Source organism: Salvelinus fontinalis, chromosome 6, assembly GCF_029448725.1.
Source record: "Salvelinus fontinalis isolate EN_2023a chromosome 6, ASM2944872v1, whole genome shotgun sequence".
Taxonomy (NCBI): Eukaryota; Metazoa; Chordata; class Actinopteri; order Salmoniformes; family Salmonidae; genus Salvelinus; species Salvelinus fontinalis.
Window position 1 is genome coordinate 53193131 of NC_074670.1, and position 52006 is coordinate 53245136.

A 52006-nucleotide genomic window follows, 5' to 3' on the forward strand; every position below is an offset into this window, starting at 1 on the left:
AGAGGGAGACTTGGATGGAAAAAGAGAGTGAGATAGCTAGGAAACTAACATCTAAATGATTTGAACCCCTCGTGCTAGACAAAAAGTTCTGTGTGCGTGTATACATGCGTGTACATGCGTGTTTGTTTGTCCATCTGTATCTGCATAATTCAAGTGTCAATCTGTTGAAGGGGAGGATTAATTCTGGTGCTAAATGTCACTCTTTCACCCTATCCCATGTCCCCTTACTCACGACCCTCCCTGCCCCAAGCCAACCACATTTTCCAATGTATCATAATTTAGCTGGTAACAGAGCAAAGAAGGAGGTGATCAAGACGTGAGAATGCAGTTCAAATCTCTCTCACACACACACACACACACACACACACACACACACACACACACACACACACACACACACACACACACACACACACACACACACACACACACACACACACACACACACACTCCAAACTCAATAAAAAGAGCTTGAGGGGTTTAAAAGCAGCAGATTAAGACTTTAAATGAGGCCATAATGAAGACTTTAAATGAGGCCATAATTAAGACTTTTGACCTGCTCAGTCTCAGCTAAAACCATCTGTCACGGAGTGAGCAACCAAATACGTCAAACCTCTGTGAGACGTTTTGGAAATGTATGTTACAATATCCAAAGACCAAAGAGAACTGTCAGTGTCTATTTAAAATGTCTCTTCATCCTTCTATAATCATTTCACATTATCCCCATCTATTTTTATTTCTTCTTCTTTGTTCCCTATTTGACCACTTTCGATGATATCCCTCTAGATCAGGGATGGGCAACTTTGATAGGGGTGGGGGCCACACAAAATCTGAACTCACCATGAGGGGCTGCAGTGGCTAGTCTGCATACCCACATTTCCTGCAATTCTACACATTTTGCCATGGGGTGTAGAGATTTGCCATTTTATAACTAAATTCATGCAATTCTACTCATTTTTCCATGGTAAGAAAAATGTACAGCTTTATGGTTAATTTCCTGCAATTCTACTAATTTTGCTATGGATTGGAGAGAAATCTTGCAGTTTTGAATATGATATCTGAGTGGGAGTGACTATATGATATCTGAGTGGGAGTGCCACCCCCCAAGTAATTTCACCATGATTACGACAAGTTTAGATAGCTGACTAGACTAATGTACCAATCTTAACAATGTTAGCTGACATGGGTTAATTGAGTGAGTCAGTGACTGACAATAAACTGCTCATGCACATCCACATTTCCAAATAGCACCTTGTGTATTCTACTATTATAACCCTCAACAGTAAAGACCCCGACTGACTTTCTATAGAAAGTTGGTAATTTGCCAATCCCTGCTCTAGACACTACACCTTGATAGGGACCTGTAATGTAGCAAAGGCTGTAAGTGTGTGTTTCAGGTGTTTTATAATACAGTGGTGTTGTACTGTTTTCTCCTTAGCGATTGCCTTTTGGAGGAAAGCCAGAGAAAGAGAGACTCCCACACAGTTCCGTTTTAGTAAAACCAAGAAAATGTTTATTCACAGCTTCCATTGAAAAGAAAATGTGCAACATTATCAGAGTTTCCTTCATATTCCATTCAACCACACGGTCAGGGGAGGAGGGAGTGGCACATGGGGAGTGACAAATAGAAATGCCCCAACACTCATCATTACCTGGTTGGGTTTGCATTTGATTTGACAGAGATGTACATTCAGCAATACACCTGTTGTCGGGAGTGTGTGTGTGTGTGTGTGTGCGTTAGATCTGGAATCAAACAACTGTGTCTTCTGCTCCCAGTGGAATCCTCTTAGACTTATTTAAATAGGACAGCTTGCTAACGAGAGGGATTGTTAAACGACTTTTAGCACGAGAGGCTACTGACAAACATACACACATTAAAGGGATGACTGGGGCACTCCTTATCTGGTGCTGACTCGCAGCAGGACACTGTCACTCTTTTGGACTGGATCAACACAGCTGGACCCGGGCTTCAGTCACCATAATGGGCTGTAGGTTCTTCCCAGTATACTGTCCTTCTGTGTGCATCTCACATGAACACAGAGAGAGACACACACTGTGGTCATGAGGGGAACAACAGACTTAGAAACAAGAGGTAGAGACGGACTATTGAAGGGAAAGATTTCCATATATCTTTTCAAATCTCCTCAATCTTTACATACAGTACACTAATAAACATGATGGTGTTACTCATGGCAACAATCACCAATGGAAAAAGAGAAAGAAAAACCTGAAGAATGTTGAAGCATGGGCTTCATACAATAAACCACACAGCAGTATATGTATGTAGCCATCTAGTGTCACAAGTGTATCACTACCTACAGAGTTAGTGTGAGATATTTACAGTGTGGTTTCTATTGATGGTGTTGACAGGAAAAATAGATTACATGTCAAATGTTGGGAGATGGAGAGACACCCTCGCTTTCACTCCCTTACTGGCACTCTGACCTGGCCTGGTGTCTGCTATATGTCGTAACAACTCTTAATCCTATCACTCTCACACTCTCTCTCTTTTATCCTGTCTCTTGCTTGCCAGCATCCTTAACTCTTGTATTTTAGTTTCTGTCCTATCCCTGTTGCATACACGATCACATCCTTTACTTCACATCTATCCACCTCTCCTTTACCATTTCAGTGACAGATGTCTCACAACAGTATTTTTCCATAGGTATTCTTGTCTTCCTACTCTTCCCTCTGAGATGCCCTCTGTGTTCTCTGTCTCCTGCTGCGGTAGCCCTGTAGGAGCAGCACTCTGGTGTCTCTGGTCTCTCAGGTGGAGAGGTGAAGGTTGAAAGGTCAGTGACAAAGATGAAGCAAAAGGAAAGTGTTGCTTTTGAAAATATTTTCTTAGCAAGACTAGCACACAGTGGTTGACAATGGTGAGCGTTTGAAGCCATACAAAATAGCCAGCGTCACAACGCCTGCGTTGTTTGCTGCGAATATAAACTAGTAGTTATGGTGATAAAATTCCTGAAAATGCCACCAGCTTACTGAGTGGTATGAATTGAATGCAGTGCTATGTTGTGGTACTAAATGTATGGATGTCTTGGTGTGTTAGTGCGGTAGTAGCAGTAGTGATTGGAACTTACGTAAGCTGGCCACACTATCGTGCTGTCATGGTGACAGAACCTGCTGCTGTGATGTCATCTCAGTGAAAAATGAGCTCAGCCCTATCAGCAGCAGCAGCGGCCTCCAATCAAATGGTGTCCTACACTGCATCTCACCTGTACTCCTGAGAGCAGCTCCCTACTGCCTGCCTGCTCCTGCATCAGTGTACTGCCCCCTGGGGGCCAGGGGGGAAACTGAAAGGAATCAAGATCCAGGTGTGCAGAGGAGAAAGAGAAAGGAGTTGGAGAAAAAGAGAAGCTGACGGGGCTGTTCAGCCAAAGAGAAGGTGGAGGCAGAGAGTTAGCACAGAAAGGGAGAGGAGAGGGATGAAAGACTGAGTGGGGGAGAAGGAGGAGGAGGGCAGGAGGACCGGGGTGTCGTAGCCGGGCGGACACTCAAGCTCGAAGCAGCGCACGGAGGCATCTTCGTTTCCGTAGTTGGCCCAGTACTCCTCCTGGTCCACCTTGGGCAGGTTCACCTCCTCCTCCGCAAGCTCGTACTTAGAGAAGAAGGAGGTGGAGGAAGGGTTGGAGGGCTGGTTGGGCTTGCCCGAGGAGAAGGGGTGCGCCTTGACCGTTTCAGAGCTCTTCTGGAAGATTCCTTTGGACGAAGCCACAGGCTTGTGCTTGGAGAACCACCATCTTGTCTTGGTGCTGAAGGTGGTCGTGGTGGTGCCGGCCAGTGACCCAGGGTCGGGGAGGGGGCAAAGGGCAAAGTCCATCTCTCGGAGGAAGCGCAGGTCCTGTCCGCGGCGGGGGGAGGGGGAAGTGCACATCAGCTCGGAGGAGGAGATGCGAGCTGTACGGAACCACTCCCACAGGGGGCGGGCCTCACAGCCGCAGGACCAGGGGTTCCCATTGAGGCGGAGGAACTGGACTGCCACAGCATCTTTCATGGCCTGGCCCGGAAGCTCTGCCAGGGAGTTGTTGAACAGGTAGAGGATGGTCAGACGGCCCAGGTCGCGGAAAGCACGGCGGTTCACTTGCCGGATTCGGTTGTCGTGGAGCAGGAGGCGGTCAAGGTTAACCAGGCCGCGGAACGCGTTCTCGGACAGCGTGCGGATGCGGTTGCCGTGCAGGAAGAGGTGGTTCAGGTTGACCAGGTCGGAGAAGAGGTCGTCCTGGATGAAGTGCAGCTGGTTCTCCTGTAAGTAGGAAGGACATTGTCAGTGTGTGTGTGTGTGTGTGTGTGTGTGTGTGTGTGTGCAGGTGTGTGTGCGTGTGAGTTGTATGTGTATCCATACCTGCAGGTAGAGGAACTGCAGGCTGTAGAGCTTGAGGAAGAGGTCGTGGGGGAGAGCAGCCAGCTTACAGCGATGCATGTGCAGGCTCTGCAGCTTCTCCAGTCCCCGGAACGCTCCACCCTCCAGTTGCCGTAGCGATGGGTTGTCACCAAGGTCCAGCTCTTCTAGAACCCTCAGGTTGCTGAAGGCTCCAGCCTCAATCAATGTGATGTTATTGGAGTAGAGCCAGAGAACCTATAGGGGGAGGGGTTGAAAAAGGAAGAGGTATATAGAAAGGGATCGTTACACATCTGAGAAAGGACACAGCTCCGATACGAACACACAGAGCTCAAATACTAAAGACAATATTATATTTAAATGCAAAACTATGCAATATCAATCCACAAAAACAATTACAGTTCATTAAAGAATAACCTACACAAAAACACACACATTCTAACCTGTGTCTCGAAGCCAAAAGAATCTGCTCTGAGCTCGGTGATGCGGTTGTTCTGCAGAAAGACGCGCTGGGAGTCGTAGGGCACTCCGGAGGGCACGGTGGTGAAGTTCTGAGACTGGCAGCTTACCGTCATGGGCGACGGGTAACACACACACAGCCTTGGACACGTCCCCGCCCCACTCGGCTTCACCGCCACCAACCACAGCACCAGCCATAGGGTGAGCCCACCTGAAACATAGACACACACACAGAGAAAGAGACAGATTAATATAATGGAACATTATAATAACTAGCAGATGAATTGTACAGTAAAGACAACCAGAAAAAGAGGGAGTGAAAAAGAGAAAGAGGGCAAGGGATGCAGAGCTGTTTTCAGCACTTGGAGCTGTCCAGTCGAGTGGTGCAGAAAGTTGTTGATGGACACGGATATGACGCAAAAGCCAAGATTGGTGATCTCAATCTCGGATATGACGCAAAAGCCAAGATTGATGCCATGATCTCAAGTCTGACTAATAGGCCAGTCGCACTCATTCATAATAAATTACATTATACAAATCACCCGCCTATTCATCTCTACCTGATCATGTTACATAGGCTAGTCAGCCTATTGGGCATAGACCAGTTTAACTTCTAGTTTTGATTCACATTTGGTTGACTTGTTGAACTGATGTGAATTCAAAATGAAATCAACCAATCACCATCTCATTGGATTTAGGATAAGAGTTGGATGAAAAAAATAAGAAATTCCCTTACATTGATGACTTTTTTCAAATCCAACCAGTTTTCCACGTTGATTCAACGTCATCACATATATTTTTGTTGGTTGAAATTACGAGGAAACAACGTTGATTAAACCAGTTTTTGCCCAGTGGGAGTACAGGTTTATAATTCTGGTAACTTCATTCAACATTTATCTCAGACTAAATAGCTGAATGAGCGTAAAACCAATCTTCTTCACCTCTGGTTCGAAGTGCTATCAAGTTCTATCACACGAGCCACACAAGGGCTAAACAAGATTTACCCTCGTAGCCTAAATTCACGAGCCAACTTCACAAAAAGGTTGGCTCACGAAGAGGTTACAGAGTATGGACAAGCGTAAAACAAGGTAACCGGACCCGGCTCGGTTTCTCTCTGCACATGGATTATTCAGAGGCGGTTTGGCAAACTCGGATAACCCGGCACAAAGAAAACATCGCTTGAAAAAAGTATCGCGTGACCATTCAGCTTACCAGGCAAATGTTCCAACGACCTCACCTTCATTACCCGAACCCGGTAACGACATGGCTCGTTAAATGCGCGCGCACGGGACGTGGAGAGGACTTGTTTAGTAGGTGTGCGCAGCATGAACAATTTCCAAATGTGTTGTTTGTTTGTTGTTTGTTTAGTAGGTGTGCTCAACATGAACAATTTCCAAATGTGTTTTTGCTTTATAATGTTGAGGTGGATGGTGACTGAAAAGGATATAGGTTTTAAGTGTCATCTTGTTTGCAAGAGACAGATGTGTACCTCAGGAAGCCAACAACGTCTTTGAAAACGTGAATACAGTAGCCTAGATGTGTATGCATGCAAGCACGGGCATACAGGTAGGCTAGCTATTTACGCACCTAACTGAACGAAATCAACTGAGTAGCTCAGTACTTGAGACGTTCTTGTCTATTGCTGTTCTGTATTCTCATGTTTCATGTTTTGTGTGGACCCCAGAAGAGTAGCTGCTGCCTCAGCAAAGCTACGGGGATCCTAATAAATACAAAAAATACATTAAACAGTGATTCACTGTAAATCATATTTTAGGACATCACCATCCTCATCCCCATTACCACCAACAACATCAAGACTAAAACAAAAAAACGAATAATGTAGCCAAGCCTAAATCCTATGAATTGAAGTCAACTCACTTTTGAAGTTGTGGATGTTGGAGCTCCAAGATCTCCGTGCAGTCGAGAGAGTTTCCATCTCGAACCAAAGCCGACAGCGAGTTAGCCTGAGCGCTGAGAAAGTGCCTGCTATCTCCGCTGAAGTTCGGCTCTGGTAACGGAGTCGGTGCGACTGAGTGAGTGACGAGCAGAATTCCCGGGATTGGGTTTATACTTGATGAGCTCGCGCCCACTGCTGTGGGCTGCGGCGGAATCTCTCATACGTCACCCTGTATGGGTCAGATTCGCGCGGGCGAATGGGAGGGGATGGGATGGATGAGAGGGTTGCTCAGAGGAAGCGACTGGAAAGGAGAGGACGCTCACAGTGGAGTGCGTGTGTATGTGTATGCGTGCGTGCGTGCGTGCGTTGAGGGATCTCGGCGCGGTGTGAGTTTGGATCACAGAGGGGGGTTGGAGGAGGATAAGCAGGTGGGAAAAGAGCATTTGGCTTAAAAACAAATAACTTTTGCTCATTTAAAGCATCAATCTGTAGTCGCTACATCCATTTTTGGACTTATACATTTATGATATGTACCCATTGATTCTTGAATAATATACATTTTAAATAAATGTTTCATGAGCTTAGTTCAACTGTTGTACACCATCAGAACCCAAAATATAAGATAGTTTTTTTCTCTCCAACGTTTGTAAATAAAGCAAATATAAACAAACACGGTATAGCCTGGAAACATGGCTAAAACGACCATTTTGATAGCATGTTCATGGGTGATCAGTCCTTGCATCCATAGCCCAGTCTTTGCATTTGAGAGTGGTTACATTTCTCCATAACTCAGCTTTTTTTTACAGAAACAGTGGCGGGGATTTCGCTTTGTTATTGTTTCAAATGCCGATTGCCAGTTCGATGGCATGCGATTGAGAATATCTTAAAGTATTTTGTCTTTACTTAAAGAGAGCCTACCTGTGAGATGAGAGAGGGCATCATGAACGTCAATTACTATGCATGAATGAGGCAGTTAGACCTAAAATCATAATCTCAAATGTACAGTATAGATAGTCGCTCTACAGCCAATAATAGTATGTCTTAATCATGCGTGTGTTATAGGCCTACATCAAACATGAATAACCTTTTACACAATAGTCTATACCGTTTCAAGTATTCTACACTGATGCGCCCTTAAGGCACCGCAGCCCACAGGCCGTTTTTCCTTGGGATTTGACCACACATTTTCATCGATCTTATTAATAAGTGTGTTACTGTGTAAAAGGCTAGATCAGGGATGGGCAACTTTGATGGGAGTAGGGGCCACAACAAATCTGAACTCATCATGAGCGGCTGCAGTGGCTCGCGGGTGTGCGTACTCACATTCATACACACGCACGCAGTCAGAGCTGGCCCTTGCCTTTGGCTCCCACCTTGCGAGCAAATCATTTTATTGACAGGGGGGAGACAAAATGTCTGTTTCAGAGTTAATTTCCTGCGACTGTAGGCCTACACATTTTGCCATGGGGCAAAAAGAAAATATTGCTGTTTTAAAGCAAGTTTTCTGCAATTGTAGACATTTTTCTATAGGACGGAGAGAATGTTTGATAGCTGGCTAGACTAACTTACCAATCTTAAAAATGTTAGCTGACATAGGCTAATTGAGTGACAATCAATGACTGACATAACAATTAACTGCTGATGCTCAACCACATTTCCAAATTGCATCTTGTGTATTCTGTTATTCTAACTCTCAACAATTGAGACCCCACTGACTTTGTAAACAAATATATAGAGTACCATTTATAAGTTTGGACACACCTACTCATTCAAGGGTTTTTCTTTATTTGTACTATTTTGTACATTGTACAACAATAATGAAGACATCAAAACTATTAAATAACACATATGGAATCATGTAGTAACCAAAAAAGTGTGAAAAGCTGTCATCAAAGCAAAGGGTGGCTACGTTGAAGAATCTCAAATATAAAATCTATGTTGATTTGTTTAACCATTTTTGGGTAGTTTTGATGTCTTCACTATTATTCATCAATGCAGAAAATAGTACAAATAAAGAAAAACCCTTGAAGGAGTAGCTGTGTCCAAACTTTTGACTGGATCTGCATTTATTTTGTTTAATCCTTGGGCCTATAAAAGGGGGGCAGCGGGCACCAGTTACCTATCCCTGGGCTAGATAGATTCATACTTCAAAAGAATGAAGTTGCTAGACCTTTCAGTGTGCGGATGTTCTGAAGAAAATGTTGTCAAAACATCCATTCACGTGTCGTTACACGCAAGACTGACTGGTTTATTTTTGTACCGTTAGCAGGACATTCTGTCTGACTACACTCAAATTTTTGGGGGGTTGTTTGGTTGACCCAACTGCTGGGTTGCAGGCACTTAGTTGGGTTGTTTTTTTGTAGCCTCCCTAAAAGCCTATGCTAATTCCATTGTTGGGATAGATACCACTTTATTATAGTATGTAATAAAAAAATCATAATATTCTAGCAATATGTGACAAGTGCAAAAAAATGCAGGGAATAAAAATAATTTGCACCATATAAACTCAACATGATCAACAGGAATGACATTTACCCTCACGGGTGGCCAATAAGATATATTAGAAAGCCACACCCCTAATAAGCCACACCTCCTACAAATAATAAAATTACCCAGCTGCTAGGTCAACCCAGCATAAAAGTAAAAAATAACCAACTGATTGTTAAATTACCCCACATTTGGGGAATCTCATCAACCCACCCGTTTGGATTATTCACGCAACCCAACAGGCAATATTTACCCAGCCTGTGTTACCAATGAACTCAAATTGGGTTGTTTTTAATTAACCCAGCCTTTTTTTTAGTGTAGAATCAGATGAATCAGTCAGGTATTTGCTTGATATTAGTTTTGGATTAGGTTATTGATTTGTGAAATTACAACCAAAGAAGAAAGTGTCCAAAAGTAAGGCATAACCTGAGTCTGGATCTCCTTGGTGAATGGACAGAACACTACTCAATGTGTGTATGTTTGTGTGTGTCTGTTTGTGCATGCGTGCACAGTCTGTGTGCGTTCTAAGGTACATTTCAGTGGGTGGAGGAGGGGGGTGGTTTGGTAGGGATTTTATGCAGCATGTGTGTGCATCGTTAAGACATGTTTTGGGGGTGGGTTGAGTCAGAACTGAGTCCTCTCCTGCCATGACTTGGGTCAACGCTGTTCCATTTCCAGCAGCATGATGCACACAGTCTGTTCCTGATGGCAACACAGAGGTAACGGCACAGAACAATAACAATTGCTACTCAGGAGAAGGTCAGCTCCACAAGCTGTGTAATAGCATATGACATCATTCATTCGCAGAGGACATCTTTGTGTGTGTGTGTGTGTGTGTGTGTGTGTGTGTGTGTGTGTGTGTGTGTGTGTGTGTGTGTGTGTGTGTGTGTGTGTGTGTGTGTGTGTGTGTGTACCTAGGATCTTTTGCATAACAATCACTCTACCAAAACCTTGGTCACAACTTAAAATATCTGGTGATCATTTAACCAGCTAGCAATCTGCTATGTGTGTGTTAGTGCACAATGTTCCTTGAGCCTCTAAGCTTTGGGGGTGGTAGTCAGCTCTGTGAGCTGGCACCAGTGGTCACCATGGGTGGCCATGGAGAGTTGGTAAGGGGTGGAGGGGTTGGAGAGGGGAGGGATAGGGGGAGTGAGAAGCCAATTGCACAGCTGACTGAGGGTGGCTCTGTGTGCCCCCCTCCCTTCATCACGCACCCATACATTGGTCATGAGGCAGTATGTGTGTGTGTGTGTGTGTGTGTGTGTTAGTATTCTGTCGATGATCTATTGAAGTAGTCAGAGATCACAAGCCTTCACTACAACTTTCTTTCTTTCTCTGCTCTCCCTCCTCTCTTTCAAATCCCTCTCTCTACACTAACATGTGATCTGGTGTAAACACAACATATTGAAAAGATTTGTCCTCCTGTCACATGCCGACTCATCCCTCCTCGAAAACACCTACGCACCCCTACACACATGCACCGACCCCCATAGCCACCACCTACACAAAATCAGGCATGGACACATACAGTACAGAGCCAATCCCACACAGACACGTTTCTACTATAGATGCAAACATACTATACACACATGAAATGAAGAGAGATGGGCAGACCAGAGAGATAATAGAAGGGAGAAAGAAAGAAAACCAAGGGGACGAGGATTAAAACAGACATGGAGTGGTTGAAGAGAAATAGGACTACTAGGGTGGGATATGAAAGGGAGGAATGACTGCTTCTCTTTTTGGTTTCCTGTCCTTTTAGAATACAGAAAACATGAGAGTGCATTAGTGGATGTATTGAATGACGTTCAGCCGGTATTCTAGTAAGAGTGTTGACTGATAGTGTGAAAGAAAACAAAGGAGAATCCCACTTACAATTACATAACTGTGATAAATCAGAGGGAGCTGTATAAATCTCTGCCAGAGTCTATGTGTATGTATGTGTGTGTCATGAAAACACTTTCCCTCTCCTTCTCTTTCTGCCTTCGAGACTTGATTTAAAAAAGACACAAAAACATCACGTCAGGCTCATTAGCACTGACTCAATTATTTATATCTCATTCTCCTCCCTACATTTCTCTATTGCTGTTTCTTATTTGTTCATTCCTTTATTTTTACATTGTGACGTGGGATGGGGATCATTGATGACGCAGATAGACGACAGTCACCGAACTAGACTGAACAAACAGCTGGGCAGGAGCTGTCTGAGTGTGACTCAAAATAACAGAGAGACTTGAAAATATGTGTTATTTCAACAGTTTCAAAACTAAAATTAAGTAAATTAAAGTTTATCTTCAAGTTATTTACTTCAACCTAACTAGGCGGCAGTGGTGTAAAGTACTTAAGTAAAAATACTTTAAAGTATTACTTAAGTAGTTTTGGGGGGTTTCTGTACTTTACTATATTTTTGCCAAATTGTAATTTTACTTCAATACATTCCTAAAGAAAATAATTGTGCTTTTTACTCTACATTTTCCCTGACACCCAAAAGTACTCGTTACATTTTGACAGGAAAACGGTCCAATTCACTCAATTATCAAGCGAACATCCCTGGTCATCCCTACTGCTTTTGATCTGGTGGAGTCACTAAACACAAATGCTTTGTTTATACATTTTGTATGAGTGTTAGAGTGTGCCCCTGCTATTCGTCAATAAAAAAAACGAGAAAATGATGCCGTTGAAATTATTTGTACTTTTACTTTTGATACTTAAGTACATTTGAGCAATTCCATTTCCTTTCGATACTTTAGTATATTTTAAAGCAAATACTTTTACTGAAGTAGTATTTTCCTGGGTGACTTTTACTGAGTCATTTTCTATTAAGCTATCTTTACTTTTACTCAAAGATGTCAACTGAGTACTTTTCCCACCACTGCTAGGCTGGAGACCGTTCACGTCCTACCTCAACACAAGGCGGTGGTAAACTGCTCACAAGTGGAGGGTCGTCTCTTGTTACCCCACCCACAAAGTCACAAACCCCGCCCATTTCCACAGTTTATCTTCTTAAACATTTATTTTAAACCTAACCTTAACCACACTGCTAACCGTATGCCTAACCCTAACTTTAAATTAAGACCAAAAATATCATTTTTGTTTTCGTGAATTTGTACAATACAGCCAATTCTGACTTTGTAGCTGTGGTAGCTAGTGGAAACCCCAAGCGGTCCTCAGTCGCTATTCATTGACGTCGCGGTATTATGTACTGTACTTTCCTGCTTTCATTTTTTCTTGTAGCTAGCCTGCTAGCTAGTTGACAACAATGGGCGATAGTGAGCAGGTAGAGTGGACGTTTATGAAATTATACCTTAACGATATTGGAAACGCTCTTTCAGAAAAATCTGGAACATGGATGTCGAAAAGAAGTAGGTGGCATGCTAATGTTTCAACACATAGCAAAATGTTAACGTCACCAGCTAGCTATTTGCTGCTTTATGTTTCAGCCAAGGCGGTAGCGTTAGCTAGCATCTATAGCTAGCATAGTCATTCACAAGTTCTGCAAGTAGAGTTTTAAACGTACATCGTCTAGGGGTCAAGCATCGCGACCTAATTAGCAATGCCTGATCCCACTGGGCACACACTGGTTGAATCAACGTTGTTTATTGAAATGACGTTGAACCAATTTGGAATATACGTTTAATTGACGTTTAAACGTTTAATTGACGAAGTAGCTTTTTGGTCTTAATTTAAGGATAAAATTAGGCATATGGTTGTCAGTGTGGTTAAAGTTAGGTTCAAAATCACATTTTTAAGAATACAAATAGTAGAAATAGTTGGGGTATATGACTTTGTGGCTGTAGTAACTAGTGACAACCCAGTGGGACAGAACAGCACTGAAGCAGCAAAGGCTACATATGAGAGATAACAATAGAGCCCCACAGTGGATGTGCCATAATACTCATAAAACCTAGCGGTCAAACACGAAAATGGTTCCAATCATTTTCCACATAGGGGATATTAGAAACACCTAAAATAAGGGCTGTGTTTCGTGTAGGCTTACCCTAGCGTGACGATTTGATAACCATGTAAATCTCTCTCGACTAGGTTACCTTTATCACTGTATTTGGCTCTATTTACGCTGATTCGAAAATGCGATTTAACATCAAAGACTACAAATCCCTGCAAGCTCCTCCACATCATCTCTAACTTACACCTTTGCTAACAGGTATTGTGTCAATTTAAAACTTGCACAAAAGTTACAGAATTTTCAATTTAAAGAAAAGTAGCAAATTGATTATTTACTACATTTAGCTAACATCCGAGATTCTTAACTTTGCCTCGATTCGGTAGTCTCGTCCAGATCATCAAGGCATTTGTTGTTCTTTATGATAGCCACATTAGCTGCTAATTAGCATTTCCTTTTTTGGGGGGGGGGGGGGGGTAAATAACGGCAACTATATTGATAAGTCACCTTGTCCTAGAAATATTTATGCGGTTATCAAAACGTTACGCAAGTGTAAGCCTACATGGAACGCAGCCCATCTTTTAAATAAAAAATTCAAAAATATGGTCTGCGGTAAACACAGGCTTAGGAGATCGTATATGTCTTGTTAAATGAGATCATGTTCATCAGCTAATGTCACTTTAAATTCATTTTGACGCATTTATGTAATAAAAAGCTCACAAAGGCTTCATAATTCATGAAGGTAATGTTAACTGACTAATATTATCTCATAGAACAAAGCATCTAAGATCTCCAAGCCTGTGTTAACTTCAGACCTTATTTTTGGCATTTATCCCAAAACCACATTTTTTTCCCCCCATAGGAATGGCTGAACGAACCAAAGGTAACTCATTTCTGTTTTTTAGGACTACAAGCTGGGGAGCTCTATAGGGTCTGGTTCCAGCAGATACCTTCTCACGCCACAGATGCTGTGAGACATATGGGATGAGACAGGATGTCGAATGGTGCTAGTTTGTACTAGCTAGAGTGAATGGTAGTTTATACTAGCTAGAGTGTCTGCTAGGTAGGTAGCGTGTACTAGCTAGTGTGTACTAGCTAGGTGCACAAGCAACAGTGGTTAACATAACGTCCTGGACCAGAGCTAGTGCCCCGACTGGTATGTTCGTAGCACACAGACGCCCTGAAACAAAGCAACTCACGCGATACAAGAAACCAACAAATGTCAACAGGTTGCTAGCACACATACCATTTCAGATGGAAAAATACCATCTGAGACACATGCGCTTTGAGGTTTGTAGACCACGCGGCGCAATTGGGCATAATCTGCAGCAGGAGGCTTCTCAGAAATAATCATTTTGATTCCCAGCACACACAGCTGGGGCGTATTCATTACGCCAATTCTGTTGAGAAACATTTTTACAATGTTGGACAAATTCAGATAGGTCCATCCCCGTTTCGTCTGCTTCCGTTTAAGATTTTTTTTGTCTTTGCGCAATGAACACGCCGCTGATCAACCCTAGTGGGTCTAAAGCTTAAATTAATACATCACTTCATTAGGGATTCTTGTTACGGACTGTTTCCAGACAATTGTCCTTGGAAAGCCTAATAAACTTTTAGAAATAATAAAACATATTTAGTCTGTAGAAACTACATTTTGCTATTTTATTCTACTCTACACACAATGCTGTCTCTCCGCCATGGAGGTTATACTCATATTAAATAATATCTTCAATAAGAATGTAAAACAACAAATGCATAATAAAACCTCTATTGATTGAGATGTTCCAGAAAAAATCTTAAAATGATAATGTTTAAACAACTTTGGGCTCCCAAGTGGCACAGCGGTCTAAGACACTGCATCTCAGTGCAAGAGGCGTCACTCCAGTACCTGGTTCGTATCCAGGCTGCATCACAACTGGCCTTGATTGGGAGTCCTATAGGGCGGTGCAAAATTGGCCCTGCATCATCCGGGTTTGGCTGGGGTAGGCTGTCATTGTAAATAAGAATTTGTTCTTAACTGTCTTGCCTAGTTAAATAAAGGTGAAAAAAAAACTAATTGGGCCTTATATGGGAAGTATAAAAAAATAAGTGCTCTTTCAAAAAGTTATAAAACCCCGCTCCACTTTTTCCCGCAGAACCGGCTGCCTATCATGAAGAACAACAGACAGGGGTGACACCCACTCAAAGGTTTGAGAGGCAGCTGAGAACTCCCCAGAGAAACTCCAAGTGGCAAAGTCCCAGGACGCATTCTAAACAACTGACAGAAGAAGAGAGGGGGTTTTCTCCTGTGTCTGGGTCTGGGGAGGAGAGCGACAAGGAGGCCTCCCCCCCAAAAAGGAGGACCACAATAAGCAGCTCCAAAAAGATAAGAACCAAGTCTCACACAAAGGATTATGATGACTGTTCTGGGACAGAATCTGGCGAGCAGCCAGAGAAGAGCACACAAAGCAACTCAAAAAAGGAAAAGACTAATACTCACTGTAAGGAGGAGGATAATGACAACTTGTCAGACAAATCAACTGTGGTGGCTTCCCCCAGAAAAAGGAGCAGGCAATGTAGTGACTTCAATGTATTTGAAGCAGAGGCTGAACCATGTAATACTGTGTCTGAGCCTGAGGTGGAGGTAGTTGTGGAGGGGGAGACTGGAGTGGCGTCTGTTTCTAAGAGGTGGAAACAGTACAACCCCCCCAAAATAACTAAGCCTCATGCCGAGGACAAAGCTGAGAGTGAACATTATGAGTTGGTAGAACAGGCTGAAGAGACTCCCATTAGAAAAAAACTTAGCAAGTCTAAAAAGGTAAGAACGAGGACTCCCTCTGAAGACGTGGGGGAAGATGAAAGTGACCACTTTGAGACGAAAGGACATGCTGCAGCTGAAGACACTACCCTCAGAAAAAAACAGAGGTCGATGAAATCTAGAAAGAAGAGATCCAAGAGTCCTTCGAAGAAGGCCAGAGATGCAGAGAGTGATGATGAATCAGGCAAACATGTTTCCAAGACTCTGCCTAAGGACTTACATGAAGAAGAGAGTGACCAAGATGCTGAGACTCAGTCTAAGAACCTCAGTGAGGAGAGTGACCAGGACTCCCAGACGGAGCATAAAGGCTTAGGTGAAGAGGAGTGGCACCGTTCTGACCATCCAGAGGAGGAGACAGAACAGGAGGTGTTACCTGCAAAGAGAGAAAGAGGACCCAAGAGCACGAAGACTGTGAAGTCAGATTCCAACTCTGACTCTGAAAATGTCACTGTTAAAAACAAAGGCAAAAAGCAAGGTGCCAGGGGTTTGAAGGCACCAAGAGTAAGATTTAGACCACCTATAGAGAAAAAGAAAATGGTGAAAATACTTCATATTTGCAGTTTCTGTGAAAAGGTCCTGCCAAACAGGGATGCTCTGAGTAGGCACCTTCAGCGTCACACAGGGGAGAAGCCTTACCACTGTGAAGAGTGTGGCAAAGACTACGGCAGCAAAAACACCCTGAAGATTCACAATATGCAGGTTCACCACAAGGGGACAAAGGACTTCATATGCAATGATTGTGGTCAACAGTTTACCCACTTCACGTACCTCAAACGCCACCTGTACTCCCACACGGACAAGGAAAAGAGGCCACACCTGTGCAACGTGTGTGGGAAGCATTTCATCCAGAAGTCTCACTTGGACCGTCACAAGATGATTCACACCGGAGAGAAACCATTCAACTGCGAACACTGCGCCATGGCCTTCAATCGTCCGGATTCCCTGCGGATGCATCTGAAGCTACACGTGTCGGGTAGTGAGGGGCCAAATCTGGCAGAGCAAGAGAAGACGAAGTGCACAGCGTGTAAGAAGAGCTTTGTCAACCCAAATTACCTCAAAGTCCACATGAGAATACACACTGGGGAGAGGCCATACAAGTGTGAGGACTGTGCCAAGAGCTTCACCCAGATCAGTATTCTCAACGCGCACCGACGCACGCACACTGGAGAGAAGCCACACGAGTGCAAGGCGTGCGGCAGCTGCTTCACCCGTCGCAAGTACCTGGATGATCACATAGGCAGAAAGCATGGGTCTTTTGAGCAAATGAATGAACAGGAGGATGAACAATGATAACTGAGTTTTTAGGTGTTGTGATTTAATGTGTGTAACACATAATATAAATATTGAAGATCAGGCAAGGCTGGACTGTTGCATAGTAGTTTCTCTTGTGATGTTGCAGGATGTTTTTTCCTGTCATGCCATGATAAAAATACTGTTTTGGCTTTATAGTGGTGCCCATTCTGAAAATGGATCATTCCTTTGAATCTAAACTAAACTTTGATGGTCCACACAATTTACTGTAATGCTTTCAACTTTGATGGTACACAGAATTTACTGTAATGCTTTATTGGTTTGCAAAAGTATGTGGACGACTGCTCGTCAAAATATCTCATTCCAAAATCCTTGGCATTAATATGGAGTTGGTCCCCCCTTTGCTGCTGTAACAGCCTCCACTCTTCTGGGAAGGCTTTCCACTAGATGTTGGAGCGTTGCTGCAGAGACTTGCTTCCATTCAGCCACAAGAGCGTTAGTGAGGTCGGGCGCTGGTGTTGGGCGGTTAGGCCTGGCTCACAGTCGTCGTTCCAATTCATCCCAAAGCTGTTTGATGGAGTTGAGGTCAGGGCTTTGTTTAGGCCAGTCAAGTTCTTCCATACCGATCTCGACAAACTATTTCTGTATTGACCTCGCTTTGTGTACGGGGGTATTGTCATGCTGAAGCAGGAAAGGGCCTTCCTCAAACTGTAGCCACAAAGTTGGAAGCGCAGTTATTGACAGACAATTTTTACACGCTAGGCGCTTCAGCACTCGGCGGTCCCGTTCTGTGAGTTTGTGTGGCCTACCACTTCGCGGCTGAGCCGTTGTTGCTTCCAGACGTTTCAACTTCACAATAACAGCACTTACAGTTGACCGTGGCAGTTCTAGCAGGGTGGAAATTTGACAAACTGACTTGTTGGAAAGGTGGAATCCTATGAAAGTCACTGAGCTCTTCAGTACTGGCCATTCTACTGCCAATGTTTGTCTCTGGAGATTACATGGCTGTGTGCTCGATTTGATACACCTGTCAGCAACGGGTGTGGCTAAAATGGCCGAATCCACTCATTTGAAGGGGTGTCCACATAATAACATGACATACACTATCAACAATGTACAGTAAGATCTATTAGGTTACAATTGGGGGGGGGGGGGGGGGGGGTGTCAGTGTGGTTTATTTGCGTCATACATTGACAAATTAACAATCAAACTGGAGAATAGATTCCAACAAAGTAACATGACTTTATTCATATTTTCATTGACAAGTAACTGGGCTGATACTCAACCAGATTTTTGTGGTATTTTTAAACCATTAAGCTTTATGCTTACACACTATCATTTATTTGTTATCCATGTTGAATCAATCGTTTTTTATACTTATCATAATTTCGAATTGATTGCTTGGTGGTTTTTCTTCTTTTGGACTGAAAAATACATCTTCAGGCATAAACCAACTGAATTGTTTGAAACTAAGTGTATCTGATATTTTCTCCTTGCCATTACTGATATTTATTATTTTTTAATTTCACCTTTATTTAACCAGGTAGGCCAGTTGAGAACAAGTTCCAATTTACAACTGCGACCTGGCCAAGATAAAGCAAAGCAGTGCGACACAAACAACAACACAGAGTTACACATGGAATAAACAAACGTACAGTCAATAACACAATAGAAAAAAATCTATACAGTGTGTGCAAATGAGGTAAGATTAGGGAGGTAAGACAATAAATAGGCCGTAGTGGCGAAGTAATTACAATTTATCTATTAAACACTGGAGTGATAGATGTGCAGGCTGAAATGAATTGGACATAAGAAATAACATCTTCATACTTTTCTTTCTTTCAACAGTAACTCTGGGAGGTAAAACATTGGAGAGTGGTAATTGAGTCATTCATAATGTCAAGATGAAAAAAAGTTGAATCTAATGTCTGCATGTAGATATTACACAGTCATTGTACCTGCCTAATATGCATAATATTGCGTGAAATAATCCCTTAACAATGAATAGAGTACATTCCCAATACAAATAAGGCTTGTATATGTTGACTTCCATGTATAAGGCATGTCCTTTTACTCCGTTATACTGTATTTACCAGACACCGTTTATCTAGTGGGGTGCTGATCGTGCTGTGCAATACTGTTTGCTGGAAAAAAATCAGCCGTGATTACCACATCCTGTTCTACGATACATAAACCCTATAAAGGTTCTCGCTGTTATGTTATTTGTTGGTTCGACACTTAATACACTTAATACTTCCCATACTATCTGTCATGTTGACAGGTTTTGTTAATAAGAGGGTCCTGTGGAAATAAATAGCGTAATTTGGAAACAGGCTGCATTCTCTGTTAATGCCAGTAGGTGGCAGACGTGTACCGTTTCTACTCTGTCAAGAGGTTGATTTAAGAGCAGCTCAAACTCTTTAAAACATTGCTCTCTTCCTGACAATACTTAGCCTACTGGTCAGCTGCTAGATAAGCAAAAACCACTTGGGCTAGCTAACGTCAGCTACAGTGCCTTCAGAAAGTATTCATGCCCCTTATTCAAAGTGTTATTGTGTTACAGCCTGAATACAAAATGTATTAAATCGATTTTTTTTCTCACCCATCTACACACAATAGCCCATAATGGCATTTTTGCAAATATATGGAAAATGAAATACATAAATAGCTAATTTACATAAGTACTCACACCCCTGAGTCAATACATGTTAGATTCACCTCATAGGCAGAGATTACAGCTGTGAGTCTTTCTGGGTAAGTCTCTAAGAGCTTTGCACACCTGGATTGTAAAATGTTTGTACATCATTCTTTAAAAAATTCTTCAAGCTCTATCGAGTTGGTTGTTTATCATTGCCAGACAGCCATTTTCAAGTGCCGCCATAGATTTTCAAGCCAATTTAAGTCAAAACTGTTAACTACACCACTCAGGAACATTCAATGTCATATTGGTAAGCAAATCCAGTGTATATTTGGCCTTGTGTTTTAGGTTATTGTCCTGCTGAAAGGTGAATTCAGCTCCCACTGTCTGTTGGAAAGCAGATTGAACAAGGTTTTCCTCTTGAACAAGGTTTCCCTCTAGGATTTTGACTGTGCTTAGCTCTATTCTGTTTATTTTTGTCTTTTTTACTGGTAGACCAACTGTAATTTTGCAGATAGATTGTGGCTTCTATCAATGTAATTGTCCGTATCATGCCCAATCACCCATATATTTTTGCTAAATATATATTTTATTTTCCTTTATTATTTTCCCATAACCCTAACATCTCTCCCCTAAATGGAGTAAACTAATGGACAACAATACAGTTTATACATACTAAATACATTTTAAGGACAAGGTACCTTTTACATTACCGTAAATTATATTTTCTTTTTTGTCCCACTTCAGCTCCCCTCAACTCCTCCCATCTAGCTGTGAAAACCGTCCAGTTTTGACTTCTACTTCCATATATTTTTTAACTGTGCTGTGATGTTTCACAAAAGTTCTGAACTTTTCTATTCCCATAATTTCTACAAATGGTAGATTAAGAGTATTGTTATATTATTGATCAAATTACTTTGGCTTTTCAAGTCACCCAGCAGTGCTATTTGCAGAGTTTGCGTTAGGTAAATGTGATTTTTCAGCTATTCAGCTAACCTGCGACCAAAAACAAGCTACGTATGGGCAGTACCAAAACAAGTGATCTAATGATTCTGTCTCTTCGCAGCAAAATCTGCAGAGCTGGGATGGTTGTATCCCTCATATAGATAACATTCTATTGGTTGCAAGGATTTTGTATAGTCATTTAAATAGAAAATGTCAAAGTTTTGAATCCGGCGTTGTTTTGTATATCAGTTGTGCAATGGAATCGGCACATCGAAATATCCTCCCAATTACTTTGCAACCTGTATGGCTCAGCTGTCAATTTGCTGGTCCTAAAATGGAACTGGTATACTTTTTTTATTAATCTTTTTTTTTAAATCAAATTTTGGTCTTTAATGCAGGGCCGACAGACACGTTCCTTTTAGCTTCTCCCACTTCCACTTACCTCCTCCAGTTTTTGCGGTAATGCTGCAATCAGTTTTAGATATAGTTTTGTTAGCTGCATGTGTGCAGTGGTGGGAAAAGTACCCAATTGTCATACTTGAGTAAAAGTAAAGATACATAAATAGAAAAGTCACCCAGTGAAATAGTACTTGAGTAAAAGTCTAAAAGTTTTTGGTTTTAAATATGTAATTGCTAAAACATACTTAAGTATGAAAAGTAAAACTATAAATCATTTCACATTCCTTATATAAAGCAAACCAGATGGCACAATTTTCTTGTTGTTTTTTAGTGATAGTCAGGGGCACACTCCAACACTTGGACATAATTTACAAACAAATAATTTGTGTTTAGTGAGTCCGCCAGATCAGAGGCAGTAGGGATGGAAAGTATTCAGTCCCCTTGACTTATGTAAATTAAGTATTTATGTTACAAAAAAAATTATACATTTGCAAAAATATTTAAACAAAAAATGTTTTTGCTTTGGAATTATGGGGTAATGTGTGTAGATTGAGGATTGTATTTTAGAATATGGCTGTAATGTAACACAATGTGGAAAAAGGGAAGGGGTCTGAATACTTTCCGAATGCACTGTATATGCAGAATTCAATATAATTCCAATGCAAGAACCTTCCCAAAATGTTGTCTCCTCGCCGATTTCAACTGCCCCTTAGTCACTTTATGCTGGCACCGGGTCTGTATTGCCCCCTAGATAGCTTGTTTTTGGTTACAAGAATGGTTGAAAAATCCCAACATTAATTTTAAATTAACCCTACAAATAGCACTATTGGGAGATTTGGAAATACATAGTCAATCAATCAACAATATAATACTCTTCGCAAAAATATTTTCTGATGCTGTCTGGTCAAAAATAGTATGACATTGTTGCAGCCCATAGCATTCAATACAAGGGAAGCCAGTGAGCATTTGGCCTCCCTTGATATTTTTTAAATAATAATAATAATAATAGCTAATCAGCATTGAGCTAAGCTAGTGAGGTCAGCTGTGAATGGTCCTGGGGCACCAAAAAAAAAAACTGTCAAGGGAAGCCAGTTTGGATTTGGCTTTAGACCAATGACTTCACATCAGAATCTAAATGTCATTGACAGAAAAGTGTTGCATCTCGTTATGTTGTTGTCCTCCAGTGGCCAGCTAGCTGAAATCATCCCTTTCCTAAATTAGCCATGGATTGAGAGGGATTTGGACTTGTGGTTTTACCTAATTCTCCGTACTGGCCAATGATTATAACAGCGATTCTAATCCAACCATAAATTCATACATTGTGCCCCTGGCCTGAGAGGATGGAAATTCAACATGTAGCTAGATGTTGTATGTTAATGTTAACTAGCTGGCCTGGCTCATCATTGACCATGAAAGGAAGTTTGGCCACCTAGCAAGCATTTTAGCCAGGTAGCCAATGACAACAAAAACTACAAGCGTGGATTGTATACCAGTCATAGACTATTTAGACAACATGAAAGAGGAGAATTCCATTAACGTTTCTCTACAAGCATGGTGAGTCAACATGTTTTTTCTACTTGCACACACACACACACACACACACACAGAAATCTGTACAATGGACAGCCACATCATATTTAGCTTACATTGATTGGACTAAATCGTTTTTGGTATCTTTTAGTTGTCACTATTAGACTAAGCATAGGTGATTAGATGATGTTGAAGTTGAAATGGTGCTGGAATAGTGGAGGCAGTTCCTGTTTTCTTTGTGACTTGCGGTAACTCCGTGGTTCTAAATCAATAGTTGTTTAGTAGTAAGAAAATGTCGGAAAGATTAACTTGTTTGACCATGCTGCAGGTCATGTAACTGCTTGTGACATGCAATAAATTTTGTGGACTTCACCAGACAGATGATGCTCTCCGGTTTTGTAATGAAACAAATGTGTTGTTGAATATATTCTGCCACTGTGTCTTCTCATTGTATCGGCCCTGTATCGGCCCATCAGTCATGGTTGAATATATCATGGGTGCACCTAATATATTGTTCGGTGAGTGTATTTCAACCCTGTGCAGCTTATTACTATTTAGTCAGTTTTCTCCTCTGAGTTCTCAAAGACTCTCTTGAATAGCACATAGTCTAAATCGTGTTTTTCTGTGTTGACTGATGACTGGCCATTGCATTTGACTGCAGTCATATTAAATGCAAACAAACATCCTTACACCCCGACCAAATTGCCCAATAAACCACATGCAATAAAAACAAGACAACTGTCCCATTGCAACATTAATTTCTGTGGAAAAATGAACCACCCTACATTACTCAAGTATAACGTAAGTATTTAGCAACCCAAAGATTGTGCTAATTAGCAACTTTAACTACTTGCTAATTTGCAACTACTTAGCATGTTAGCTAACCCTTCCCCTAACCTTAACCTTAATGTAACGTTCGTCTGAAGAGGAAGTGGACCAAGGTGCAGCCTGGTAAGTGTTCATGATCTTTAATTACAAAAACAAACAAAAACAACAAAACAAACAAACAAACAAAAACAACAAAAGAATAACGAACATCACGTTGTGCAGGCTTCACAGAGCTAACAAAAAACAACATCCCACAAAACTAAGGTGGCAAAACAGGCTGCCTAAGTATGATTCCCAATCAGAGACAACGATAGACAGCTGTCCCTGATTGAGAACCATACCCGGCCAAAACATAGAAATAAAGAACATAGAGTTTCCCACCCGAGTCACACCCTGACCAACCAAACATAGAGAATTAAAAGATCTCTACGGTCAGGGCGTGACACTTAACCCTTTTAGCTAACCCTTCCCCTAACCCTTTAACCTAACTCCTAACCTCAACCCTAACCTTAGCCCATAGCCCTAACCCCTAGAGCTAGCTAATGTTAACCACAACAAATTGCAACTTGTAACATATCATACAAAATGGACATTAACACATTAATACATACCATACGAAACATAACATAATGATCGGCTATGAAAAGCCAACTGACATTTACTCCTGAGGTGCTGACCTGTTGCAGCCTCGACAACCACTGTGATTATTATTATTTGACCCTGCTGGTCATCTATGAACATTTGAACATCTTGGCCATGTTCTGTTATAATTGCCACCCGGCACAGCCAGAAGAGGACTGGCCACCCCTCATAGCCTGGTTCCTCTCTAGGTTTCTTCCTAGGTTCCTGCCTTTCTAGGGAGTTTTTCCTAGCCACCATGCTTCTACACCTGCATTGCTTGCCATTTGGGGTTTTAGGCTGGGTTTCTGTACAACACTTTGAGATATCAGCTGGTTTAAGAAGGGCTTTATAAATACATTTGATTTGATTTGATATACTAAATGGAGTACCTTGGATTTGTCAGGATTTGGACAGGATTGTTTTGGTCACTAGATGCCCCCATTGCGCCTTTTTGAACCTTTTGTTTTTCCCTTGTTCTAGTTATTATTTGCACCTGTGCCTCATTTCCTTGTAGGTATTTAAACCCTTGGTGTTCCTCAGTTCTTTGCTCTGTGTTTGTATGTTAGCACCCAGCCCCAGCCATGCTGTGAACATTTATTTCTCTAGTTGGGTTTTCCTGAGGTACTCTGGTTTTTGTTCTTGTTTATTTTTGATTATTCTTTTGAGGTTTGTTTTTTCCCTGCTGTTGTGGATTTTCATTGTATCTTGGAGGATATTCATTTTTTCTCTTGGCATTACTTTTGACGTTGTGGATTTATATTTTTTGCCTGAAGATTTTTTCCTTTATTAAACCACCGTCTCTAGTACTGCTGTGTCTGCCTTATCTTCTAGGTTCTGCCGACTATTAGTGACTGTTTCTCACACCGGGTCCTGACAGTATTGACATAAAGAATGATATGAAATGCTGAGACCATGCTCAGAAAGTGTACTGGCATTTCACTACCAGTACCCACTTTACTTGGGGTAGGGGATAGTGTGCATGTGTGTGTGTGTAAGTGAACGAGAGTGGATGAAGTGATGAGTTTTGCGTGAGTTTCTGTTGCCACTGTGTCATATATTGATTGACAAATGGACAGTGGTGGAAAATGTACCCAATTGTCATACTTGAGTAAAAGTAAAGATACCTTAATAAAAAATGACTGAAGTAAAAGTGAAAGTCAATCAGTAAAATGCAATTTGATTATAAGTCTAAAAGTATTTGGTTTTAAATATACTTAAGTATCAAAAGTAAATGTATAAATCATTTAACATTCTTTATATTAGACAAAACAGATGACACAATTGTTTTAAAAAATGTATATGTACGAATGGCCAGGGGCATACTCCAGTATTCAGACATAATTTACAAACAAAGCATTTTTGTTTAGTGAATCCTCCAGATCAGAGGCAGTAGGGATGACCAGGGATGTTCTTGTAACGGCTGATATCCTCCTCTTCAGACGAAGAGGAGGTGTAGCAGGGATCGGCCCAAAGCGCAGAGTGGTACGTGTCCATGTTTTAATATAATTAACAGAACACTACAAAATAACAATGTAACCTAACCGAAACAGTCCCGTGTGGCACGAACACAGACACAGGAAACAAACACCCACAAACCAACAGTGAAAACAGGCTACCTTAATATGGTTCCCAATCAGAGACAATGCAAAACACCTGCCTCTGATTGAGAACCATATCAGGCCAATTGACAAACCTCAACATAGAAACACATAACATAGACTGCCCACCCCAACTCACGCCCTGACCATACTAACTAAAGACAAAACAAAGGAAAATAAAGGTCAGAACGTGAGAGTTCTCTTGATAAGTATGTGAATTAGACAATTTTACTATCCTGCTATGCATTCAAAATGTAATGAGTACTTTTGGTTGTCAAGGGAAATGTATGGAGTAGAAAGTACATTATTTTCTTTAGGAATTTAGTGGAGTAAAAGTAAAAGTTGTCAAATATAAATAGTAAAGTGAAGTACCGATACCTCGAAATGACTTATGTAGTACTTTAAAGTGTTTTTACTGAAGTACATTACACCACTGCAAATGACGAATCAAACTGGAGAATAAATGAATGTAACATCACTTTATTTACATTAACATTTTTCATTGACATACAGATTTTTGTACAGTTAAAAAAAATCTTCATACCTACACTTTTGTATAATTTATTTTATTAATCATACTTACAATCTTTGGTGGATTTATTGTTCTCCATGTTGAATCAATTATTTTTTTATACAACTCATCATTTTGATCTGTTTGCTTGGTGGCGTTGCTTGTTTTGGCCTTTTCACTGGAAATGTGAAAGAAGGACATTCATACATATTCAGGCTTGATATGGAGGGTTTGAAACTACTGTATGTGTACCTGATATTTTCACTTAGCACACGGTCGTTCTTGAATTGCGGTGGCATATGGGCATGGCATTTTTTTTTTAATTTACATCATTTTAATAGATTTAAAAAAATGTCTTCCCATTGTCACCAGTAGGAGTAGTAACACCAATAACACATTTGAGGTAATTGAGGATTAGCTCATCGCGCTCTAGCGACTCATTGTGGCGGGCAAGGGCGCCTGCAGGCTGACCTCGATTGTCAGTGGAACTGTGTTTTGTCAGTGGAACCACATCCTCTGACACATTGGTGCGGCTGGGTTCCGGGTTAAGCTGGCGGGTGTTAAGGAGTTCGGTTTGGTGTGTTATGTTTCGGAGGACGCATGACTCGACCTTCGCCTCTCCCGAGCCCGTTGGGGAGTTGCAGCGATGAGACAAGATTGTAATTGGATATGACAAAATTGGGAAGAACAAAGGGGGTACAATTTTTGTTATATATATATTATAATAATTTACCGAATTTATATGATTAAACAGGTTGCTCACAATGTTTACTTTCTAGCATTCAAAATATTAGATATGCATCTATAATTCCCCAAAACATCTCACCACAACTCTAATGGGTCACTATGGGGACATGCCAATTTGCTTAACCTAATTACTTTAAACAATGCCTAAACACAAAGTTTTGCAGTTTAAAGAACATGCATTATGTTTTATCATCGATAAACAGTTCACTATAAACAAAAACATGTATGATGTGTACTTATTTGTCATTTTAAAGTGTTTTACATAGTTGCTAAGGTCAAATATATATATATACCTAATATTATAGTCCCTGCATGTCCTACATTGAAATAATCCCTTCACGATTAATACAGTACATTCTCAATACAAATGTAATAGTCTCTTCAATGTTGTTGACTTCCATGTATAAGGCATAAGTGGTCTATCTCTGCTATCTATACCAGACATTCAGGTTTATTCAGTGGGGGGATGATCGTGCTGTGCAATACTGTGTGCTGATAGAAAATCAGCCGTGATTACCACATCCTGTTCTACTATAAATAAACCCTATAAAGGTTCTCGCTGTTATGATATTGGTTGAAATAATACTTTAAAACACTTGACAAAGCCCACCATCATGACACGGTTTGTTCAGAGGAGGGAATTAAATGCCAACAGGAAACTGTTTTCCCCAGTTTAGGTCAGTAGCTGGCAGATCTGCACTGCCTTTCCTACCAAAATGGTCTCTCAGACTCGTGAAGGAATTTGGAATTTGAGACACTGGGGACCCAGGGTGGAACCTGCGGTCAGTTCAGTCGTGTTGTTATGTTGAAAGCCAGACAGTTGTGTATGACAGGATGAGAAAAGAACAAAAACATTATCTGATCATCTTCTTGCTCCTGACTTTCTCACGTTGCTGAGCAGTTTCTTAGATCTGTAAATCCCTTACAATTCCTATACCTCAAACTGATTATCACATTAATTAATTCTTATTCTAACAGGAGTAGTAAACACTAGATTTGTTTATATGTGTTGTTGTCCTTGAGTGCCTGGATCCTACAATGGAAAGTCTGAGTTTAGGGGTTTGGGCAGCAGTGTCAAAGTGCACAGTTAATACTGCTTAAAGTGGAATAAAAGGAGGCAGACTAGCTAGCTAGAATACACCAGATCGAATACGTTTTCAGCTACAATACATACAATAGTAGCCTATGGGCTTCAGCTGTAGCCAAGACCAACCAATGGAGCGGACAATGCAGGGCTGAAAAATAACATTAGCACTTAGGAGGAGTCTGTAAACAGTTTTTGTTCCCACTCTGACAGAATTGGCTAAAATCCTGATATAAGACATGTATAACCCTAACTAACTGATACCTCATATACAGTTGAAGTCGTAAGTTTACATACACTTAGGTTGGAGTCATTAAAACTCGTTTTTCAACCACTCCACAAATGTCTTGTTAACAAACTATAGTTTTGGCAAGTCGGTTAGGACATCTACTTTGTGCATGACACAAGTCATTTTTCCAACAATTGTTTACAGACAGATTATTTCACTTATAATTAACTGTATCACAATTACAGTGGGTCAAAAGTTTACATACACTAAATTGATTGTGCCTTTAAACAGCTTGGAAAACTCCAGAAAATGATGTCATGGCGTTAGCTTCTGAAAGGCTAATTGACATAACTTGGAGGTGTACCTGTTGATGTATTTCAAGGCCTACCTTCAAACTCAGTGCCTCTTTGCTTGACATCATGGGAAAATCAAAAGAAATCCACCAAGACCTCAGAAAAAAACTGTAGACCTCCACAAGTCTGGTTCATCCTTGGGAGCAATTTCCAAACGCCTGAAGGTACCACGTTCATCTGTACAAACAATAGTACGCAAGTATAAACACCATGGGACCACACAGCCATCATACCGCTCAGGAAGGAGAAACGTTCTGTCTCCTAGAGATGAACGTACTTTGGTGTGAAATGTGCAAATCAATTCCAGAACAACAGCAAAGGACCTTGTGAAGATGCTAGAGGAAACGGGTACAAAAGTATCTATATCCACAGTAAAACGAGTCCTATATAGACATAACCTGAAAGGCCGCTCAGCAAGGAAGAAGCCACTGCTTTTTGGTGAAATGTCCTCTGGTCTGATGAAACAAAAATGTAACTGTTTGGCCATAATGACCATCGTTATGTTTGGAGGAAAAAGAGGGATGCTTGCAAGCTGAAAACACCGTGAAGCACGGTGGTGGCATCATCATGTTGTGGGGGTGCTTTGCTGCAGGAGGGACTGGTGCACTTCACAAAATAAATGGCATCATGAGGAGGGAAAATGATGTGGATATATTGAAGCAACATCTCAAGATATCAGTCAGGAAGTTAAAGCTTGGTCGCAAATGGGTCTTACAAATGGACAATGACCCCAAGCATACTTCCAAAGTTGTGGCAAAATGGCTTAAGGACAACAAAGTCAAGGTATTGGAGTGGCCATCACAAAGCCCTGACCTCAACCCTTTTGAAAATTTGTGGGCAGAACTGAAAAAGCGTGTGCGAGCAAGGAGGCCTACAAAGCTGACTCGGTTACACCAGCTCTGTCAGGAGGAATGGGCCAAAATTCACCAAACTTATTGTGGGAAGGTTGTGGAAGGCTACCCGAAACGTTTGACCCAAGTTAAACAATTTAAAGGCAATGCTACCAAATACTAATTGAGTGTATGTAAACTTCTGACCCACTGGGAATGTGATGAAAGAAATAAAAGCTGAAATAAATAATTCTCTCTACTATTATTCTAACATTTCACATTCTTAAAATAAAGTGGTGATCCTAATTGACCTAAGACAGGGAATTTTTACTCGGATTAAATGTCAGGAATTGTGAAAAACTGAGTTTAAATGTATTTGGCTAAGGTGTATGTAAACTTCCAACTTCAACTGTAGATGTACATATTACCTCAATTTCCTCTTCTAACTGGTGCCCCCGCACATTGACTCTGTACCGGTACCCCATGTATATAGTCTCGCTATTGTTATTTTACTGCTGCTATTTAATTATTTGTTACTTTTATTTTTCTACTTATCTATTTTTTACTGAACACTTATTTTTGTTTTTTTCTTAACTTCTTAAAGCATTGTTGGTTAAGGGCTTGTAAGTAAGCATTTCACTGTAAGGTGTTATTCTACTATTATTCTAACATTTCACATTCTTAAAATAAAGTGGTGATCCTAACTGACCTAAAACAGGGAATTTTTACTTGGATTAAATGTCAGGAATTGTAAAAAAACTGAGTTTAAATGTATTTGGCTAAGGTGTATGTAAACTTCCGACTTCAACTGTATATAATATACAAACTGGAGAGGAAACAGAGGAGCGAGGGTTGAAATGGCCTTTTTAAAGTGTGTGTTTGTTTCCCTTTTTAGAGCTGGTCTAGGAGGAGCGGGAGGGGAGGGTGTCCTTGGGTTTACCCCTCTGGGCTGCTAGGCCACAACAGTGCAGATAGACACAGACAGGATGGATGAAGGCCAGCAGGCTGAGTAACGTCAGGGCTATGTTCACCTGAAGATGAAAGAGAAAAGAGAGAGAGTGATGAGGGGGAATTGAGATGGGGTCACCACTCTGCAGTAAGTCCACATTAGAACATAATGGTAAACGTTAAAGCCTGCTGCAAAGCTCTCCCAAAGGTAAAGGTAGTCTATCTGGTCAATCTGATAACAGTAGCTCCACTCACGTATAGTGGGTCTCCTCCTAGCACTCCTTTGACCAGGGTAAAGCAGGGGTATTGCAGCAGAGCCACCACTGCAGACAGAGCCATGATCATACCATACAGCTTCCCAAAGTGACACGGAGGAAAACTACACAGAGGGAGGGAGGCAAGGGAGATAATTTAATTAATTTGTTACTACTGTACAAAAGTATGACACTAAGAAGGTGTGAGCGTCTATTGTCTGTACTCCCCTTATCCTGTTGCATAATGTTTGTTATTGCAAACGGGTGGTGTGTGTGTGTGTGTGTGTGTGTGTGTGTGTGTGTGTGTGTGTGTGTGTGTGTGTGTGTGTGTGTGTGTGTGTGTGTGTGTGTGTGTGTGTGTGACTCACGCAATGCTGATGAAGGCTGCATTGCCTCCATAGAGGAAGGATCGGTTGAGGACCTGCAGGATGAAGGTGAGGTACTGGAGGGGGAGGAAGGGGGTGGAGGCACAGATGGAGAACAAGACACACTGCAGTGCCGTCAGTGTCAGGGAGAGCACTGATGCACGCAGGTCTGCCTCCTTCTCACTCATTCCTGCACACACACACAAACATACACCAAAACATACAGTATGTACACACACATATACACACACAAACACACAGATAGGATTAGTGTTGTGTTTACAAACCCATGCATATGTTACACCCTTCCCCGCCCCCTTCACAGTTAGATATCAGGGTCAGAGAATCAAGCAGTTCTCAGGGATCTGGTGTTGAAGTTAGTTTAGAGTATAATTTCACTTACGAGTTTTCACAAAAATACAGTTTTGTACACATATTTCAGTAGTGTGAAGATGTTAATCTCGATTTAATTCTGTCTTCTCCATTTCTACACCACCTCCTTAGGTAGCATACGACACCACCACTTCAGTCACCCCTTTCCAAGCAGTAATGTACTGAAGGTCAGAGGCTCTTCAGGCCAAATGTTCCTCCAGTAGAACTCTTAATAGCAGAGCAATGTATTTGAAAACAGCTGTAATGTATAGACATCCTTATATTTCAGACTTGTTTTATTGAGTTTTAACTGAAATTGCAGGAACAGCCTGTTACATTCTGAAATTGTTGGCATAGCAAAGAAAGTAACCTGCGAAATAACTTTCTTTGTGTGTTTGGTTTGGAGTGTGAGTGTGTGAGGTTTCACATGTGTGTTGTAGAGAATTTGTATTAGTGTCTATAGGTGAAGTTTGTACCTGGGGCCCTGGGCTTGCCCTTGTGTCGGTCCATGATGAGGCCATTCCAGGGGGCACACAGCACTCCACAAAGCTGGGTTACAGCAAAAGCATTGGTGTATGTGCTCACTGCAGGGAAAAACAGAGCGGAATAAGGACGTGCTTAGAAAGAGAGGAGTTACACTTTAAACAACTTTTCTTTGTAAGTCTACTTTATTAAACATCAGTAAGATATTTATAAACGGTTAAGACAGTAATACACTACATGGCCAAAAGTACATCTCATTCCAAAATTGTGGGCATTAATATGGAGTTGGTCCCCCTTTGCTGCTATAACAACCTCCACTCTTCTGGGAAGGCTTTCCACTAGATGTTGGAGCGTTGCTGCAGGGAGTTGCTTCCATTCAGCCACAAGAGCATTAGTGAGGTCGGGCACTGATGTTGGGCGATTAAGCCTGGCTCGCAGTTGGCGATCCAATTCATCCCAAAGGTGTTCGATGGGGTTGAGGTCAGGGCTCTGTGCAGGCCAGTCAAGTTCTTCCACACCGATCTCGACAAACTATTTCTGTATGGACCTCACTTTGTGCACGGGGGCAATGTCATACTGAAACAGGAAAGGGCCTTTCCCAAACTGTTGCCACAAAGTTGGAAGCACAAAATCGTCTAGAATGTTATTGTATGCTGTAGCGTTAAGATTTCGCTTCACCAGATCTAAGGGGCCTAGCCCGAACAATGAAAAACAGCCCCGGACCATTATTCCTTCTCCTGGCAAACTTTACGGTTGGCACTATGTATTCGGGCAGGTAGCGTTCTCCTGGCATCCGCCAAACCCAGATTGGTCCATCGGACTGCCAGATAGTGAAGCGTGATTCATCACTCTAGAGAACGTGTTTCACTGCTCCAGAGTCCAATGACAGCAAGCTTTACACCACTCAAGCCGATGCTTGGCATTGCGCACGGTGATCTTAGGCTTGTATGCGGCTGGTCGGAAATGGAAACTCATTTCATGGAATCTCATTTCATGAAGCACACGATGAACAGTTCTTGCGCTGACATTGCTTCTAGAGGCAGCTTGGAACTCGGCAGCGAGTGTTGCAACCGGGAACAGACCATTTCTACGCGCTAAGCGCTTCAGCACTCGGCGGTCCCATTCTGCGAGGTTGTGTGGCCTACCACTTCGCAGCTGAGCCGTTGTTACTCCTAGATGTTTCCACTTCACAATACCAGCACTTACAGTTGACCGGCGCAGCTCTAGCAGGAATTTGAAGAACTGACTTGTTGGAAAGGTGGCATCATATGATGGTGCCACGTTGAAAGTCACTGAGCTCTTCAGTGCGGTTCATTCTACTACCAATGCTCGTCTATGGATATTCTATTGCTGTGTGCTCGATTTTATACACCTGTCAGCAACAGGTGTGGCTGAAATAGCCGGAGCCACTAATTTGAAGGGGCGTCCACATAGTTTTGGCATATATATATAATGTCTGATGCATAAGTATAATGTCTGGCTTTTGTAAGTGTGTGTGTGTGTGAGTGTGTATGTGTGTGTGTACCAAGAGAGGGTTCTCCCTGGGTCAGTCTCTGCAGCATGGGGTTGAGGGTGCCGATGAACAGGTAGTGCCTCAGCTGCATGACAGATAACCACACCAGGTGCCAGAGGAAGAACTTGGACAGGAAACACTCCCAGAAAGTAGCCACTGAGAGGGGGTGGGGAGGAGAGGAAGAGGTCAAATCAGTCACAAATACACACAGATTATGTAATTGCAGTTAACAAGGTCTGTATGGTCAACCAATCATGAACATATGGGACAAGGGAACGAGAAGGGCTGATATCAAGTTAACCTAAATCTACACACCTTTCTCTGCGCTCTCATTGTTAAAAGGCGTTTCCTCCGTGACATCATCACTCTGCACGCTGGCAATTGCTGCTGCCTGCTCCGGGCTGAAGGTCTTGGTCTGGCCACAGTTTATTCTGTCACAGGAAGTTATAGCAACACTGGTTATAGTCACACAGAGAACAGACAGACTGGACCCACAGGGGGTGTGCTGGGGTCTCTAGTTTGTTAGAGCTTCTGCTAAGAGCAACAAACACTCAGCAGACATGTATTCCCTTCTTTCCCTGGGTCTATTTTCTATCCAACTCCTGTTCTTACCCCTAGGTGTAGCCCTCAGGGAGGGGGTAGGTGATGTGTTCTTTCACGTAGGTATAGCCCTCAGGGAGGGGGTAGGGGATGTGTTCTTTCACCTAGGTGTAGCCCTCAGGGGGGGGGGGGGATGTGTTCTTACCCGTAGGTGTAGCCCTCAGGGAGGGGGTAGGGGATGTGTTCTTTCACGTAGGTGTAGCCCTCAGGGAGGGGGTAGGGGATGTGTTCTTACCCCTAGGTGTAGCCCTCAGGGAGGGGGTAGGAGTTGTGTTCTTACCCCTAGGTGTAGCCCTCAGGGAGGGGGTAGGAGTTGTGTTCAAGGAATACCTAGGATAGGATAAAGCAATCCTTCTGCCCCCCCCCCCCCCTTAAAAGATTTAGATGCACTATTGTAAAGTGGCTGTTCCACTGGATGTCATAAGGTGAATGCACCAATTTGTAAGTCGCTCTGGATAAGAGCGTCTGCTAAATGACTTAAATGTAAATGTAAATGTGTTCTTACCCCTAGGTGTAGCCCTCAGGGAGGGGGTAGGGGATGTGTTCTTACCCGTAGGTATAGCCCTCAGGGAGGGGGTAGGGGATGTGTTCTTACCCGTAGGTGTATCCCTCAGGGAGGGGGTAGGGGATGTGTTCTTACCCGTAGGTGTGGCCCTCAGGGAGGGGGTAGGGGATGTGTTATCATACCCCTAGGTGTAGCCCTCAGGGGGGGGGGGGGGGGGGGGGGGGGTGTTCTTACCCGTAGGTGTAGCCCTCAGGGAGGGGGTAGGGGATGTGTGTTCTGGGTAGCAGGAGGAAGGTCCTGACCAGGTGGATGATGCCACACGCAGCCAGGAAGAGGAAAGAGGCATGCAGAGAGATCCCAGCCTCAAATAGCAGCTAGAGCAGAAGAGAGGCAGGAGGGATGGCATCATTATCACCATCATCATCATCAGTACCTCATTGACTGCTATCAATTTATAATCTCTGTGTGTGTGTGTGTGTCTTACCTTGATGATGAGGAAGAGTGCGGAGGAGGAGTCGAAGGCACCATTGTAGAGGGTGATGATGGTGGAGCGAGCGGAACCAAACAGGTTGCCTATCTACAGGAGTAACAGAGAAGTGAAGCATATTTCATGAGTACATACCACAGACTGACAAAACACCAAGTCAAACAAGTCAAATGCTATATCATGAGTGTGTTCCCAGTCATGGTCCTCTTTAATTACTCAGCGAACTCTGCCCTGAGGACTGCTGTGTACATGACTGATGTTTATTCAGGAGGTAATGAATATGAGAGAACAGACCTGCATGTTGGTGACCAGAAACAAGATGCCTCCCACAGAGATGCAGGACAGCGCCGGGAAGAGGAGGACGGACAGAGCTGAGAGAAAAACAGAACAGACCTAAATCTTGCGAATTGCTGACCAAAGTGTAACAAACGTTCCAACTGTTGATAAAAATGTATCAAAAGCTTTGGGGTTTGGGTAAGCTGTGCCATAAAGCCTGTTTTTGAAAAGTCAATGATTTTACCTGGACTTGAGAAGGCCACAAACAAGGCACCAGAAGTGTACATTGATCTGGAGAAGACACACACATACACACTCGCTGACAATCAGAAACACAATGTCACAATGAGACCAGTCAGGGGGTAATGTTAAAAAATACTTTGTTTAACTTCCCTCTGGTTGTTCCTCCCACTATCCTAGCCCTGTTTTAAGAGCCTTAGCCAACATTAGCTGTGTTTTCCTGGTCCTAGCTACAAGGTCGAGGTCCCATCTCAACCTCTTCTATTCTTATTATTTCACCTTTATTTAACCAGCTAGGCCAGTTGAGAACGCTTTCTCATTTACAACTGCAACCTGGCCAAGAGAAAGCAAAGCAGTGCGACAAAAACAACAACACAGAGTTACACATAAACCTCCCTCTCTAGTCTCTATCCTCTCTCTATTTGCATTCCTTCTCTTTTCATTTCCCCTCCACCTAGTGTGAAAACATGTGGATTTGCTTCTGATTGGCGTTGGAGGCGATGTATGGGGAGTTTGTTGATGCAGATTTGGAATCTGGGGCTATGGAAGGTTTTTTCAGTAACTGGGTCTGTGCCACATTAACCCTAGTTGGCCCAGTCTAACCCCATCAACCCCAGGCTCAACCACACCCTGAACACTCACAGTCAACAACATAACCCCCAGCCTTTAACTATATCTGTAATTGTCTCCCACCGTGTCCAACTTCATTCCTCTTTCTCACTCCCTCTCTGCTTGGCATGTCCACTCTCCCTTCATTCCTTACCTCTGGCAGTGCTCGCCCTCTGGCGCTGTCTTGCACCGTCTCTTGGATAACTAGGCACTGAGTCCAATCTACTCCAACAGGAAACTAGAGGCCCAGACAACTCAACTCACACCTTCACCAGCACTTTCCATTGGCCTATCCTTGGCTTTCTTTTCTCTCTCTCTCTCTCTCTCTCTCTCTCTCTCTCTCTCTCTCTCTCTCTCTCTCTCTCTCTCTCTCTCTCTCTCTCTCTCTCTCTCTCTCTCTCTCTCTTTCACCCACTCACACAAACACAACTCCCCTCTCCCTTGCTCGTCCCAGAGCGTTCTCCACATCTGTTATTGTGAACAGACATGGGAACCCATCCAAAGGAAATAACAGGATGTGACAGACAGAAAAAGAGTGACTTAGCACTGGATGGTACACATCCTCATGCTTTCCACCGTCACTTAAATACCACAAACAGAGAGACAGATAGGCAGGGACAGAGTGAAACTGTTGCAGAGAGTGGTAAAGAGAGAGACAGATAGGCAGGGACAGAGTGAAACTGTTGCAGAGAGTGGTAAAGAGAGAGACAGATAGGCAGGGACAGAGTGAAACTGTTGCAGAGAGTGGTAAAGAGAGAGACAGATAGGCAGGGACAGAGTGAAACTGTTGGAGAGAGTGGTAAAGAGAGAGACTGATAGAGGTTCTCTGTTATGGCTGAGGCAATGGCAGACTGTGTTTAGTTTAGTATTATAAACTGGGTAGTTTGGGTCCTGGATGCTGATTGGCTGAAAGCTGTGGTATATCAGACAATATACCACAGGTATGACAGAAAATTACTGCTCTAATTACGTTCATAACCAGTTTGTAATAGCAATAATGCACCTGGGGGGTTTGTGGTATATGATCAACATACCACGGCTAATGGCTGTATCCAGGCACTCCCTGTTGCGTCGTGCTTAAGAACAACCCTTAGCCGTGGTATATTGGTTATAAACACAACCCCTCTGGCCTTATTGCCAGCTGTCTGGCTGCTTCATAGCACTGTGCTTTTTGACGGTCTCTCAGTCTAACAGCCATAAAATGAGCCGTTAGTACAGCATCAACCAGAGACAAAGAAATCTCAACTCCCATGAGATTAGGCATGTAATAAAGCCTCATTAACTCTGAACAGATTCTTAAACATTTAACAAGACTCTATAATATACTGTCTTCACGTAAGGCCAAACCATTGCGGGTAACTCAACACTAAGCGCACATCAATGGTTGATGTCAACGGGATATTTGCGTGAAAGGTCAAGATACAGTCTCAAGATAAGATAAGACAAGGCTCATATAGCTGTGCTCAGTATCTTGTTTTAGTGACACTACTGCATTAGGTTGTTTACGTTATGGATATGGTTGAATATAGGTTATCAACCCTGTGCAGCTTAATGATGCGTTCTAACATGTTTACAAAAAGACTCACATTCCCAGCAGCCTGGTCACCATGGTGCCAAAACGGTCGAACAGGAAGCCATTAGGCAGCAGCAAGAAGTTGTTCATGAAGGAAGCGATAGTGAAGATGAGGGAGAACTGTTCATCCTGAGCACTGCAGTCTGACACACACACACACACACACACACACACACACACACACACACACACACACACACACACACACACACACACACACACACACACACAATCAGAGTGCTGTCAGTATGGGCAGGTGTGTGTGCATGAGTGTGCCCAGACCTCTGAATGACCTTAAACATTTTTATTTGTATTTTAAGATATACTGTGAATCCAAACAAATTATACATTATGTTTGAAACGGGATGGTGAGGTGTCTCAGTCACTGACCTACGAATTGTGTTCCATTGACCCCGGTAGTGTTGACACACAGGTAGCTGAAGTAGCCTTCCGTCTTCAGGACGAACACCAGGGAGGCCCAGCCAAAAACGACCCCCGCAAAACACAGGCACTCCAGCAGTCCTGTGACCAGGGTCAGCCACCGCCGCACCACCGCCTCACCCTTACAACCCAGCATGGTCTTGTCCCGCACTTTCACTCTTTTTAGGTTCCCTGGTGGAGTCACTTCACCTAAGAGAGAAAACAAGAAAAATAGAAAATCAGAAAACAAAACCCAACAAAGATTTTTAAAAGCCCATCTCTTCTCTGAAAGTGATTTCAAATCTGAATGACTCTCTTGAATGCCCTCTTGAATAGCATATACCCCAAAATAATGCTTTTCTGTGTCGTTTTGAGCGACTGGCCATTGCATTTTGCTGCAATCGCATTGAAGGCAAACATACATTTGTAACATTCCAAACACATTGCCAAAGAAACTAGATGTAATAAAAAAGAGACAGCTGCTCTGTCGCAACATTCAGTTCTGTGGACAAATGAACCACTTACTCACAGTTCAGAAGAAGATCTCCAGCTACTCTTATAAAACTACTCCCCTCACTTCTCTCAACTCTCTTTTATAGTTTATATAGCCTTCCTTCCACCCAGTCTCCCCTCCCCTTCATTTGACCCCTCCTCTCCCCTAAATCCCTCTCTCTCTCACCAAATGAAGCCCAATTTTCAAGGTTTTGTCTGATGGCGAATACATGAATGTGAAGGAAAAGATACAACGAAAGAAAGCCAATACACACCATGAAAGCAAATTAAATGACATATGGGAGAGATACTTCCAAAATTGCCCATCTGTAAAAAGGACTGTTCATTTATCTGCACTGTTTTGCTTGTCTAAACTGTTGCTATTTACATTGGTAGTGAATGACCAGTGTCTTTCAATGTGAATCAAGGGCATTAGCACTTAGCCTTTAACATTCATGTGGTCCCTCTCTCACTCATTCAATCCCTACTAGTAGTCAAAAGGGCTGGAAGACTCAATGGGTGATGCAACTAAACTATGAATAACGACCACAAGGTCTGATAATGTCATAATTCAGTTTTTACACCTCGGATCACAAGACCCTCTTTGCCAGAACACAGCGTAACTTCCTCAAATCCATGACCGCATACGTCAAAAGAGACAGAGAGAGCGAAAGAGAGAAATAGAGACAGAGAGAGAGATATAAATATAGACAGAGCGAGAGAGAGGATGATTACTTAACAACACACTCAGACACACACACACACACAGCTTGGTACTCTGCTGTGTTGAAGGTCAGGGTGAAGTTCTAATCTCTTTCAGATGCGTTCAGGGCTGAGAAGTCAAAAGCATCTGGGAAGAAGCGATGGATGAGTGCACAGAACACCGGCCCATCACACCATGAAGATGAGAAGTTCTCTACGGAAATGCCCCGGGAAAGAGGTGGCAGGCAGAGGGAAATTGCGACAGAGAGAGAGAGAATAAAAGAGGGAGAGAGAAATAGAGAGAGAGAGAAAGAGATATTGAGACAAGAGAGAGCGAGAAAGCGAAATAGAGTCAGAGAAAGAGAGAGTTGAGATAAAAACATACAGTCTATCACACATAAAGAAACAGTTATCAAACATACAGAGTCAGAGAGATCCTACATTCCCATCCTATTCAGATCCATGACTTGTTATGTGTGATAGGATTTATCTTATGCATAATAAACTCAGGAACAAGAAACGTCCTCTCACTGTCAACTGCGTTTATTTTCAACAAACTTAAGATGTGTAAATATTTGTATGAACATAACAAGATTCAACAACTGAGACATAAACTGAACAAGTTCCACAGTCATGTGACTAACAGAAATGGAATAATGTGTCCCTGAAAAAAGGCGGGGGGGTCAATATCAAAAGTAACAGTCAGTATCTGGTGTGGCCACCAGCTGCATTAAGTACTGCAGTGCATCTCCTCCTCATGGACTGCACCAGATTTGCCAGTTCTTGCTGTGAGCTGTTACCCCAATCTTCCACCAAGGCACCTGCAAGTTCCCGGACATTTCTGGGGGAATGGCCGTAGCCCTCACCCTCCGATCCAACAGGTCCCAGACGTGCTCAATGGGATTGAGATCCAGGCTCTTCGCTGGCCATGGCAAAACACTGACATTCCTGTCTTGCAGGAAATCACGCACAGAACAAGCAGTATGGCTGTTGGCATTGTCATGCTGGATGAGCCTACATGAAGGGTACCACATGAGGCAGGAGGATGTCTTCCCTGTAACGCACAGCGTTGAGATTGCCTGCAATGACAACAAGCTCAGTCCGATGATGCTGTGACACCCCGCCCCAGACCATGACGGACCCTCCACCTCCAAATCGATCCCGCTCCAGAGTACAGGCCTCGGTGTAATGCCTGTTCCTTCGACGATAAAAGCGAATCCGACCATCACCCCTAGTGAGACAAAACCGCGACTCGTCAGTGAAGAGCACTTTTTGCCAGTCCTGTCTGGTCCAGCGATGGTGGGTTTGTACCCATAGGCGACGTTGTTGCCGGTGATGTCTGGTGAGGACCTGCCTTACAACAGGCCTACAAGCCCTCAGTCCAGCCTCTCTCAGCCTATTGTGGACAGTCTGAGCACTGATGGAGGGATTGTGCGTTCCTGGTGTAACTCAGGCAGTTGTTGTTCCCATCCTGTACCTGTCCCGCAGGTGTGATGTTCGGATGTACCGATCCTGTGCAGGTCTTGTTACACGTGGTCTGCCACTGCGAGGATGATCAGCTGTCCGTCCTGTCGCCCTGTAGCGCTGTCTTAGGCATCTCACAGTACGGACATTGCAATTTATTGCCCTGGCCACGTCTGCAGTCCTCATGCCTCCTTGCAGCATGCCTAAGGCACGTTCACGCAGATGAGCAGGGCATCTTTATTTTGGTGTTTTTCAGAGTCAGCAGAAAGGTATTTTTAGTGTCCTAAGTTTTCATAACTGTGACCTTATAACTTACGACCGTTCCACAGATGCATGTTTATTAATTGTTTATGGTTCATTGAACCAGCATGGAAACAGTGTTTAAACCCTTTACAATGAAGATCTGTGATGTTATTTGGATTTTTACTAATTATCTTTGAAAGACAGAGTTCATATGGCAGACAGACTTATGTATTGGAACTCTTCCTCTCCCGCACTTTAGTCTGGGGGAACTAGTGGTCAACATGCCAGATGTAAATAGACTCTGTTTTCAAGTTACTGGCCCCAAACTGCACTGGTCAGCAGATTTTCGGGCAGAATTTGTCACAACCATCTTTATAATAACCAGCAACCACGAGTCTCTCTTTCTCCATGACCATCACACTTCTCCTGCCACTGCCAGGAAGCACTGTCCACTTCCTCTTTCAGGGGGCCAGGGAGAGAGAGGGCATCAAGATATCAACCACATGTCTGAATGGATCATCTTAGAGCAAGGGAATCCCATAGAAATATAATGGATGCATGCAATGTTCATCAACTCAACATTGTAGATGGAGGAAGGTTCATGGGCTATTAGGAAGAGAAGATAACCCTATATGTCCTTATCTATTTCTATGGATACCATCCCTCTACGTCCTAGCACGTATCTACAGTTGAAGTCAGAAGTTTACATACACTTAGGTTGGAGTCATTAAAACTAGTTTTTCAACCACTCCACAAATGTCTTGTTAACAAACTATAGTTTTGGCAAGTCGGATAGGACATCTACTTTGTGCATGACACAAGTCATTTTTCCAACAAAGATCGTACTTTTTGGAGAAATGTCCTCTGATCTGATGAAACAAAAATGGAACTGTTCGGCCATAATGACCATCGTTATGTTTGGAGCAAAGAGGGGGTGCCTTGCAAGCCGAAGAACACCATCCCAACCGTGAAGCACGGGGGTGGCAGCATCATGTTGTGGGGGTGCTTTGCTGCAGGAGGGACTGGTGCACTTCACAAAATAGATGGCATCACGAGGTGGGAAAATGATGTGGATATATTGAAGAAACATCTCAAGACATCAGTCAGGAAGTTAAAGCTTGGTCGCAAATGGGTCTTCCAAATGGACAATGACCCCAAGCATACTTCCAAAGTTGTGGCAAAATGGCTTAAGGACAACAAAGTCAATGTATTGGAGTGGCCACCACAAAGCCCTGACCTCAATCCTGTAGAAAATTTGTGGCCAGAACTGAAAAAGCGTGTGCGAGCAAGGAGGCCTACAAACCTGACTCGGTTACACCAGCTCTGTCAGGAGGAATGGGCTTAAATTCGCCCAACTTATTGTGGGAAGCTTTTGGAAGGCTACCCGAAACGTTTGACCCAAGTTAAACAATTTAAAGGCAATGCTACCAAACACTAATTGAGTGTATGTAAACTTCTGACCCACTGGGAATATGATGAAATAAATAAAAGCTGAAATAAATCATTATCTCAACTATTATTCTGACATTTCACATTCTTAAAATGAAGTGGTGATCCTAACCGATAGGGAATTTTTTCTAGGATTAACTGTCAGGAATTGAGAAAAACTGAGTATTTGGCTAAGGTGTATGTAAACTTCCAACTTCAACTGTATTATAACACCATGATTGTCACCCCAACACATCAGTCCAACTCACAACCCTGCAAACAACAGCTGTCACTCAAACAGCCACTATAATAGAATTAACAGTAGTGACAGCAGTTTTAGAACTGATTCCTGTCAACACGCTTACAACCAAAACAATTTTGATGTAACCGAGTAATAATACGCAACTTATTTTATACAGACGAGACTGAACAAAAGCTATCATTGGAGTGACTGCCATAAAACAGGGAATAGGAGCAGATTCTGAATCCTTGGCTGCAGCAGGTTCAGACCGAATAGAATAAGAGTCATCATGACATTGACATGTGAGTAAGCATGAACAGAGATCATTAGCTATTTTACACTGAGTGTCCAAAACATTAAGAACACTTTCCTAATATTGAGTTGCCCTTAGAACAGCCTCAATTCGTCTGGGCATGGACTACAAGTTGTCCAAAGCGTTCCACAAGGATGCTGGCCCATGTTGACGCCAATGCTTCCCACAGTTGTGTCAAGTTGGCTGGATGTGTTTTAGGTGATGGACCATTCTTGATACGCCCGGAAAAAAACTCAGCAGCATTGCAGTTCTTAACACAAACCAGTGCACCTGGCATCTACTACCATAACCTGTTCAAAGGCACTTAAATATTTTGTCTTTCTTGCCTATTCACCCTCTGAATTGCACACATACACAATTCATGTCTCAATTGTCTCAAGAATTAAAAAATATTATTTAACCTGTCTCCTCTGGTTGAAGTGGATGTATCAAGTGACTTCAATAAGGGATCGTAGCTTTCACCTGAATTCAACTGATCAGGCTATGTCAATGATCACCAAATAGATTCAGCCGCAGCCGATTTTTTCTGGTGTTTATGGTCGGGGCCATAACATAATTTGCCTATAAATAATTTGCAGACTGCAAATTGACCGCAAGAAGCCCAAACAGATATGTTTGACTTAAACATAATAATGTCAAACCTTGCTTACATTTGTATACGATCACGTGTCTCTCTATTATGCGTGGGAATATTTGCGAACAGACTTCTTAAATGCAAATCACTTGGAGCTGATTTCCTGGTGTTTTCAGTCTTTTATGTCCAACATTGAAAATTCCACAATTAAAATGTTTTTTTGCTCAGATAACTTGGGAAACCCTGGTCTATATCATGGAAAGGTGTCCTTGATGTTTTCTATACTCAGTGTATGTTGCGCTGTTAGTGTAGCTCCGTGTACATACAGTAGCCTACGTAGCCTATGTCACGTCACGGTTGGAGATATCACTAGCGCCAGGCTGCAGCAGCAGCAATACAAATTTGGAACAATGACTAACAGAATCGTTAAGTAAGCCTTTGCTTTTGTATCAGTCCATCTCAATTTGAGTCAAATCAATCTGGTAATGATCTTATTTCTCAACTGTGTTCAACAGAATACTACACTTTCCCTCAACTAAAGCATATTGTCATATGGGAAACTTGTTACAATTTCGGGGAATAGCCTAGCTATAGCTCGACATGAAGGCCAACCCGCAACAGATATACCAACCACTGAACCAGTACCAACATTATCGATGTGTTATTTCACACCAGCTAACGTCTTCATAAGTAGCCTGTGTGCGTAGGGTGCCAGTCTGTTTGTGTCAGCATCATGCCACTCCTTGTCAATGTCATCAATGAAGGAATTTAAATTATATCGAAAACAGATTTTGGTCCAGTCTAACAGAAGTAATCCCTCTGTGTCCTACCGTTTTTATTGTAAATGGGTATTAAAATGCGTTGTTACTAGCAAATAGGTAGTAAGTTGTCTGTTGCTATTTTTATAAGCATGGGTCTGTTATTGGAAAAGTGTACAAAAAAGGACCCACCAGAACGCAATCCTCTTTGATTTGCCCTGAATTCGTACACCCCCGCGCCCTGCTGACACCACATATTGCCAGAGCACAATGGTCTTGCAAACGCAAGATATATATATATATATATAAAAAAAGTCAGGCAGGCATGCAGGCAGTCAGCCACTGACTTCACTGTCAAGCCTCGAGCATTGCTCTTCAGCCTGAGGTCTGTCTTGCACAATAAATATGTAACTTGAAAGGCATGACAGACATATGATAGCTATTAAGACCAGTGGCGACCCGTCATTTAGGGCAGGTGGGGCTTTAGCAACAAAAAAATATACTAAATTCAAAAAAAAAAAAATACAATTGATGTCTGTTTTTTTCCTGTTCTTTTGGCATAAATACAAGTCACATATCAGTTTGCAAATAATGTAAAAATATTTTTATTGAGTTAATAAAGCTGAATACAAACATGGTCTCTTTTTTGCTTTCTTGACTAAGCCAGCTCCCAAATGCAGGTGTTTACGCCTAGCTGAGTGCTTTCTGTGATGGAGGGGCAGTCAGCGGAAAATACAGAGCATAGGCGTTGGTAATCTTCTCTAGTTGCACCGTGATTGGCTCAGTGTTCTGTCACTCATGGGGACAATACATCACCACAGAATCTACAGGGAGAACTAGTCAGCTGCCATAGACTTACATTAGAAGTGCCCATCCAAGAAGGCTCAAGATCATTGGCCACAGATAAAATTATGTCAAATCATGTTATATCTACTGTAGTTTGATTGGACTGATCATGTCAACATCGTAATTTCAAAATATTAGCTAGCAAGCTAGACAAGCAGTCATCGTCATAATTCACGTCGACAATCTACTGGCAAATCCTTTTCAATCCTTGTCATATGAAGAGAAATTATAGATCAAATGTATCGGTGCTCGTCGGCCATTGGACTTAAACATTACAGAAGAAGTTGGAAATCGCAAATTCAACAATTAGTGGTTTGAAAGGAATCAGTGGATAACTGCCAAAGTTGCAAAGCAATCACTATTTTGCTTCCCCTGCCTGCTATTTAGTGGAGAGGGTGTGTGGCCCAAGTCTCAGTTTAAGGGTCTCTTTTCCAAGCTTAAAAGGATAAACATTCACACGCAACACCATGGGCCAGGAAAATGTTGACTACATTGGCCATGCTGTCAATCAAGCATGACTTCTACCGTGTTCAAAACAACTAGAAACTCAAGACTGGGAAATTTCAGACTTCAGTGAGTTCAAGACAACTAGGAACTTGGAAAAAAATTAGCTCCGACTGGGAAAATACGTTTTGAACGGTCATCCAACTCGGAATTCCCAAGTCAGGAACTCGGGCCTCTTTCTAGAGCTCCGACCTGAAAATCACTGACGTCATGATTTAACCTTGTTTTTTTTCTGAGTTCTCAGTTGTCTTGAAAACACCATAAATCCAGAGAATGCCAGACTTTGATGACAAAGTTTCATGACAAAATTTGCCCACAAGAAAGACTGCTGCGCCACCTTCCTGTTCAAGTGATCACAGCACAACAAGGTGAGTTCAAAAATGTCTTGTATGCTGCTGCATACATTATGTAATATACCAGGGAGATATGTATACCGTAGCTAAGAAAGTAATACTAAGTGTATGTTGTGTAGTAAGCTGTTAGTAGCCCATGTGCCTCACCCTAGTAATTTGTTCCCTTTCCCCCTCATAACTTAGCCTACTGTTATGACTAGGTGGTGCACATGTAGCCTATAGCCTGTTTTAGATAAATGCCATCACCGAATATTGTAAGAACTTTCATTGTCTGCTTATATTCCCCTTTTTTTTATCCTACAGTTCTGACTTGGTGTACAGGGAGAATATTGTAAGAACGGCCCATGTTCTGAATTCATTTCAAAAGTGCTGAACAAATAGTTATATTGACTACATCCGTCTTAGCTCGCTCATTAATGTCTTAATCGAAGTTACGGATTGCCTCTTATCCACTCATCGTTCCCTTATGCCATAGTTTGTACATCTCAATTGTCAGTAGAAACTACATTTGTTTAAGCAAGTCAGCCATATCAGCTACAGTGCATTCGGAAAGTATTCAGACCCCTTGACTTTTTCCACACTTTGTTATGTTACAGCCTTATTCTAAAATTGATTAAATAAAACAATCTACGCACAATACCCCATAATGACAATGTGAAAACACCTTTTTAGAAATTCTTGCCAATCTATTCAAAAGAAAAAACAGAAATACCTTATTTACATAATATTCAGACCCTTTGCTATAAGACTTGAGCTCAGGTGCATCCTGTTTCCATTGATCATCCTTGAGATGTTTCTACAACTTGATTGGAGTCAACCTGTGTTCAATTCATTTGATTGGACATGATTTGGAAAGGCACACACCTGTTGTATGTGCATCATTCTTAAATGGAGGAATTTTGGAACCACCAAGACTCTTCCTAGAGCTGGCTGCCCCGGCCAAACTGAGCAATCAGGGGAGAAGGGCTCTGACAGAGCTCGAGAGAGATGTGGAGATGGGAGAACTGTGGAGATGGGAGAACTGTGGAGATGGGAGAACCTTCCAGAAGGACAACCATTTCTGCAGCACTACACCAATCAGGCTATGGTAGAGTGGCCAGACGGAAGACACTCCTCAGTAAAAGGCACATGACAGCCCGCTTTGAGTTTTCCAAAAGGCACCTGAAGGACTCAGACTCTGGTCTGACGAAACCAAGATTGAACTCTTTGGCCTGAATGCCATGCGTCACATCTGGAGGAAACCTGGCACCATCCCTACAGTGAAGTATGGTGGTGGCAGCATCATGTTGCTTGGATGTTTTTAGCGATAGGGACTGGGAGACTAGTCAGGATTGAGGGAAAGATGAACGGAGCAAAGTACAGAGAGATCCTTGATGAAAACCTGTTCCAGAGCGCTCAGTACCTCAGATTGGGGCGAAGGTTCACCTTCCAACAGGACAACGACCCTAAGCACACAGCCAAGACAATGCAGAATTGGCTTTGGGACAAGTCTCTGAATGTCCTTGAGTGACCCAGCCAGAGCCCAAACCTGAACCCGATCAAACATCTCTGGAGAGACCTGAAAATAGCTTTGCAGTGAAGCTCCCCATCCAACCTGACAGAGCTTGAGAGGATCTGCAGAGAAGAATGAGAGAAACTCCATATATACAGGTGCACCAGTCTTTTAGCGTCATACACAAGAAGACTCAAGGCTTTAATCGTTGCCAATGGTGCTTCAACAAAGTAGTGAGTAAATGGTCTGAATACTTACGTAAATGTCATATTTCAGTCTTTTTTTTAAATAAAAATTTGCAAACATTAAAAATAATCTGTTTGCTTTGTCATTATGGGGTAATGTGTGCAGATTGATGAGGGGGAAAAATGATTTAATGCATTTTAGAATAAGGCTGTGACGTAACAAAATATGGAAAAAGTCAGGGGCTCTGAATACTTTCCCGAATACACTGTATGTTTTTTGAAAAGGCAGTTAACAAGGCTGAATGAACTGTTTTGCTGCCGGACAAGGCTCAGCTTATTGCCAGGTGTAGCAGTGGTAAGGATTCACTCCATGGTGCTGAAAAGAAAGCTCTGCTGTTGGGACAGCTTTATGTAGGCCCTAACAGTTTGTGGGAACCGTTGGTCACTATTATAGTGCAATCAATGTGTTATTTAGTGTTGTGTAGTGGCTTGCTGGCATGCATACCACATCATCCACATCACCACATGACCCCTCCCTTCTCAGCCTCCAGTATTTATGCAGCAGTAGTTTATGTGTTGGGGGGCTAGGGTCAGTTTGTTATATCTGGAGTACTTCTCCTGTCTTATCTGGTGTCCTGTGTGAATTTAAGTATACCCTCTCTAATTCTCTCTTTCTTTCTCTCTCTCAGAGGACCTGAGCCCTAAGACCATGCCTTAGGACTACCAGGCATGATGACTCCTTGCTGTCCCCAGTCCACCTGGCTGTGCTTATGCTCCAGTTTCAACTGTTCTGCCTGCGGCTATGGAACCCTGACCTGTTCACCGGGCGTGCTACCTGTCTCAGACCTGCTGTTTTCAATCTCTAGAGACAGCAGAAGCGGTAGAGATACTCTTAATGATCGGCTATGAAAAGCCAACTGACATTTACTCCTGAGGTGCTGACTTGGTGCACCCTCGACAACTACTGTGATTATTATTATTTGACCATGCTGGTCATTTATGAACATTTGAACATCTTGGCCATGTTCTGTTATATTCTCCACCCGGCACAGCCAGAAGAGGACTGGCCACCCCTCATGGCCTGGTTCCTCTCTAGGTTTCTTCCTAGGTTTTGGCCTTTCTAGGGAGTTATTCTTTCTACACCTGCATTGCTTGCTGTTTGGGGTTTTAGGCTGGGTTTCTGTACAGCACTTTGAGATATCAGCTGATGTAAGAAGGGCTATGTAAATACATTTGATTTGATTTGATCATCCAAATCCAGACAGCTGATGTTCTGATAGAGCTGCAAAATCTGGATCCTACAAATTAGCTGGGCTAGACAATCTGGACCCTCTCTTCCTAAAATTATCTGCCGCCATTGTTGAAACCCCTATTACTAGTCTATTCAACTTTTCTTTTGTATCGTCTGAGATTCCTAAAGATTGGAAAGCAGCCACGGTCATCCCCCTCTTCAAAGGGGGAGACACTCTAGACCCAAACTGTTACAGACCTATATCCATCCTGCCCTGCCTTTCTAAAGTCTTCGAAAGCCAAGTGAACAAACAGATCACCAACCATTTCGAATCCCACCGTACCTTCTCCGCTATGTAATCCGGTTTCCGAGCTGGTCACGGGTGCACCTCAGCCACGCTCAAAGTCCTAAACGGTATCATAACCGCCATCGATAAAAGACAGTACTGTGCAGCCGTCTTCATCGACTTGACCAAGGATTTCGACTCTGTCAATCACCATATTCTTATCAGCAGACTCAACAGCCTTGGTTTCTCAAATGACTGCCTCGTCTGGTTCACCAACTACTTCTCCGACAGAGTTCAGTGTGTCAAATCGGAGGGCCTGTTGTCCGGACCTCTGGCAGTCTCTATGGGGGTGCCACAGGGTTCAGTTCTCGGGCCGACTCTTTTCTCTGTTTTTACCAATGATGTCGCTCTTGCTGCGGGGGATTCTTTGATCCACCTCTACGCAGACAACACCGTTCTGTATACATCTGGCCCTTCTTTGGACACTGTGGTAACAAACCTCCAAACAAGCTTCAATGCCATACAACTGTCGTGGCAGAATCAGATTTAGCTAGGTAACATAGATAGATAAGATGTTATTTTCATCATATGCTTGTGAGATACTTGTCATTAGAATGGTGGCCTTTGGACTATAGGGTTTACAGTGCATTTTCCCTTCTGAGCTAGGGATTAGTAACTTGGGGCCAGAGAGGGGAGAGGTCAGGCTTGCCTTCATAAGTCAATGTATCTGTTAAACCATGTGGTGCTAAGTAGAATATCAGAAGGGGAGGAGGACAGAATGGAAAGTTGTTTTCTTATGAATGTGTCTGTAACTATAATCTTAAACCATGTGACGGGATGGCGTTATTAATGGGGAACCAGTTAGTTATCTCATACAATGTCTGTAGGCCAGTCACTCCCTACTTCTCATAGGGGGAAGGAGTTTGGCAGTGTTTGGAACCATTGTATTTCCCCTCTGAGGTTGCCCTTATCTTGATCTGGTATATGACCTAAGAGGCTCACTGTCTTTTCTGAGCTTATCCAGGAGGGGGTGTATTTGAGATGGGAGTATCTCAAATGACAATTGATATATGCCATTGGATGAGGTAATGGTTGGTAGACAGTGAAGTACCAAGCATGAGATTGAAACCTTGTCTTGGGAGATCAAACTGAACGATGATTTATAGCTGATGCTGTCTAGCGATAGGATACTCCTCTTTCGGGTAAAGGATTCTTTGTAAGTTGAGAGGGGTGTATCTTGGCTATAAATTAAACTAAGAAATGTTTTGTAAACACTCTCAGAGAATTCATTTATAGACACTGAATTGATCTGAGAGTCAAAAAAGGGCTTTGGTGAAGCTTGTATATATAGTATATCACAAAAGAGAGTACACCCCTCACATTTTTGTAAATATTTGAGTATATATTTTCATGTGACACCATTGAAGAAATGACACTTTGCTACAATGTAAAGTAGTGAGTGTACAGCTTGTATAACAGTGTAAATTTGCTGTCCCCTCAAAATAACTCAACACACAGCCATTAATGTCTAAACCGCTGGCAACAAAAGTCAGTACACCCCCAAATTCACATAAAAATGTGTGTTATGGATCTGTCATTCTCATGTAAAGCAAGTCTAAAAGCGGTAAATCATTTCTATGTGCACAAATCAGGTCCAGAGTCTGTGATGATCCCACAACAGTGACAGAGATAATACACTGTAAAATTAAGTAACTGCTTCCACAGGCTTTTTTTTGTTTACTCAACTTTTCAGACAAAGTGTTACCTGAATTTTGATTTTGACATTTTACCGCCAAAAAAGGCTGTGGAACTAGTTACACACACACACAAACACACACACACACACACACACACACACACACACACACACACACACACACACACACACACACACACACATACACACACACACACACACACACACACAGTGCTTTTTACAATGTTTTCAAAGTACATATTTGACACACGTTGACATAATACATGATTACATTGTGCATGTTCATTTATACAGTAATTAGTATTCAACATGTCCTCACCTTGGATTTAAACTCACAACCTCTTGGTTCACAGCATTCCAATCTTGATGAGATCTGTATTTAAAACATTTACACAGTGGTGTAAAGTAACAAAGTAGAAACATTTAAAAGTATTACTTAAGTAAATCATTTTTGGGGGTATTTGTAGCCTACTTTAATTTATATATTTTTGTCAACTTTTACTTTTATTCCACTACATTCCTAAAGAAAATATGTACTTTGTACTCCCATACATTTTCCCTGACACCCAAAAGTACTAGTTACATTTCGAATGCTCAGGCAGGACAGCAATATGATACAATTCACAGACCTGTCAATATAATGCGCTGTCATCCCTACTACCTCTGATCTGGCGGACTCACTAAACACAAATGCTGCGTTTATAAATAATGCCTGAGTGTTGGAGTGTGGCCCCTGGCTGTCCGTAAATTAAAAAACAAGAAAATTGTGCCATCCATCTGGTTTGCTTAATATATGGAATTTGATGTATAGCATTTACTTTTACTTCCTACTTTTACTCAAGTATGACAATTGAGAACTTTTTCCTCCACTGTACTTAAGTACATTTAAAACCAGATACTTTTAGACTTTTACTCAAGTAGTATTTTACTGGGTGACTTTCACTTTTACTTGAGTCATTTTCTATTAAGGTATCTTTACTTTTACTCTACTTTTTCCAACACTGCGTTTACGTTTGACACTTTAGTCATTTAGCAGGTGCTCTTATCCAGAGCAACTTACAGTTAGTGCCTAGTGGTGAGAG

At 42.3% G+C, this 52006-nt stretch overlaps 3 protein-coding genes across 3 annotated transcripts; 1 reads left to right on the forward strand and 2 right to left on the reverse strand.

Moving 5' to 3' along the window:
- Window positions 1–1485: 1485 nt before the first annotated feature.
- On the reverse strand, window positions 1486–7009 carry LOC129858111 (reticulon-4 receptor-like 2). Its single transcript, XM_055927073.1, has 4 exons — window positions 6683–7009; window positions 4789–5015; window positions 4349–4582; window positions 1486–4249 (listed from the first exon to the last, which is right to left on the reverse strand). Exons 1-4 carry the CDS (start codon window positions 6738–6740, stop codon window positions 3377–3379), a joined length of 1392 nt encoding a protein of 463 aa, XP_055783048.1. The 5' UTR covers window positions 6741–7009; the 3' UTR covers window positions 1486–3376.
- A 5316-nt stretch (window positions 7010–12325) lies between these two features.
- On the forward strand, window positions 12326–23030 carry LOC129858112 (zinc finger protein 892-like). Its single transcript, XM_055927074.1, has 2 exons — window positions 12326–12550; window positions 15225–23030. The coding sequence occupies exons 1-2, from the start codon at window positions 12448–12450 to the stop codon at window positions 17174–17176; spliced, it is 2055 nt and encodes a 684-aa protein (XP_055783049.1). The 5' UTR covers window positions 12326–12447; the 3' UTR covers window positions 17177–23030.
- Window positions 23031–26160: 3130 nt separating this feature from the next.
- On the reverse strand, window positions 26161–38680 carry LOC129858113 (equilibrative nucleobase transporter 1-like). The gene is made up of 13 exons (XM_055927075.1): window positions 38625–38680; window positions 38066–38305; window positions 37689–37818; window positions 35498–35544; window positions 35272–35348; window positions 34975–35067; window positions 34725–34864; window positions 33701–33816; window positions 33398–33541; window positions 31866–31973; window positions 31021–31207; window positions 30654–30777; window positions 26161–30481 (listed from the first exon to the last, which is right to left on the reverse strand). The coding sequence occupies exons 2-13, from the start codon at window positions 38250–38252 to the stop codon at window positions 30353–30355; spliced, it is 1482 nt and encodes a 493-aa protein (XP_055783050.1). The 5' UTR covers window positions 38253–38305; window positions 38625–38680; the 3' UTR covers window positions 26161–30352.
- Window positions 38681–52006: the final 13326 nt, after the last annotated feature.

Excerpts from the sequence above, each read along its gene's own strand:
- LOC129858112 (XM_055927074.1), top strand. The coding sequence starts at position 12,448 with ATGGGCGATAGTGAGCAGGTAGAGTGGACGTTTATGAAATTATACCTT. Across the intron at positions 12,551-15,224 it reads AACATGGATGTCGAAAAGAA|AACCGGCTGCCTATCATGAA; the intron begins GTAGGTGGCATG and ends TTTTTCCCGCAG.
- LOC129858113 (XM_055927075.1), bottom strand. The coding sequence starts at position 38,252 with ATGCTGGGTTGTAAGGGTGAGGCGGTGGTGCGGCGGTGGCTGACCCTG. Across the intron at positions 35,545-37,688 it reads GTGACCAGGCTGCTGGGAAT|ATCAATGTACACTTCTGGTG; the intron begins GTGAGTCTTTTT and ends TGTCTTCTCCAG. Across the intron at positions 34,865-34,974 it reads CACTCTTCCTCATCATCAAG|CTGCTATTTGAGGCTGGGAT; the intron begins GTAAGACACACA and ends CTTCTGCTCTAG.
- LOC129858111 (XM_055927073.1), bottom strand. The coding sequence starts at position 6,740 with ATGGAAACTCTCTCGACTGCACGGAGATCTTGGAGCTCCAACATCCAC. Across the intron at positions 5,016-6,682 it reads CAACATCCACAACTTCAAAA|GTGGGCTCACCCTATGGCTG; the intron begins GTGAGTTGACTT and ends TCTATGTTTCAG. Across the intron at positions 4,583-4,788 it reads CTTTTGGCTTCGAGACACAG|GTTCTCTGGCTCTACTCCAA; the intron begins GTTAGAATGTGT and ends CTCCCCCTATAG.